The sequence below is a fragment of the Battus philenor genome, unplaced genomic scaffold, assembly GCF_028537555.1.
Source record: "Battus philenor isolate CCGP_79_NKW_IND1 unplaced genomic scaffold, ilBatPhil1.0.hap1 SCAF_12, whole genome shotgun sequence".
NCBI lineage: Eukaryota > Metazoa > Arthropoda > Insecta > Lepidoptera > Papilionidae > Battus > Battus philenor.
In genome coordinates, this window is record NW_027181674.1 from 9,287,353 (window position 1) to 9,359,106 (window position 71,754).

General features: G+C 31.9%; 7 protein-coding genes and 1 long non-coding RNA gene across 14 annotated transcripts; 4 read left to right on the forward strand and 4 right to left on the reverse strand.

The window, feature by feature from the left end:
• The first annotated feature begins 566 nt into the window (after window positions 1-566).
• Window positions 567-3,912, forward strand: LOC137932870 (loricrin-like). Its single transcript, XM_068776556.1, has 4 exons — window positions 567-578; window positions 927-1,122; window positions 2,491-2,541; window positions 3,656-3,912. The coding sequence occupies exons 1-4, from the start codon at window positions 573-575 to the stop codon at window positions 3,910-3,912; spliced, it is 510 nt and encodes a 169-aa protein (XP_068632657.1). The 5' UTR covers window positions 567-572.
• A 3,427-nt stretch (window positions 3,913-7,339) lies between these two features.
• Window positions 7,340-11,964, reverse strand: LOC137932796 (uncharacterized). Of its 3 annotated transcripts, none has more exons than XM_068776471.1 (4): window positions 11,793-11,964; window positions 11,521-11,720; window positions 7,962-9,222; window positions 7,340-7,539 (listed from the first exon to the last, which is right to left on the reverse strand). In XM_068776471.1, the coding sequence occupies exons 1-4, from the start codon at window positions 11,867-11,869 to the stop codon at window positions 7,482-7,484; spliced, it is 1,596 nt and encodes a 531-aa protein (XP_068632572.1). In that variant the 5' UTR covers window positions 11,870-11,964; the 3' UTR covers window positions 7,340-7,481. The 3 variants fall into 3 exon arrangements, with proteins under 3 accessions (XP_068632572.1, XP_068632571.1, XP_068632574.1); XM_068776470.1 differs by having other exon boundaries at window positions 7,340-7,565; window positions 11,793-11,963; XM_068776473.1 differs by lacking the exon at window positions 11,793-11,964 and having other exon boundaries at window positions 7,340-7,565; window positions 11,517-11,587.
• Window positions 11,965-23,118: 11,154 nt separating this feature from the next.
• Mnn1 (menin 1) lies at window positions 23,119-27,439 on the reverse strand. Of its 2 annotated transcripts, XM_068776396.1 has the most exons (5): window positions 26,791-27,438; window positions 26,460-26,685; window positions 25,522-25,816; window positions 24,791-24,940; window positions 23,119-24,492 (listed from the first exon to the last, which is right to left on the reverse strand). In XM_068776396.1, exons 1-5 carry the CDS (start codon window positions 27,346-27,348, stop codon window positions 24,009-24,011), a joined length of 1,713 nt encoding a protein of 570 aa, XP_068632497.1. In that variant the 5' UTR covers window positions 27,349-27,438; the 3' UTR covers window positions 23,119-24,008. The 2 variants fall into 2 exon arrangements, with proteins under 2 accessions (XP_068632497.1, XP_068632498.1); XM_068776397.1 differs by lacking the exon at window positions 24,791-24,940 and having other exon boundaries at window positions 26,791-27,439.
• LOC137932738 (uncharacterized) lies at window positions 25,992-28,292 on the forward strand. 4 transcript variants are annotated; one of them, XR_011109103.1, is made up of 4 exons: window positions 25,992-26,170; window positions 26,952-27,085; window positions 27,698-27,883; window positions 27,972-28,292. It is a non-coding gene; the product is annotated as an uncharacterized lncRNA (long non-coding RNA). The 4 variants fall into 4 exon arrangements; XR_011109105.1 differs by having other exon boundaries at window positions 26,959-27,085; XR_011109104.1 differs by lacking the exon at window positions 26,952-27,085.
• Window positions 28,293-28,919: 627 nt separating this feature from the next.
• On the reverse strand, window positions 28,920-29,315 carry LOC137932871 (uncharacterized protein KIAA1143 homolog). The gene has a single exon (XM_068776557.1). The coding sequence runs from the start codon at window positions 29,313-29,315 to the stop codon at window positions 28,920-28,922; it is 396 nt and encodes a 131-aa protein (XP_068632658.1).
• A 1,458-nt stretch (window positions 29,316-30,773) lies between these two features.
• On the forward strand, window positions 30,774-37,122 carry emb (exportin-1 emb). Its single transcript, XM_068776304.1, has 4 exons — window positions 30,774-30,943; window positions 31,250-34,238; window positions 35,092-35,235; window positions 36,194-37,122. The coding sequence occupies exons 2-4, from the start codon at window positions 31,347-31,349 to the stop codon at window positions 36,338-36,340; spliced, it is 3,183 nt and encodes a 1,060-aa protein (XP_068632405.1). The 5' UTR covers window positions 30,774-30,943; window positions 31,250-31,346; the 3' UTR covers window positions 36,341-37,122.
• Window positions 37,123-39,339: 2,217 nt separating this feature from the next.
• LOC137933092 (putative lipid scramblase CLPTM1) lies at window positions 39,340-42,280 on the forward strand. Its single transcript, XM_068776877.1, has 3 exons — window positions 39,340-39,593; window positions 40,144-41,764; window positions 41,847-42,280. Exons 1-3 carry the CDS (start codon window positions 39,495-39,497, stop codon window positions 42,020-42,022), a joined length of 1,896 nt encoding a protein of 631 aa, XP_068632978.1. The 5' UTR covers window positions 39,340-39,494; the 3' UTR covers window positions 42,023-42,280.
• A 4,729-nt stretch (window positions 42,281-47,009) lies between these two features.
• Window positions 47,010-55,155, reverse strand: LOC137932683 (E3 ubiquitin-protein ligase RNF8-like). The gene is made up of 11 exons (XM_068776317.1): window positions 54,896-55,155; window positions 54,176-54,796; window positions 53,574-53,825; window positions 53,067-53,264; window positions 52,920-52,997; window positions 50,852-50,965; window positions 50,426-50,670; window positions 49,561-49,679; window positions 49,144-49,245; window positions 48,434-48,582; window positions 47,010-47,668 (listed from the first exon to the last, which is right to left on the reverse strand). The coding sequence occupies exons 1-11, from the start codon at window positions 54,986-54,988 to the stop codon at window positions 47,621-47,623; spliced, it is 2,019 nt and encodes a 672-aa protein (XP_068632418.1). The 5' UTR covers window positions 54,989-55,155; the 3' UTR covers window positions 47,010-47,620.
• Window positions 55,156-71,754: the final 16,599 nt, after the last annotated feature.

Sequence of the window (71,754 nt, forward strand, 5' to 3'; positions counted from 1 at the left end):
TAAACTTTTAACATCTTGCCAAACAATCAACTAGTTAATTTAAAATTGCAAAAATTTTATTTAATGTAAAACTATAGTAGAAATAACATAATCATAATGGAAAATAGGTATAATTTCTATAAATTTATAAAACGCAATCATGTTTTATAAACTTATTGAAATTATATTTATTATTACAATATATTCAGTGGTATATTATTGTCATTGTAAGTTATATGATTGATTAGTATTTATAATAATGAACAAAATTTAAATGGATCCGTAATTAAAACATCAAGTTAAAAAACATGAACTAAAACAATGCAGTTTCAATAGTGTTGGTAAATTCTATGCGCCGTACATATAAATCTAAACTACAGTGGAGTTTCCTTCGATCTTATTTTTGTAATTACGACACTGGGTTAATCACAGCGGGCACAGGGACAATGGGTTGCGTCAGTACGGCCACGGAACAGCTTCCGTTCGCTTCTTCACGGACCTCGAAGCTCAGGCAGCAACGAGTGGGAGATGGTACGTTTGTATATAACCGGCAGTCGCCCACCCATCTACAAGCAGTTACCGATCGCTTCAGCATGAAGGTAACGTTCTATTCCCATACTATCGTAAGATGCGTGAATAACACATATATAAGTATATCTTACTTGTATTATTGTTTACGATCGTCTTGAGTCTAATTCTCACTTGCATAACTTCGTTTCACCTCACAACTCGCATTATGATCATAAATGTTCTCACGATATAGCGACTGATTATACAAAAAATCAGCGGTTATTCCGTAACTATTACATATCTTAGAAATGTACTTTTCTTCCAATTTTTGTTTATTTCTATGTATAAATGCAGTAAATACTCATACACATATTAATATATAAATATACGTGTGTGTATACATATATCAACATGTATAAATATATTATTTTTATCAGGTATTCGTTTGCTTGTTGGCGCTGGCCGTGGTCACGAAAGCCGGTTACATCGGCGGCGGCGGCGGCGGCTGGTCGGGCGGCGGCGGCGGCGGTGGCTGGTCGGGTGGTGGTGGCAGCGGCGGTTGGTCCGGTGGCGGAGGAGGAGGCGGCTGGTCCGGTGGCGGTGGCGGCGGCTATGGCAGTGGCGGCGGTGGACGTAAGTCGCAATATTGTATTTTCACACAATTCTTTTGCAAAGATCCATCATTATGATCATCATGTCAGCTGATAGACGCACACAGAAGACCTTCTCCAAAAATTGCCATGATAACCTTCCACTTAGTGGAGGACCTACCCACGCCGTGTCTACCCACTCATGGTCACCACTGGCGTACCTTTCGGCCCCAACGGCAGTTGGTTTCACATGCGAACTAATCTTCTACTTTCATACAAACTATTCAAGTTACATGATTGACCGCAGTTCTTTGGTCTTCTCATTTCCGATTCACTCTCACAGCCTTTGTATCTACGTACAGGAATAGTTCTTGGCTTTTAAACGCCCCAAACTAAAATATGGCGCCCTTTTTCGTTAAAAAATATACTTTCATTTATCCTTTATAGGTGAAGCATTTGACCTCTGTCTCGCCTGATCTCGAGCACTACATGCTTGCCTAGAAACCTTTTCACTATTGTCTTGAATACGCCGGTAATTGATAACGCCGGTAGGTTGTTCCACTTCTTGACTGTTCGCACAATAAAAGTATTAGCGATAAGCTTAATGCGGGTAGAAGAAGCATCCCCAGAATACCTATCTTTTTGACAGCTATTAACTTAGCTTGGACTCATTAAACGATCCAAAGTTGAAATTTGATTAGTATAATATCCAACAATTCGAGGTGATCTGTCACCGGTATTGATGCACTTTGGAACGTCGAGATAGATGATTTAGTTTTACTGCAAATTAAAAATCGTGTAAAAAATATTTATTTTAAAAGACTTACAATAATTATTTCATTAGAAGTGTTGCGACAAGTGGAATATTATAACGAGCGCATTTGAGAATAAGTTTAACATAACTGCTATTCCTGTTGCTCACGTTTGACGTATAACATTTTCTCTAATGGTATTTATCGAATATTTATACAAAATAATTATATTTTTATATGATCTGTGTCATTAAATTATAAACTAACGAAATGCAACGATCAATGCTGTCACAATATATAATATAAGAATATTACTATATAAGTAAATTGTTTGTTAGTAACATGAATATGAAGGAATTTAGTAAAGTAAAAGATAACAATCGTGTAAAACGACGGCGACGTCTGCTATTGCCTGGCATTAGTGTTTGATGGATTATTTTCTTTCTGCTAGTAAGCTGTCATAGTCAAAAATTACCAGGCAAATGAAATGTATCAACAAGCGTTACAAATTTATAAAAAAAAAATATACATGCAGGCATAATTATAGTTGATGTAAACTCTTATTACTTTTCGGATTAAAACGTATTATGACAATTACAAACATAATTAAAAACTTTTTAAAAATTATTGTACTTTAAATATCTTTTTTTAAATAACAGAGGTGAAGATTATCAAAATCATCACCACCGGCGGCAGTGGAGGCGGATTCGGTAAGATTTTTTTTTTAAAAATGATTGTGATTTTAACAATTGTTATAAAAATTTAAAAATAGAATCATAGTAAGCTCAGAAAAATCATAAGAGAAAATTAAAACTATAATTTTTAATTTTAGGCAAAATGTGTAAAATTGTGGTGTTTTATGATAAAATAATTATATTTTTAATATAAAAATCTGTAATAATCAAGCATCCGTATGTCATAATGTGGATATTATCCGAGAACCAGTCAAAAACAAAGTCAGATCAAAAGCTCCATTTGTAACACCGGAAGCAATAGCAGTTATGATTTAGTTCAATTGCACACAATTGGGTGCGCCTGAAGTGTTAACTTTACTGCGTTATAAACTTAAAAACATTTTCACCCTAGTCTATCACCCTGAACACTAAATATATTACAGTTTATGAATATCATACCACGAAAATATTTACTATGTTCGCGAATGGTTTCAATAGTACATTACAGAGGTCAAAAGATCGAGGCAGGCCACCATCATCCGTTCACTCATCGCATTACAAGTTATGCAATACTGTTATTATGACCCCGAAAGCCTCGCTTTTTATATACATTTCCTAACCGTGATTAGTACTCGGTTCAAATTTATTTTATAATTCAGTTAAGTCAAAATTCCTTGCTACATGCATTGTTTGTTAACTAACTACTCCGTTATATAAAACATGCTAGTGAATTATGACTATAGAACGACGGGTCATCAACGAGTGACAGCCCAAGCCGAGGTCTCCTCGTGGGGGCCCTTGAGCCTAGTCACTCCAAGGAGGGTCTGCCGAAGCGATCCAAGAGCTTGACGGCCTACCAACCGTGTAGTGAAATAGTAGTATCTGGCGGCCAAGCTTCGCTACATTAAAGGAGTTATAAGGCACCCTACCGCCTCGGACCCGCAGAATCTACAGATGGCTTGGGCAACAGTGAAAGTCCAGTTCGGTACAAGAACGAAGGGACACGACAACCATTTTGTGTAAAGATTAACAGGCGCGACGCCGCACTTTTCATAGTTTATTGCACATGTTGCTGTTAAAAAAAGGCGATACTAAAGTTCTGTATTGTTGTATAAATATAAATATTTACAATAAATTGACTATTTTGCAGGCGGCGGTGGTGGCGGTTATGGCGGCGGTGGCTGGTCCGGCGGAGGCGGTGGCGGCGGATGGAAACTTGGCGGAGGCAGCGGTGGTTGGTCTGGTGGCGGCAGCAGCGGTGGCTGGCCTAGCGGTGGAGGCGGCGGCTGGAAACTCGGCGGTGGTGGTGGAGGCGGTGGTTGGAAGAGCGGCGGCGGCGGTGGCGGTGGATGGAAAAGCGGCGGCGGCGGCGGCTGGTCTGGCGGCGGCTCCTCTGGCTGGTGGTGATCTTCTGCGCAGTACAAATTTCATTAATATATAACAACTTCCGAATGCCGTTCGTTTTCATTTCACTTATCCTGATTAAAACAAATAATATAAAATATCTATAATATTGAGAAATGCTCGTGTGGAGTGTTAGCGCTCAAAGCCTATGGTCAGTAGGGTCGAAAGGCTATCCAGTGGCTACCATGAGCTGGTTGATGCAGCGTGGGTAAGCCCCTCACTGGGTAAACCTACGATAAAGTTAAAGTCGCGAGAAGTCGCTGAATACGGGCAGCACAAGACCGGTCATCGTGGTGACCTTTGAGGGAGGACTATAACTTGCAGTGGGTGCCTATCAGCTGATGTAATGATTTATAATATAACGCTTTATGCAATTATATAATATACTTTAGAAGGGTCCAGTGTCTTGAGGTAAATTAGTCCAGCCAAGTTGGCTACCGATGACAATAATGTGCGAATCAAATCATTTGATGGATCTTTATCAAGTTGAGATTAGATAAGTTAGCATAAATGTCATTAACTAGGTACAATATTGTAACCGGTAAACTGCGCCGTGATGGTATTTAAGAAAATAATGTTAAAAAACGTTATGTTGCTATGTTTGATCCATAGTTCTACTAAAAATTAGTACAAATTTGGCAGTTACATTAAAATAGTTTTCCACGGTCCTAATTCCTTCTGTTGATTACGTTTGTGATATTGTTTTTCGATTTTAAGTTCATTCGGGTCATAAAAAGTAATAAGGAAGCGGTAAGCCGTTTTTGTGACCATTTGATTTAAGAAGTCACTGTAGCATTACCTCATTTGCAATAAAACTTTTTAAAATACTAGCACATTATGAGGGATTACGAATATGTTGGTGTCGATGCTACGCCGATAATAAATAATAACTTTGTGTATGTAAATATTACGTATCTAGGATGTACCCTCTGTAGTTTATTTTCGTATATCACAAGATTACGTTATTTATTCAAAATATTTGTATTTCTGTGGGGAACACTGAACGAGTTACACGAGTGTCTGTAATTAATATTTTCTTGAAACAACCTGTAATATTACTGAAAACTCTTATTTCATATAACTTTTGGTTTAACCGCTTTATCTTATATTGTTTAATAATATATTTGTATAAAATCGGTATTTGTAAGTTGTAGTTCGAATTTCTGTTATACCTGCAAAAGCTTAAACAGAACATTATACTTCGTGTTGATATAGGATAAAGCATTTAACCAGCGATTTGTACAAAGTCAGAAAATATTAAATGGTCTACAAAACTTACCACGAAGCAACCATATGCTTATATCTCAATCTGTTTAGTTTATTTTAAAATAATATACTGTTTCAGATCTTTACAAACAGGTGTTAAGGAAGCAACTTTCCACACTAGAGGAAATTGCAGCAAAAACATGTTTCGTGTCTCTCAGAAACACTGGTTGCTAGGCGACGAATTTACTAAACTTTGTTTGGTGACAGGATTTGGTTGACTAGGTCGCAATACCGAACTCGTCTCGGATCATCGCATAAAAGTAGACACGTTTGATGTCCATATAAATTTTAATTGAAGTTACGAATCGAGCGCGCATTGCAAAACAGAACCTTTTTCGCTTTCGCTTTTTAAGATGCTCATTGCCCTACTCTCGCCGAAGATTGTCACTTCAATCACGTAAGTGGTGATGCCACGAAGAACTTTTAGAGCGCACAACACTCTTGAAATGAGCGAGTTAGATTGATTGTTATCGGTAGAAGTTCGTCTGTCTCAGAGTCCTTACTGTCCTTTAAATACCGTCAACGTAACAACTATTTAAAATGATCCCGAGCTTAACGTGAAAATTAGTAACTATATGTAATAGGTTCTTGGTATTGTGATATCGGTTACTCCGATGTCCCTTGGTAGTGGCACAATTCCTGGACCACCACACGTAAGATATGTATCTTCGGCTAAAAGCCACCAAGCTACCGCAATTGCTTTTTCATTTCCAAAATTTGGAGTGTAGCGAAAAAATAAAATTACACCTTTGTGTTTCATGACTTGAAAAGCATTTTGAAGTTGTGATTGAATGAAAGTCTGCAAAGTTCTACAGTTACAGGTGCTGAAGGTGCGTCTGTTACACCTCGGGATATTTGCACCACCTTTGCCAGAATGCTCGCAGAGTAGTTGCAGCGACTTCTTAAATGATTTGCAGACTAGGAAGCGATAATTATTTAGCACATTGATACGTGCGTACCGCACGTCATATTTTCCCGAAACATTATAGGCCTCAGCGTCCTCTCTAGTCGGAATATGACAAAAAAGATGAATGAAATCTGTAGTTTAAAGCAGGAGATGAAGATGGCGCTAGTGAACGGCGAATTTATTATTTATCCGTTTTTAACATCTACGATGGAACTAAACGTCGTTTTGTTAATCTTATTAATGAAGTTTTATGTTTTAAACTTCGGCGAACTCCAGTGGTTTATGGAGCATTTTATTCGCTAAGCTTTAACTACACACTTTCATTTTTACACATGTACACTATAAAATATACTCCCAAAATTATACAAAGCCGTTTAACTTATATATTCCATAAATTATAGAGATTAGCTCTAAAGATCTTTCAAACTTTAAGAATAAATCAAGAAAGCTTTCTGTAACCAGTATTTCTCTTACCTTGAAATATTAATTGCTTCCCTAATTGTAATATCCGATACCTAAATACTCTCATAACATGTCGAGTCTAGTCAATGAATAAGGGAAGGTAATGCGAAGTGGTATTAATGTGTTATTAGGCAGGCAATAGTAACCAAACAAGTCGCAGTTCGGCCCTCCTGGCCTTTGTGTCGAAATGCTAAACTGGTATTATCGACAAGTGACAACCCAAGACCAAGTCCTCATGGGGGCCCTCTTATATATGTGATGGCGGCCTTTCAATCCTATGAAATAGTAGTATGTAGCGGCGTGAGTCAGGGCTTTTCCGAGATGATGCACTCAGTACAGTTGTAATTTTTGCCGCCCTTCTACTCGATTCATAGTAGACTCTGATATGGTGCCATATATCCATGCCACAAACTTAGTGTATGGAGTATGTATTAAAGATTCACAACTAGCTATTCACATTTGGCTTAAAGAAGAGTAAAAGTTTTGTAAATTGATACACTTTCCAATTTAAAAACGATGTATATAGTTATATGCGATAATTAGTCTGACCCCGATATTGTTTTTATTATAGCTACATTCTTCTCACACTCTTTTTTTCTTTAACGAAAGTTATTAACATGTCATGTATTACACTGTGTGGTAAGTGAATATGCCTCCAACATTTATAAGCATTAACCTTTACTTCTTTTTTCCCACATCTAAAGATAAAGTTAGATGTTCAGCTGCATTATTTTTTCACTATATACACAAGGGAGCCAAAAAACTGATATCCAATAAAAACTGGTTCAGAAACTATAAGCCTCCACAAAAATATTTATTGTAAAAAAATACACTGAGAATTCTTCGTGTTCATTTCTTCAATTCCTGTTTCTTGTTTAGCCTCAACTTTTTCAATCTATTTGGCTCAAGATTTTCCTTTTCGGAAGAATTGCTGCTATCAACAGTTCGGCGGCGACGTCCTGATGGTCCCGGTCGTAGTTGGTAAGGAGTACATTCTATTGAAGAAAGTATACCATGATTTCTGCAATCAACATGGAATGAGTTTGAGCTTACAAAAATTCTAGAATTCTTGAAAAAATTGCTGAAAGATCCACACCTTGGCGTCATATTTCGTAAGCTATAAAGTTGTGACAATTAATGTAACACTTTGAAGTCAGATTTTAAAAAGACATCCTAAATATGCTACTTTAGAACAGCCAAATAAAAGTAAAGTTACATATGTAACTTGTTATAGATGTGTAACTTTACTTGAAAAAATCAAATAATTTGTTATTTAACAGACTAATAGAAACTCATACTTTAACCAACTAACAAAGATATACATAGACTGAAAAGATTTTTTTATGCATCTTGTACATAAAGTAATAATATTAATTATTTGACATTATAAATGCAAAAATAGGCACTAGTAACTTACATTTCCTCAGATCTGTGCACATCAGCAGTGACTTCAAGTTGATCACTGACATCAATATCCACATCACTGTCAGAATCATTTACAAAATAATGGTGATAGGGAGATTTTTTTATAAGATTGTTATAATCTGTAAAAGATTCTTTAGCACATTTCATATCATGTTTTTCATTTTTCTTGCAGTTTTTTCTTTTGTCTGGTAATATATCTTCACTTACAATATTAAGATTTTTTTCATGGGTAGATGAAAAAGTGGCAACTAAAGTTTCTGTTGTGGCAATACTGCTTTCATCAGTTTGAATTTCTTTTGAATGCTTGGTTATCACTCTGTCAACATATTGCTCATTATTTCTAACAGTCATTGAGGTTACAATGCTGTTGGTTTCAATTGTTATTGAAACATCATTGGAATTAAGCCTCTGGTTTTCTAACTTATAGGTTTTGTAATCATTCAAACAAAAATAACAAGATTTGTAAAGTAAATCTTTTTTATAAAAATAAACATTTTTTGTATTGTTGTACATTACATCATTATACTGTTTTTTATCTGTGCTGTCATATGACTTTCTAAAAGAATTATTTGCTTCTAAAACAGCCAGCCATGCTTGTTGGTCTTTATCGACAATTTGTGTTGTAGAGTCTTCTATTACAATGGTATCAGTACAATCATTAATATCACAAATCATATTTTTGGTAGAAGTATTTTTAATTTGTATTGAATTATTTTCATTTGATATCTTATCATCATCAGTGTTTTCCTCTGTTTGGCTTACATGAGTGGTTCTTGCATTGTTACTTCGACTTAACAAAGATTGATTTAAAACTTTTTTTGTAAAGTTTTCTCCCATATCTTTTCTAGGCAGATTTTTGTTATGTGTTTGAAATCTTTTCTTTGCATACCTTTTTTCATTGGACAATTTACTATTTTTCCCACCATATCCAACATTTTCTCTATTTCTAAAAACTGGTGTATTGACATTGATATTTGAAAAAGGTCTTCTTATTTGTGTCTGATCTTTCTCATTATTTTCTAGCCATTTTTGTACCAAATTAACCCTTGTGTTCATTGTTGTCGAATCCATTTTGTCAGTTCCTGATCCAATTTCTTCACCATATAAGAATAATGAATTAATGTTTTCTTTACTTTCCTTGGTAAAAAGCATAGATTTCCTTTTATTAGTATATTTAACTGGAGCTTGTATACTTTTGGGGAAAAGTTTGTTTTCAATTTCTAATTTTTCAGATAATCTTGATCTTCTATAAACTGCAAATAAGAAAAAAATATTAAATAAGATTTTGAAGAAATTTTTTTTAAGTATTATGCATTATATAAACATTAAAAAATAAACATAATAATTATACAACTATAGTAATGAAATATTTGAGTACATGTACACTTTCAATGTTACAATGATTATGAAGGACCAGGTAGTAATCATTCCTTATTCAATGAAAACAACAATTAGAATGTTCTTAAATATTCTCCAAAGTAAGAAAAAATAGAAGCAACTGCTACTACTTCTGGCCGCTTAGTTAATTTTACACCCCTTTACGTCAAACATATTAAGACATTCCTTGCCACATAGGACATATGCATCCCTATCACTAAACAATTATGTTATTTGGTATTATCATTGTAATATGAAGAAATTATTAAGAATTCAGGTAACTGTGGACAACTAAATAATATTGCTGATCCTCAGATTAAATCAGTACACCTATCCCCCGATTAACACGGTAGATACGTTCCTGAGAAAAATGTGTAAATCGAAAATTAAAAAATTTCAAGTCAAAACCGTGTAAATCTAAAAACTTGCAAAAAATGCAAATTTTGCTATTTAACAGTTGTGGTTTTTTTCAATACTTTTAGTGTACACAGAAATAAAAATAAAATGCATTGACAAGTTAAAATATTTAATATATTACGGAAACACTGTTTTTTATTTAATTACAATACATTAAACAGAAGAATAAAAATAAAACCAAAGGTGTTTTATTATCCTTTATCACTGACAGAAATCACTCTCATTCTTTTTTTCCGAATTGAAGGTTCGAATTCACTTTCATCACTCGAAGGTATTTGTGCCGATTCGATGTTTGAAGCAGAAATATTTACATTATGAGAGATGGTAATAAAATCGATCATTAAAACAAAAAAAAACTTATTTGGAAAACTACGTAAAAGCGAAAACGTGTAAAACGAGTACCGTGTAAATCGGGGGATAGGTGTAATTAAATGTATGTTAAAATAATACAACCATTCCTTGATAATTATGAATTTTGCATAATTTTAATTATTGTAAATCTTATACTAGAAATAAAATAATACAATTGTAAAGTATGGGGCACAAATACCTTGCGTGGCCTGAAGGAAAAGCCTCCAAAAAACAAAATAATTTATTTTAGTTTTTAGTATACATCCCATAAAGAAAAAGGTTTGAATTAATATCATTTCAAGTTTCATTTCTCATACTATAATGATTTGATTAAAGGATGCTGTGCTAGCAATAGGAAAAGTAAGTATAGTGCTACTGAAACTATATCTAGATATTGTAGCTTTAGATATTGTTATGAAAAGATAAGAGAAGTATCAGCCGTGCCGTTCCATTAGTCTACCATCAATATTTGTGGCAGAGGCCCTCAAGTTCTTTTTCTTCAGACCCCACATTGCTATGCTTTCCTAAGGAGTGGTATGGTGGTTTCAATGAAACTATATCAAAATAATTAGGCTTGTAACAGCATATAATCTAAGACAAAAAAGACAATTTCTTTATTTCATAAGCCTGGGAAGTACCATTAATGAAAAGGGCATATTGTATGTCAGTAAACACTATGATGATCAAATCATTCTAGCAAGCAAGAAAATGAAATACTTATTTTGTGGATATTCAAAATCATTGTGCAGCCACTTTGTACAACACACACTATTTAGATTTTTATACTAAGTAAAAGATTCAGGTTAAAGTTAAATATTATATTTCACTCAAATCTTTTATTACTTTTACAAAAATATTAACTATACATAATAAATAAAAATACCAGCTCCTAGTTTATATCTGTGTCTATCTAAAGGTTGAATGAAAGTGTGTTTGGAAAATAATACTTAACATTCATATCAATCTCTTATTACTTTTGAATTTTACTTTTGTTCTAAGAAATTAGAGTAGTAGTAGATCCACAATGATTCAGTTACTATTCTAAAAATTTAGAAAGGCTGTCAATGTGTGCCGCACACCTGCCTCCCTAGACTTGCGAGAGGCAGGACAGAGAAGGTTGATAAATATAAATCTGTACTCAAACATTGTGTTTTGTCAAGAGCACACCCCTCATATACATCGGATGGTTACTAACCATTTCGCCCACATTAAAACAAATTAATTAAAATTAATGGATGATTAAAGTATTTCAAACTATCCTTACATATCTACCATCTATAGTAACAAAAAACATTAGGGACAACCTTAAAGCTCCTCTTGAAGTATGTACCCTGTAATTTCATTTTAATTTGTTAACAATCAGTCTGTTAAAAAAAAAGTTCTTTGTAATTATTATATTTACTTGCCATCTACATGAAAAATATCTTGAAACGTCCTTAACAGGTTTTCAGCATGTTGTACATGTTGTCCTTTAACTTCATCAGTTTGAGGAATAGAAAAACTGGACGAACCAACACATGTCAAACACTCGTTAACTTTATTTATGCATACTTCACATATAAAGTGTCCACAAGAGAATCTCAATCTAATACCAGATAGTTTATCGCTAGAAAGGAACAAAATATTTATAACTGTATATGAAAAGTAAACATAGATTTGCTAATCTAAAATATCTCACCAAAAGACACAACGATTGTAGTCTACAATAGTTTTCACATGTTTAACCGCTACGTCTACGTTAAAATTAATAGGCATATTTTAAACATTAATTAGATTTAGATTATTAAAAGACAACATAGTTGTGGTATAACAATATACTACATTATACATGCTAAATCAAAACAAAATCAATGTAATATAAACACGTCACGAAAATTTAGTCGCAAAACACAGTGTTACCAGATAAGCCTAAGTTTTAAGATTTACGTAATCAGAAATAAATCAAAGAGACTGAGAGCAAATTCCATTATTATTCCTATTTAAACAAACAAGAAAAAAAATAGAAATCTAGTTATATATATAAAAAACGTAAATCATATAATAATTACATAAAGCCTTTAACCTTTAACTGTGGACGCGCGGTCTCACAGACCGCTTGCAGTTTGTATTTTTTGTGTTTACCCCTTTCCCCTTGCTCCCCGCGTTTAATGCTCTCAGTAGCTTTAGTTTTAGCGCCGAAACGTATGTTGAGGTGAGAAGTTATGTCGGCGGCCACAAATTAACTGAGTTATTTTACTTTATACTTTAACCGCGGTCTATCGGACCGCACGTCCACGTTTTCTACGTAAATAATATAAATGGTGATTTTGTTTAATTTGATTGTTCTATGTCATTTTCATTCAAAATGTCAATGAATATTGAACGAGAAGATGACCTATGCTCATTTTATATCGCATTCTTGACTTGTGTGGTATAAATGCTCATTTATTACACAATGTGCACCAGAGCATAAAAATAGAAAGATGAGTATTCCTAAAAAAAAAGCACGATCTTTAGTCGTTCCGCATATGCAAAGACAAGCAATAAAACCAAATATTTCAAACGAATTGAAAATGACAATGAGGCGAGTTTTATTAGGGGCAGATATGCTCCTAGATGAACCCCTTAGCCAGGAGAGTGATTCATTAAAGCGAAAAACATTTCGTCTTCGTCCACCAAAACTAAAGAGAAAGTCCAATTACACTTGTATAAGTTGTAGGCAGGTCATATGTTTACAATGTTCCAAACTCTTGTGCAAGGACTGCCAATAATTTTAAACAATTGGACCAATGTCAAAAATTTTGTATTTTAATTTGAGAAGACTTTTATTCGTTTCTATATTAGGTTAAACCTTAGATTTATAGTTTCAATTGTTATTTTTTCTAAAAAGTTTAATTCATTCAAGTTTTTCGTCCTAAAATTGATCTCCAGTAAATGTATGCCAAAAAGTGCCTTTAATTGTTAGTATGCTTTATTTTATTTACAAATAAAGAAAGATTGATTAAAAGCATCGAAATTATTTAATTACAATAAATAAAGGTGTACAAATAAAATTAATATTTACGTAATATTTGGACTTCAGAACATAGCGGTCCGAGAGACCGCGCGTCCATGGTAGTGTGACAAAAAAATGACGTCCATAGTTAATGATTAAAAAATGATTATGCAGAAAAATGTTGTACGTAGACGAATTTTAACTGGCATTGGCAATTTTTTATATATTTTTTTTAAAAAAGTGCTTCCAAAAAATTCATGGTTTGCAAGGGAGTGTGTTTTACGAGTATAATGTTATATTTGATCAATTTGTTGCTATAATGCATGGATGCACAGACCGCGGCCCGCCGGTCGAAACTGGTGGCCCGCCGACAGCAAAAATAATACTCCCGTACATTAGAAAAATATTGAATTCTATTCCAAAATAAAACCAAAAAAAATATGTTCGAAAAGTAATTTGAATCTTGCGCGCGCTCTATTTGAATCTAGCGCCCAAAATGCTAAGTCAAGGACCATCGCTTGCCGCCTTTATATAAGGTTCAAAATAGTAGAGAAATCAAGAATTTTCTAGCGCGGTAAGTGTTTTCCTACCTATTTAATCAATTTTAATCAAATTTAGCTTTAATGTTGGCAAAATAATAAAATAAAACAAATAAATTACTATTTTTTATCAGAATTTCTCTAACTGTAATAATTACGTCATTATTTCAGATATAAAATCTGTATAAAAATCCTAAAATTTCTGAGGAATATTCAATCAATTATTTTTGATGGGTAATTTAAGTAGGTACTGTAATTGTTTTTAGGTGCTGTGTTAATCCTAGCCAGGATTAGAACGCAACATGCAGAAGCCAGGACCTAATAAAAAACATAAGGATCTTGAAATGAAAACGTAAGGAACTTGAAAATCGGCAGTTTGAAGAAATTTGGACTGAAAAATACTTTTTTATATGGACGCATAACAAAGACGTTTGTTTAATTTGCAAGAATTCTGTTGCGATTGCAAAGGAATATAATGTAAAAAGGCACTATGAAACGCAGCATCCTTTTTTACCAAGTTTACAGGCGAATTAAGAAAGCAAAAAATGTTGTCTTTAAAACGCGAGCTTATTGGACAGCAAGCTATGTTTACAAAACCCATTCAAGATTCAGAAACAGCTACAGAAGTTAGTTATGAAATTTCTCGAATGATAGCAAAGCGAAGTCGCCCCTTCAATGATGGCGATTTTGTAAAAGGATGCATAGAAATTGCCGCTAAGAAAATGTGTCAAGAAGCAGCAAAAAAGTTTGAAAAAATTCAACTGAATCGTATGACTACCAAAAGACGAATTATGTCTTTGTCAGGTAATATTGCGGAGCAATTAAAAACTAAGATCATTGAATTTTTTTAATTAGCACTCGACGAATCCACTGATATTAGTCCCACAGCTCAACTTCTCATATTCATACGAGGTGTTACTCAAGATTTTGAAGTCTTAGAAGAGTTATTATGAATGTGTTCATTGAAAGGTCAAACCAAAGGAGTTGATATACTCAATGTACTTTTGGATGAGTGTTCAAAAACTGATTTGGACTTATCAAAATTATCGGGAGTTGCGACTGACGGTGCTCTTTCGATGATTGGCGTCAATTCCGGGCTACTTTGCTGAAAAAGCATCTGCAAGAAAAAAACATAAACGCTGAAGATCTCATGCAGTTTCACTGCATTATACACAAAGAAGCCCTCTGTTCCAAAAAAAATTGAATTTCAAAATGTCATGAAAGTGGGAGTTTCGACTGTAAATTTCATAAAATCACGAGGACTCAATCACAGACATTCAAACAATTCCTTGATGACATCGAAAGCGAATACGGAGGTTTACTGTATTATACAGAAGTAAGGTGGCTAAGTCGTGGATTGACACTGGAACGATTTCTAAATTTAATAGAAGAAATTGGAATATTTCTGGCGGAAAAGCAAAGGGATGTCCCGGAACTTAAAAATCCTGAGTGGTTGTGTGATTTGGCTTTTTTAGTTGACATTACAAATCATTTGAATGTCTTGAACAAACGGCTTCAAGGCAAAAATGAACTGATATCCCAGCTCTACGCTCATGTATCATCCTTTCAATGCAAGCTGACACTTCAGATCACAATTGAATTCTGGAAATTACAATCATTTTCCGAATTATAAGAAAATGGCTGAAAAATTCAACGAAACTGCGATTAATTTCAGTTATGTAGAAAAGCTAGATATTTTGGTTCAATCTTTTTAAGACAGATTTTCGCAGTTTAAAAAAGTGAAACTTCTGTTAGACATATTCAGCAATCCTTTCATTCAGTTTTCAGATTCATTTTTGATTTCAGTCGAAAATGCGCCAGAGTCAACGCAGTAAGAAATTATGGACATTCAAAACGACCAAGATTTACGCAACAAATTTAACAAGGAGACTTGCTGAACTTTTACCCCTGCATTGATAAAAATATGTACGAAGAGTTGCGTATAAACGCTCTGAAATGTACCAGCTTATTTGGTTCTACCTATATATGTGAACAAACTTTTTCAATACTAAATAATAATAAAACAAAAAATCAAAACCGCCTTGCAAATGAAAGTTTGGAAGCAGTTTTACATGTTGCTACAAGTAAATTTGAGCCAAATATAAAAAAGATTGTAAGCACTATGCAGTGCCACGCTTCACATTAATAAATTCTTTTTCAATTTTAATAAATTATTATCAATTCTTTATTGTCTTTAATTACCTATACTTCTGGCGGCCGGCCCGCCACTCTGTTAATAATAGGTTGTCAAGTATCTCCCTTCCGCCTTTTTGTCTTTTGAATTTCGCGGCTATGTACAAAGCGCTACAGAGCTCGTATCTGGCAACACTATACTTAATTTGAAAGGTCTTGACATAGCCTACAAAACGACGTTATGCATGATTAGTTTGGATATTGCGTTCAACAGTTATAGACGTGTAAACATGGAGTTCACTAACGCCGAAATTCGCGCTATTTTAAAGTTTTCCTTCGTTAAAGGCAAATCCGCTAGAGAAACGTTCCGTGAGATTAATGGTGTTTTGGGGGATGGTACTCTATCACTTCGAACCGCGGAGGAATGGTTTCGACGATTCAGAGCCGGCGAAAACGACACCACGGATAAGCCAGCCGGCGGAAGACCTGTGACGACAAATACCGATCAAACCATGGACTACATCGAGTTAGACCGGCATGTGGCATCTCGTGACATCGCCCAGGAGATGGGAGTTAGTCACCAAACCATTTTAAACCATCTGCAGAAGGCTGGATACAAAAAAAGCTTGATGTTTGGGTGCCGCATGATTTGACGCAAAAAAACCTTCTGGACCGAATCAACGCCTGCGATATGCTGCTGAAACGGAACGAACTCGACCCATTCTTGAAGCGGATGGTGACTGGCGACGAAAAATGGATCACATACGACAATAACAAGCGAAAACGGTCGTGGTCGAAGGCCGGTGAATCGTCCCAAACAGTGGCCAAGCCGGGATTGACGGCCAGGAAGGTTTTGCTGTGTGTTTGGTGGGATTGGAAGGGAATCATCCACTATGAGCTGCTCCCATATGGCCAGACGCTTAATTCTACCATCTACTGCGAACAACTGGACCGCTTGAAGCAGGCGATCGACCAGAAGCGTCCAGAATTGGCCAACAGGAAGGGTGTAGTGTTCCACCAGGACAACGCCAGACCACACACTTCGTTGATGACTCGTCAGAAGCTACGGGAGCTCGGATGGGAGGTTTTATCACATCCACCATATAGCCCGGACATAGCGCCAAGTGATTACCACCTGTTCCTGTCCATGGCGAACGCCCTTGGTGGTGTAAAGTTGAACTCAAAAGAGGTTTGTGAAAAGTGGCTATCCGAGTTCTTCGCAAATAAGGAGGGGGGCTTCTACGAGGGAGGTATTATAAAGTTGCCGTCTAGATGGAAACAGATTATCGAACAAAACGGCGCATATTTGAACTAAATCCGATCACTGTAACACTTTTTATAAAGCATTGAATAAAGAGCAAAAAAGCGGAAGGGAGATATTTGACAACCTGTTATATATATATATCTATAAATCTGTACAACCATGCTATAATGCAATGGATAGTTCAGCAATAAGCAAGTATCCTTACTCTGGGGAGAATATCGCAAAACAGAGATATACTCTGTACCTGACACACACCCTACGCCAGTGATTCTCAACCCATGTGCCGCGGCACTTTTGTGTGCCGCGAGATTTTAAAAATGTGCCGCGAAAAATTTAAAATATATATAACACATATACAAAAAAAAATATTCAACGTAAATATTTATATATTGAACCAGCTAATTATATTTAATTTACAAAACGCTTTTCTTAATCCCTAATTATGATAAAGTCATGTTTATGTATTAAAAATTGTCTCAAGTCTACCACACTTGTCTTTTTCCAAATGAGCATGTTGTTTGTGTGATATTTTAAATTTACATGATTTTCCATTGTAATACTAATCTACCCTTTGTAAAATTAGAAAAGTATTTGATTCGTATCCTTATTAATTTGTTGGCATGTAGTTTCGATAAAAAAATAGGAGGTATATTGACTTTGCAATGCACGTATTCTTTGATTTACAATATCTAAGACTTTTCAGATTTTATTCCATTCGATGAATATTTTTGTAATTAAAAAAGTTTGCTGTTTATATCTAAAAAAATCCCGAGGTTTGCTGCTAAATTGTTTCACGAATACAATGGCAGCAATTATTTAAATAAAATTCGATTTTATGCATTAAAAATTGTATTTGTGTGAAAGTTATATAACTTCATAAGGGTTATATTTTTCATTTTCATAAATTACAAATGGTTACAGAATTTGTATATTTATAAATTTAAATTTATATATTCTTCGATTTTTTTGACAGTATTTTTTTTGTTTTTTTCAGACCCCTTAAAAATGGACAAATGGATAAAGAAAAAAAAGAATAATGATGATGATGATGCAAGTAACAATAATGATGACATATACGACCAAAGTAATGAGTGTTCCTCTGTTTTAAGTGAAAATAGTTCTATTTTAAAAAAGTATATAATTCCTAGAAAATATAACGACAATTTTTTAAGATTTGGATTCACCTCATCGTTAGAAAATAACATAGTAGTCCCAGAATGTATTATATGCAATTTAAAATTATCAAATAGTGCTATGGTTCCTAGCAAACTTCTTCGTCACTTGGTTACCAATCATCCCTCTTTATCAACCAAAGATAAGAACTATTTTAAAACGTATCTTTCAACAAAAGTAAAACAAGGAAAAAATTTTAAAAAACAATTTTGTGTGTCCGAAAAAGCTCAGTTTGCTTCTTATGAAATCGCGGAATTGATCGCAGTAAAATTGAAGCCCCATAATTTAGCAGAAGAAATTATATTACCTGCTTGCCGTAAAATAGTCAAAACGATGATTGGTGAATCAGCCGATGTTGAAATTTCCAAAATACCCCTTTCTAATGACACTATACATCGCAGGATAAAAGATCTATCAGAAAATATCGAGCAGAATACTACAAAAAATCTTCAAAATTCCTTTTTTGCAATACAAATAGATGAAACCACCGACATCACAGGAAATTCTCAGTTAATTGCATTTGTTAGATTTATCTATGAAGATGATATTATAAATCAATTTTTATGTTGTCGGGAGCTGTCAAATTTTACAACCGGGAAAAATATTTTTGAAGTAATTAATTCATATCTAGAAAAAACAAATGTCTCTTGGAATTTTTGTATTGGAATTTGCACAGATGGTGCACCCTCAATGACCGGGCATATTAAAGGATTTGTATCTTATGTAAAAGAATTGAATCAAAATATAATAGTTACACATTGTTTTTTGCATAGAGAAGCTCTTATAACAAAGTTCCTGTCACCAGATTTAAAGATAGTTTTGGAGCAATGTGTTAAAATGGTAAATTACATAAAATCAAGACCATTGAAAAACAGATTATTCAAGGAACTATGTAAAGCAATGGAGTCCAAGTATGAATCTTTGCTACTCCATACTGAAGTAAGATGGCTATCCAGAGGAAAAGTCTTATCTCGGGTTTTAAAATTAAAAAAGGAAATGAAAGCTTTTTTTGAACAAAATAATAATATTGAATTTGTTGAAATATTAGAAGATTTAACATGGACAACGAAACTTGCTTATTTGTCAGATATTTTTGTCATTTTTAACAGTATTAATTCAAGTATGCAAGGTTCAAATGAAAATATTTTAAATTCAACTGATAAGTTGGTGGGGTTAAAAAGACAAATTTCTTTATGGAAAAAGAAAGCCCAAGAAGGTAATTTAGAAAAGTTCGAATCAGTTCCTAAAGACGGGTATAAAATTATTAAACAAATTGTTCTTGATCATTTGACAACATTAGAGGAGAGAATTGTTTATTATTTCCCGGAATTGGATATTAATAAGTTTGATTGGGTTCGTAACCCATTTCTAATTACGGACACTGCTGTATTTGAGTTAACTTTAAATGAAGAAGAAGAGCTTATTTTGCTTTCAACTAATCGAGATTTAATTTTAAAACATTCTGAAGAATCACTTAATACATTTTGGATAAAAATCAGATGCATCTATCCACTTTTATCTAGAAAAGCTTTAAATATTCTATTACAATTTTCCACATCTTATTTGTGCGAATTCGGATTTTCAGCATTAGCCAATATTAAAACTAAAAAAAGATCAAGGTTGTTAAATGTAGAAGACGATATGAGAGTAGCATTGTCATTTTTACGACCAAATATAAATGAAATTATCGAAAAACATCAAGCTCAAATTTCTCATTAAAGTAGTTTAGTTAATTAGCTTTTAATTTTATATCGTTAAGAAAACTGGCCATTTTGTTGTATTTTTAGATTATTTACATATAATACAATTTTTATGGTTCTTTTTATTCAGTTTGTCATGCCAACAAAAAAACTTCTGTTGGTTTTTTTTCTTTATGTGCCGCCAGATTTCAGAATAGTTAAAAATGTGCCGCAGGTGAAAAAAGGTTGAGAACCACTGCCCTACGCCAATGAACAACATTTTATAAACCAGAGATACCGGTACAAAGATAGATTCAAGGATCCTCACTGTCCTAGAGGCTCAGGGCTAAAGAGCGAGGAACAGACCCCTCCAGTCTGTGGTGGCTTTCTCATCTTAATATTCTAATCTTCCTCTTAATATTTGCACTTAATCTTTCATTTAATATTAAACGTACAATGTCCGACGTCACCCTTTAGGCGCTCTAATCGAAGATACATTACAGCATTGGAATATCGAGTTGTTCGGGTTTATTGTGGATTTATGTAACCTACGCTATGTCAACATCAACTATCCTAGTTTCATTAAAACAAAGCAGAAGACAATATTCCGTATTGACCCCGACGCGACCAACTTCTTCGCGTTCATCATGCCTGCCAGAACACGCTTGCTGCGTCTTTAACAACTCATTTGTGAAGTGAATGTTGAGTCTGTGGCGTGCATATCGCGCGCCACTCAAACACCAAGCTCTTACCCACGTGACCGTCAATCGCATGGCGGCGGCGGCAGTGAAACAGATGCATGACAGATGGCGCCACAGTAGACGCAACGAAAATCTGCATCGCGCTGTTGAGAGTCTCCGCGCTCATTATAAGGCCTAGCGGAGGTGTGGTCAACGCAGGAAGAAGCAACTGAAGATCAAGAAGCAACCGACGAACAAGAAGCGATCGACGAACAAGATACAACCGACGAACTACCGAAGCACAAGAAGCTACCGTACCACGACCACTCCCACAAGTCATTTCTGCGATCTGTTTGCTGTTCTGTTTTGAGTCTTTTTAGGTGCTTAGTGCAAACAGAATATTTAAATAGTGACAGTGCCACTTTCCATTCTTCAGTGTAAAAAACAGTTACGGTATGGTTTTTCTTTTGTTCAACTTTTCTTGAACTCCCCAATTTTGGCAACGGCTACGGCGCTAAGTTATTAACACAAACAGTAATCGAAAAATGGAACCACTATTTACTGTTAAATTTGTGTCTCGTATTTCATAACATGTTATAAACTGACCTACTAGTTTTCTCAAGGTCACCCGCGGAACACGACTACCACCTGCTTCATTTTTTCGCGTTTTTCCGAGTATGGCGTTATAGTAAATAAATGGTAGTGTGTATTAGGTGTTGATGAAATAACACTTCTTAGTTACAGGATACTCAAATCCGGTATTCCGTCTTCAGACCATATCGATGCTTTGCAAAACTATCCTTCCCAAAACTGTGGTAAGCGTCTATATTTCTGGTTATGTTAAAGTTTTACCGGCTTTTTCTACCCAGTGCCGTTCAGTTAAAAGAATATTTGAACATTGCATTGCACCGACGCACATTCTTTGTGTCGGTTGCGTTCAAAAGCTGGGTGACGTCTCAAGCGCCGGGACTAATTCAAATTTATTTTATAAATTGTCGTCTCGGTTCTTCAACTTCCTTCTCGGAGCATTTTTTAATTCACGCCACTATCTTTATATCGCCTCGCACCCCAAAGAGGTAAGTGTTGAACAAATATTTAAAAAAAATCATTAATATTAAGTAGCGTCTAGAATAAGACAGAGCTCAACATTTTATTTGTGTACATAGTTCTATTATTGTAGTGTGTAGTCCTTATTATTTTTCAATTTGTTTGTTTCTTATCTTCTCCCTTTTTGTTTTACAATGTTTTAATTTTTTTTAGTAACTCGGTTCTGACAGTAAATGATTCAAGCAGTTGATGTGATTACATCAATCGACTGCTGTTAAGACCGAAAGTGGCGACCACGAGGCGGTAGGCACGCCGTGGGTATTAACGCAGGAAGTTATTACTGAATAGGCGCAGCGCAATACCGGTCATCGTAGCAATTTTTAAGGAACGCCTATGCCTTGCAGTCGATTAGCTGATTTACATCATGTAATCTTTACAGATTATAATTAAACCAAGGACAAAAACATGTAGGTTTAAACAATAACGCAACAACTTTTGTATTTTTAATAACTAAAAATTGTTCAAAAAAGCAATTAATATTCAAAAAATTAATTAATATGCAACGTGTTTATAACATATTAAAACACGCTGCATATTAATTAATAAGCTTGTTTAAATACGCATTAGGTAGACGTATTAAAAACTACTATAATAGTAGAATATGAAACATTAATTGAACATCCGAGTTGGCTAAAAAGCCATTTAACTGTTGGGAAAAAAAATTCATGTTTTATCATTATGACTAATTTTTTGGTTAAAAAATCTTATTTTTACATCGCAGGTCAAAGTAAAATGCTTATAAATACGACCGACAATGCGGGACAGATAATTTAAATTCTTTTTTGTATTAATTTATGGCACATTTTATAAACATAACATAGAAAGATTTCTATGACAATATAGGTGTACATTAGGCGCTCTAACGCATTTTGATATTTCTTACAGACTACAAAGATTTTTGTATTTTAAAAAACAGGTGTCGACTAATACGAAACTAAACTTAACGATTCTATGGTAAAATTGGTAATGAATCACGTACTTGAAAACAAAGTATGTATTTTTTCAATTATAATTTATAATTATATATAAACAACAGATACTGATATAAAAAACTAAAAGTAGTACATGGAATCTGTCAAATACTAATCTTAACTAATATTGCCAAATAAAGTAGCTTTACAAGCCTTTTTAAATATTTTTTTAGTAAGAAATTTGAATATTCTAATTGACACGGGAAAAATAAATGACTTGCTAAGGAACCAAGTGGTATGATATGTAAAAGGAAATTTTAAACTCATGACTCTGAAATGATTTTCATTGATTGTTATTTCTTTCCAATATAACAACATTGTAAATGATTATTGCCATGTTGCCATATTCAATGAAGTTATAGATTAATTATTTACAGTTGTTGTTTTAATTAAGAAAGATTACTTCTGTGAAAGTGCAGTGCAGTTTGTAGTGTATAAAGTGTAAAACATTACAAATAAAAAACAAAAATTCTGACAACAGCAGATAAATTTATTTACTATTACAGTGGATAATATTTTACATTTTACGATAACCAATTCATTATGACCTAGTAATTTCTAAGTTTACTGATAGAATACCTTCTATTATGAATAACAATTTTCTATAACGTATTTGAATGAATTAATACATCTTAAAGTGGAACAAGCGTCATACACATTCGCCAGTCTTCTACAGTTCCTTTCAAATAGACACTTATAATAATAAACATCACAGATATTTACAATTAGGTACTATAGTTCAGCGATCATGATAATTATCTCAAACCAAAAAGCTACTAATGAAATAATGGAAACAGTAATAACACTAAAGTAAAATACAATAAACAGGAAACATTGCTATTTCTTATGCTAAAACTAGTACTAATTTGTCAAAATTTCTTAGAAATTATAAGCTTTTCAGATAAGATAGCTTTTTATTCTATAAGCAAATATTGTAAAAATTATAAGTCATAACTTTAAAAAATCACAAAGACCTTATTACAGAAATAATTTCGAACAAAGTATGTTTACAAAATCCATACTATATTATTAATATTTCAAAAATATTCCTATATTATTAATAATCCATGGTACATTCCTTATAAGTAATAAGTTTTATCTTTGACTGTAATCATCAGTAAGCTTAAATAAAATATTATATAAAAAAAGAAACAGTAGTACATAAGCTAAAACACAAAATGTTTATTTAAACATTATCAATAATGTTATCATAATTTTTTTTAAATTATGAAGTCAAAATCACTATTGTATCCATTACATTTAGCATATTTAAAAAAATCAGGTAGGTACAAGCAACTATTTTAGGTTGATTTAAAGCATATGATTCAGAAATTTAAATGAAATTGTTATGACAATGATCATAGAAATATAGTTTTAGCGTTCTCTTCGTGCACGTTTAGCTCTTGCTGTGGGTGCTGCAGGCGAATGATCATCGTCGTCTCTTCTCTTTGTTGGTGCTTGAGGCCTTTGCAGTTGGCTTTGTGCCGTTAACTGTAGTTGTAGAGCATGAGTGTTTAGTCTTTCAGCCAACAATAACGGTTTCAGAGCTGCCATTTTGTGACTGTATAATGTAACTCGAGGTCTACTATTAACAGCTGCTGTTAATTGTTCTCTTACACTCATTTCTGCACTGTCAGAATTATTGTTCCATATGTCATTGTCCTTTTTTACATTATCATTGTCTATAATTTTTTTCTCTTCTGCTGGTTCTTCATTATCAGGACTACATATGATATGAACCTGAGCCCGCACTTCGGCGTCGAATTTAGATATTGTACTAACAAGTGGCTTAGCCCACCCTATATGCAGGATTGGTGTTTGGCTGCCTTCTTCCCATTTACATATACCATCATAGAACCTAAAATGAAGAAGGCTAACATAAATAAAAAAATTGGAAAAAGGTAACAGACTTATTATGTACTTAATGTTAAGAAATAAAATTGTTTAGTAGTTGGTAATACAAACTTATAAGTTTGAAATGTCTAACAACTTATTTTTCTCAAAAATTTCTGAAAGATTACCACTGTGCACTTGTTTTTATTGTAGTAGTACAATCTATGCTAGAAAATTAACTATTATAAAAAAAAGTTTTAAAGTTTATGTCAAAATAGTTACATACCATTTCAGAAAAAAATTATAGTAGTTATTCAACAAACCTTAAAAGGGATGCAAAGCACTCGGGATCTTTTAAAATAGACCTCGCAGAATGACCTGAACTTTCTGCTTTCATAAGCTGTGGGATCAACTCATTTGCAATCTCTGCAAATTCTTTGTATATTTCTTCATCATCACGTGAGTAATTATAACTAAAAAAAAAAAATGTTATGCCTTAGCCTATCTTAAATATAAAGAGATCATTAGTCAGCTCAATGTGTTATTTTAATATTCAAAATAGATGGGAACTGGGTTTTGGGAAAACAAGAAGTATATCACAGCTTAAATATATACCAACATGGAGCATGTTTACTTAATTACAGAAGCAACATGAAACTTAAAAAAGTTTTACATTGTAAAAACAGTTCAACTCATCAAATGTTACAACAATGTTGTAATATTTGTGTTTTGTTGACACTCAGGATATTGAAATACGAAATCCTGTCCTAAAGCAATTTGCACTCATCAAACTAAGAGCAGAAATTCCAAAAGTGGTACATAAGTCTATCCTCCCTTCGCCATCAACAATAAATCATTTATAACTGACATGCAGTAAAAGTTTAGTAAATATATTGTTTATTTTATTTTTTAAATATTATGAAATTGTGGCGATCTTTCAGAAAGATCTATGCATTGCAGTGCGAGTCTCTCAGCTGACATGATGATGATGATGATAAAATTGTTATTTGGTTTCTGTTGCATCTTCTTTATTTAGTTAATAAAAAATACTTACTGTCTTATCACATCACCAGCACATGCCCATGCATTAAAAGCTTCCTTATACATCTTATGTCGGTGATAATAGCCCCCTTGAAAGGTATAGGGATACACATGCCTATCCTCATAATGTGTTCTAGCTGATCTGATAGCTTGAACATAAAGGGCTGCAGAGTCTGGCTTTGTATTGTTACTTCCCCCAACCTTAATCAACATTGAATCTTCTGTGTCTTCTGGGCAATTTGATATTCGCATGTATTCATCTAGATCACCTAAGTTGCCCAAAGCCATAGGATATGCATCTAAATGTCCTAAAATAACTATTTGGTTTTTGATGGAAAATATTGTTATATGTTTTATCGCCGCCATGCGATTGTTATAATAACATTACAGTGATAAAACAATAACTAAATCTTATATACCAGTAAAATGTTTCATAATAAATTTTTATATTCCCTTATTTCATTTAAACTATAAAAATCTCTGTAAATTACTATACAATCAAATATTGTAGGTCACACACATTGAATTTAATGGTACAAAAGAATTTCATGAAATTGCAAGTAAACAATGACGCAGTTTACAATATACATGAAAGTGTGTTACAGTAAAACTGGTAATATTCAAAGTAGAAAGGGCCAAGTTGTCGAGCCAATCAAGTGCAGGTACAGTGCTACCTTTCGTAATACCCCTAGTGACACCAACATCTATTCCTTATTTATTGGAGTACCATAACTATTAAATTTTAAAATATAAGATATCCTACAATACTTGCTTTAGTATAATTAAACTGTTTCAAATTTTAAATCTTTTATAAGTCTAACAACTAATGACTTTCAGAGACTTTTAGTCTAGCTAAAGTAAGGTGTAACACAAGTTTATAAAGTTTGATTTTATCAATGAACTTTATAGCTACCATAATTAAAGTTTATGTATTAAGGTTTTATACTTTACCATTATCATAAAGTAGCCAAAGAAGTTTATGTTGCATTTGAGCAACCTCATGCACATCTATTGTTGGTGTTAAAGTTGGATTGATTGATGACACCAATGCAGCAAGTTCCATCATGCGTGTGCATACTACTGGTTTTCCAGCTACATACAACCAAGAGCGGGCTAAAACACCGTCACCAACTGATCTCCCCCTTTTATCTTCATTACCTTTTCCATGCCATGTAACCTTCAAAGAACCATACACATATCTAAAATACATATGTAACAAAATTTATGTAGTAATAACTATAAAGGAAATCATAATAGTAAGTCAGAAGTTGACATAATTTACCTCAGCAGTATCCTTCCCGTCTTTTCCAAAAACAACCCAAGCATGATCTTCAGACAACGCAAGATGCACATCTTTTTTGCCCAAAACCTGACATCCCGCTGTAACAGCAAAAGCTACACCAAAGCAATCAAGTTTGTTGCCGGTTAAAAAACTATAAATAGATTGTAGATGAGCCCGATCTTTGTAATAACTTCGAGTCAGGGAATTCCATACTACATCTGCAACACGTTTTACCAAATCTCGAGTCGCAAATTCACCACTGAGTAACTTAGCGTCAACGCCGGCTCGCATCAAGGTAATAAAACGTTCATACAGCGATTTGACTTCTTCCCATTCTATGGAAGGGAATTTCATTTTAATGAATTTATTAGTTGCCAAATTAACATCTTTGTCGCTATTCTTTACATTTGTTAAATTGTTTTCTACAGCTCCAACTATTATTGAAAACAAAGCGAGGTCTGGTTCGTTTTGAGAGCGCAGTTGTTCTTCAAAAATCTTACAAACTTTTTTAATGCTGTCGATTGGAAAAGAATGCTTATATTCTGAGATAGTTGACATTGTTTATTTTACATTATTTCCTTTATTTACTATATTTAATTAACAAACAAACAATTTGCCAATATGCCGGTTACTACTAACGACAGATAAGATATTGGTAAAATTGTATTATCTATGGATATAATAAGATTTAATAAGAACGTAAAGCCTGTAAATTTTGAGATAGTAACTAATAAAGTAATAAACATTGCTCTATTGTATATGCAGTTATTATATAATAAGACAATAAATATTAATGAAACAGATATATAATGACAGCCACATGCAGAACTCATACTTTTTTACTCTATAACAAATAAAAAGGATGACATAATCTACACCCGTTTAATATTTGCTTATTTTGTTTAAGTGAGTACCATACAGTAAGTGAATATTCAAATAATTCCTAAAAGAAAAAAATTTTGGGGTTCCTACGAAATTATCGTGTTTTAGAGATTTTTAGGAAACGATGAACGTTAACTCAAATGAAAACCATAGCAAACGTTATCGCAAAAAGTATAAATACATGAAAAAACGAATTAAAAGTCTGATTATGGTAAATCCGTGTTTGTCAGAAAATCGTAACTTTTTTTACACATACTTAAAACAGTATATTTATTATCCATATTTTTAACAATTTATAGGAGAATGCTGCTTTATGTGATGAAGTCGCGAAAACTCAAGAAAATATACTTATTGTTAAAGATGAACGAAAGTTTTTGTTGCGTAAATTATTAGAATATGAAAAAGAAATTGAAACACCTCAATTGAGTCACAGATATGAAACAGTCACTCATAATGGCTCCAAAACTAAACCGAAGAAGAGGCGGAGCTTAGAAGATGGTGGCAAAAACAATTCATCTAATTAATTAAATTGACAATATGATTATTGTAAAATTGTTACTTTGAATTTGAATGCTTTTAATATTCCCTTTAAATTAAGAAATAAATTCAATTTAATGTTATCAATATATTTTATTTGAGAAATGGGTAACTGTACTTTATTTGCCCATTTGGAGTGTCTCACAGACAATCATGTCATCACATGAATGTTGTCTGTAATATCAACCTGTACACATACATTGCCAATGTACAACATCCACACATGGATCTGTGTATACATGGGCTGCTCATAGATGATAATAGTGTATAACACTATAATATGACACATGGGACCCCCCTTAATTACTGAGCATTGAGCATTCTACTGTAGTAAAAGAGTTCTCACAAATAGCATAGTTTGGGGTTCACCACATAATTTTCCAAAAGGTTTTATTAATATGTATTTGTTTATAAATGGTTTGTTAAGAAAGTTACACATTTTCTGGTTGAAGAGATTAGTTTGTAATAAACATTTTCTTAATAAAAAGGTAGAATATGAAATTGAATTAACATATCACACTTAAAATGTTTACATATGATAAGGTATTATTTTCTAATTTACCATATTTTAAAATAATTGAGTAAGGCTAATGTGTTATAAACTGTTTATTCAAATGGAACTTTGTTTAAATAATGGATTACAAGCACTATAAATATAGTTACCTTACTTGATATAAATAAGATAAATAGTCATAAATTATATAATTTCTTCATTCACCCACATCTTCCTCTGAGAATGACAAAAGTTGCGTACAGGATGTTTGGCGAATCTTATTTTTCCTCTTCTGACTTTTCTTATCAGGTAACATTGTTGGTTTTAATTTAGCTTGAAAGATAACTCTTTGGTTGAGATCTGCCTTGCATTCATTTTTTTCTTTTTCAAGTCTTTCATTCTCAACTGCTGCTTCTTCTGCTGTTAAATCTCCATCTTTTAAAACTACCACCTGCGGTTTTTCACTTTCTTCGTCATCGACAAAATCCTCTTCATTATTTTTAAGTTTATCAAATTTGTGGTTTGTGTTTTCATATCCAGCTTCTTTCTTTAACATTTTTAGAAACTTGGGGTCTTCAGGTTTTATATAGCTTACGTTCCTTTTCCTATTCATAGTTTTAGCGTTTAATTTCGTCTGGGAAAAATCAGCGTACAAATATTTAAATCTAAAATAAAATAAAAATTTTTATATAAAAAAATATTTTTGTACACTACTTTGTACAAACAAAAAACTGCTGTATTTAATGACACTTCCTTACTTACTCTTATAACATCAAAATTATTTTATTATTTAGTGGTAATTGAAGTTACCGAGAATTGTATTAATATGTTTCTAATAAATTATTTAACAGTAAACTCCAATTTGATCAAACCATAACACACAAGGCTGCTATGATGACATAAACAAAAATTGACAGTTCTAATTCAAGAATATAAATACGAAAGAAAGTTTTTGAAATTCTGTACGCAATAATTATTTTCAAATTTAATATTTGTTATTTTTCTACGCACACGTCATAAACTTGTTTTAAAGTAAGGCAAGTTCTGTCGTTAATAATGTAATAATTTGCAATAAACCCCAAATTTTTTGAGTAAAACGGGGAGAAAATCTATGATGCTTATGATACCTTGAGTTAAATGTTTATTTTTTATGAAATTAACTGTCTCTAACATATTTAAAGTTATTTTCTTTTATTTAATCAGTTATCATATAAGCGTTTTGATTTATTGTCTTTGTAGGATTACTTTAATAAAAAAAGTTTGAGGATAATTAAAATAGTATATGATTACAATGCTTACATAATAAATAATACCACTCAAAGATATGCAACTAAATGTTAACATCTCGAACTCATGCATTTCAGTTAATGCTTATTAAAATAACAATAGAGAATTTAACTACTTTATTTCGCTTACACTTGATTCCCAATCTTTTTAATTTTCCTAATAAATTTAGTTCTAACACTGCTGGTATAAAAAAAATTAAAACCCATAGCTTTGGTACTTTTTTCTGTATTAAATGCAAGTTTTTGGATAAAACTTATGCCTTGTGGAAAAACTCCGTTTACTTTGGTTAAACGATGTTAAAGACATAATTTATTCACATCATTTCTTAAATTTATGTGACTTCTTCCTTATTAAATAATTAAAATGTGCCTAATTACCGAAATTGATGATATTTCTATAAATTTTTTTGAATGTGCAATTGTATTTATGACTATCCTGTCGAGATAATATGAATTCGAAAACTATTTGTACAGTATAGCAAATATTTCAAAATATTTATAATTAATATTTTATGGTATAAAAAATTAATTCACCCTTAAATTTCTTGCAAATTATTGTACATTTATATTTTACCTCTATTATAAAAATACACTAGTTAGTTTCTATAAATTTGTCAAATCATAAATTAACATCTAAAATAATAGTATTTGCGATCCATATAAGAACTAACTCTATCCTTATAACGATCGAAAATTAATATAGAGAATGATGTACATATATGATTACATTTGGTTCAGTGAAAATATTTTTATAATTAATAATAATGTGTCATCGATTGGGTATAACTTTTGATAAAAGCTGAAAAATATAATGGTTCCAAATAGCATAGACATAAAATTTTTGTGCATAGACATAACGACGACATGTATGTTAGCTTTTCAAGCTTCACGAAAACAACGGATTAGTGTGTATGGAAGTGCCGTTGATTTATTGCGCCGCAAAACTTATTCAGGGGTGAGCAACAATAAATACATTCATTTAATGAAATTAAAATTCTTGATTACATACACTACTTTAAGTTCTTTTTTAAAACACAAACGAATATTTCGTCAAAAACGTCATTGATAATCGTACGGGGTGTGTGCTCGGTTAATAATTCTTTTCGTCCAATAAATGTTTTTTTGTTATTTATTAGCCTACTTTATACCTAATATAATACTGTTATAATATGTTCGATATTGTTATGTTCGAGTTACTTAGCTACCACTTTTAGGTTATAGCTTGTTTTGCCCTTTCTAATTGTACATTTATTTCTTTCAGTGTGTCATGTTATTTGGAATGAATGTGTATAATTCTATCAGTTACCGATTCTAATCAGCGTGGATCACAACAAACATAATTTGCTATAATAATAAAAATGGCAACTCTAGAGCAGCAAGCCTCCAAACTTTTAGATTTCAGTCAAAAATTAGATATTAATTTGCTTGACAATATTGTCGGATGCCTCTATTCATCCGTTGGAGAGCAACAGCGTATTGCGCAAGATATTCTTACTGCACATAAAGAACATCCAGATGCCTGGACTCGTGTTGATACCATTTTAGAGTATTCTCAAAATCAAGAAACAAAATATTACGCATTGCAAATATTAGAGCAAGTGATACAAACGCGGTGGAAAGTTTTACCGAGAAATCAATGTGAAGGAATAAAAAAGTATATTGTGGGATTAATAATTAAAAACTCATCGGACCCTGTAACAATGGAAAGTAATAAAGTTTATTTGAAAAAATTGAACATGATTTTGATACAAGTATTAAAAAGAGAGTGGCCCCACAATTGGGAGACTTTTATTAGTGACATAGTTGGTGCATCAAAAACGAATGAGAGCCTATGTCAAAACAACATGGTTATTTTAAAATTACTTAGTGAAGAAGTATTTGTTTTTAGTACTGGCCAACTCACTCAAACAAAAGCTAAACATCTCAAAGATACCATGTGTTCAGAATTCAGTCAAATTTTTCAGCTTTGTCAGTTTGTGCTTGAAAATTCACAGAATGCTCCTTTAGTTGATGCTACTCTTCACACTCTTTTGAGATTTTTAAATTGGATTCCACTTGGTTATATATTTGAAATGAAGTTGATTAGCACTCTCATCTTTAAGTTTTTGAATGTGCCTATGTTCCGTAATGTAACTCTGAGTTGTTTGACTGAAATTGCAGGGGTAACTGTAAGTAATTATGAGGAACAGTTCGTAGCTCTTTTAGTGCAAACAATGGAGCAATTAGAGGCTATGCTGCCTCTCACTACTAACATACGAGAAGCATATGCTGCTGGTAGAGATCAAGAACAAGTTTTCATTCAAAATTTGGCCTTATTTCTATGTACTTATTTAAAAGAGCATGGACAGCTTATAGAAAGAAGGGGCTTAACCAACACTTTAATGAATGCCCTTCGCTACCTTGTTTTGATATCTGAAGTGGAGGAAGTAGAAATCTTTAAAATCTGCTTAGAGTTTTGGAATGCATTAGCTACAGATTTATACAAAGCTGCACCATGTTCTCATTCAGCAGGCTTATATAACCTTGGGAAAAATATGGGTAGGAAAGCCTTATATGCTGATGTTCTCAGCAGTGTTCGATATATAATGATTTCTCGAATGGCAAGGCCTGAGGAAGTTTTAGTTGTAGAAAATGAAAATGGTGAAGTTGTCCGAGAATTTATGAAAGATACTGACTCTATCAATTTGTATAAAAATATGCGAGAAACTTTAGTTTATCTTACTCATTTAGATTATCAAGATACTGAACGTATTATGACAGAAAAATTGCAAAATCAGGTCAATGGAGCAGAGTGGTCATGGAAAAATCTTAATACACTATGTTGGGCTATTGGCTCAATTTCAGGAGCAATGATGGAAGAGGATGAGAAACGATTTTTAGTTGTCGTCATCAAGGAACTCTTGGGTTTGTGTGAACAGAAAAAGGGTAAAGATAATAAAGCTATAATTGCTAGTAATATTATGTATGTTGTAGGTCAATACCCTAGATTTCTCAGAGCACATTGGAAGTTTCTAAAAACTGTTGTTAATAAACTCTTTGAATTTATGCATGAGACTCATGATGGTGTTCAAGATATGGCTTGTGATACTTTCATAAAAATAGCATTGAAGTGTCGTCGTCACTTTGTAACCACTCAAGTAGGTGAAGCATGTCCATTTATAGAAGAAATTCTAACTACCATTAGCTCCATTATTTGTGACTTACAACCACTGCAAGTGCAAACAGTTTATGAAGCTGTGGGTTATATGATAAGTGCTCAGGTTGATCAAGTGGCTCAAGAGCAGCTCATAGAGAGATATATGGTTCTACCCAATCAAGTTTGGGATGACATTATATCTCAAGCATCCCACAACGTTGATGTCCTTAAAGATGCTGAAGCTGTTAAACAACTTGTCAGCATTCTGAAAACAAATGTACGTGCGTGTCGTGCACTAGGGCATCCTTATGTAGTTCAACTTGGAAGAATATATCTGGATATGCTTAATGTTTACAAAGTAATGTCTGAAAATATCAGTCAAGCAATTACCTTAAATGGTGTTGCTGTTACTAAACAACCTCTTATCAAAAACATGCGAATTATCAAGAAAGAAACTTTAAAACTGATAGCCAGTTGGGTGTCACGATCTACGGATAATAGTATGGTTTTGGAAAATTTCATTCCACCTCTTCTTGATGCAGTCCTCTTAGATTATCAGAGAACAGCAGTGCCTGAAGCTAGAGAACCTGAAGTACTTTCATGTATGGCTGCTATTGTATACAAACTTGGTGGACACATAACATCTGAAGTACCAAAAATTTTTGATGCTGTCTTTGAATGTACTCTTGAGATGATCAACAAAGACTTTGAAGAATACCCAGAACATAGAACAGAGTTCTTTTTGCTGCTGCAAGCTGTTAACACTCATTGTTTTAAAGCATTCCTGAGTATACCACCTGCACAATTTAAGTTAGTTCTGGATTCCATAATATGGGCATTTAAACATACAATGAGAAATGTGGCTGATACAGGTCTACAAATATTATTCAGACTTCTTCAAAATGTAGAGCAACATCCCCAGGCAGCACAAAGCTTCTACCAAACATATTTATGTGATATATTGGAACATGTGTTTAGTGTAGTTACAGACACATCTCATGGTGCCGGACTAACAATGCATGCTACTATATTAGCTTACATTTTCTCGTTGGTAGAAGCCGGCCGAGTCACAGTTCCACTTGGGCCAACTCCAGATAACATTTTATATATACAGGTGAATAAAATCTTTAAAGTAACTGTTAAATAAAGTATATAAATAAAAAAATATTAAAATTGTAAGTCCAAGTCACACAAAATGTGCTTAGCTCAAATAAAATGAACATATATTTTAAAAAAAATTACCAATCTTAATATAAGTTTTAATTGAACTAATATATTTGATAGAAAATATCATAGATTTTGAAGCACTCAAGTTTTTGGACAAGTCCAAAAGTAATTTTAGTATGGTTAACTCATTCATTATTGTTAAATTTTGAGCTTCATTTAGAAAAATGTAAATAATGATGTTTGGATCCCAGTTCCATTAAGTACACCAGAATCAATTTGCCCTAATTTTGAATTTGATGTTCTTGGAATATACAGTTTGAAAGGTAATACTGACCTTTCTTCTGATTTATTCTTCAAATCTTTTCTTTTATTGTATCCAATAAATTTTTCAATATTAACATGATGTCATAAGCCACCATGTACAAAATTTTTACTTTGAGTATATATCTTTGGCATAGTGTTATGTATCTTAATTTTTGTAGCGTTATTTCTTACAAAGTACTAAGTGAGGTATAATCTTATATCGATAGCGAATACCATAAAGGTATGTCTTTTGGATTGGATATGCAATGCTCATGTTATTTCTATGATTTTGATATTCAATAATCTTAAAATATAGTTCCATTATTCAGTGATACACAGATTTCTAAAATTTTAAAGTGAAATAAATACAATTATTTCATTTGGCACTTTGGCCTTGTTGATTTTTTAATTGAGGAAACCGACTGAGTTCAGAGAATTGTTTCTTTTTAAATTTAATAGGTCAGGTTGAGGGAAAATAACCTAGATTTTTTTTTTAGGAATATGTAGCAAATCTGCTGAAGACTGCATTTTCTCATCTATCTGACAATCAGATTAAAATAACTGTGGAAGGATTGTTTAATTTGGATCAAGATATCCCAGCATTTAAAGACCATCTAAGAGACTTCTTAGTTCAAATCAGAGTAAGTCTTTTTATCATATCAGTAATTTTATTTTGCTTTAGGTATTAACTGAATATCGGTGCCGCATAAGTATTTATTCATATAACTATGTAAAAATCAACTGATTTTATATAAGTTACATGGAAAATATTTATAAAACATAAAGGGAAATTTGTGCATGTAACCCTATTCATCAGCATCTATCATAACATAATCTCTTTTGTTTCATCTGCATAGTTTCTTTTTGTACACCTCTTTTTTATAACAATTTTTAAAAAAAATATATGTTACTTTATTAGTAATTATTGTTGTAATAGAACTTGGAACAAAGCTACGGTTTCCCTTTTGTTTCTTTCAATATAAATCTAGAATCTCATATATGGGCATATGTTATAATAATAATGTAATAAAGCTTTAAATAAATTTGATAGTAAAATCTTTGCTACATTTTACTTAATGTTAGGCAGATATATATGTTTTTTTATGAGCTAGAATGAATTGATGATTTTTTGCCAATCTATTTAGCATTTTTCAGTGTGTGATATAAATTCAACTTCAATGAATCTTAAACAGTTTGAGTTCTAAATTAAGTCATAGTCTAGTAGTAAAGATTAAATTCATTTACACACCTGGTATATCCAAAAAAAAATATTGTTGGTGTTCATATGCAACAGTGTTCAATTAGCGAGCTATGTCTACATCAAGCTTGATTGATAATATTGAGAAAAAAATTGTTGTTGCTAAAGGTGACGTAAAAATTTAAGGCTAGAAAACCTGTGCTTAAATTTAGAAATTTAGCTCTTCAAAGTGCTCATTAATTGCATAATTTGTTAAAAATATGTTTAATTAAAAATTAAAAGTAATAATGATATTTTATATGTCTAAAAAGGTGTCTCTATAAACATTTTATATTTGATTCATAAAATTGTGGCTTGTTTTTCTAGTAATCCACTACTATAGTGTTATATTCAATTTACAGGAATACACTGGCGAAGACGACAGTGATTTATACTTAGAAGAACGCCTCTTTGCTCTTCGTCAAGCACAAGAAGAAAAGAGAAGGGTACAATTGTCTGTACCTGGAATCTTAAATCCCCATGAATTGCCTGAAGAAATGCAAGATTAATGTGAAGTAGACTTAGTGTATAGGTCTGATAAGTTGATAATAACAGTACATTTAGCATAAATAAATGTAGCAAAATATATTAAGAACGAATGCATATTTTATACAGGCGTTTAATTTAAATGGTGCACAAAATAAATTTCTTTTGGTGTTATTTTGGAGAAAATCATTAAAAATGAAATTGTAAAAAATATTTGTTGGCGGATCATATTAAAGCACTAGCCTTTTAATAGCATGTAACAAATATTTGTGTTAAGTGAACTGTTGTCATTAAATTAATATGTTCCTTGTGCTATGTTTTAATTATACCTTGTTTATGTCAGTTTGTACAAAGGTCGCCTGGAACAATGCTAGATGATGTATGCAAGTGAAAAGATAAAAAATATATCTTTTCAAACAAGGTATGTTATGCAGGCACAAGGTAAAGCATATATGGCCTCTTAAAATATAGATAGACGGAAAGTCATGCATTGGAGTATAATCATTGGAGGACAAATGTGAAAACTAACATTTTTTGTTGTCAAATATTTTAGAACAATAGAAAACTGTGATGGTAACCAGTGTGGAATGTGCAAGATAATTACTGCAGAATCTGAGTATTACAAATAGATTCTAGGAAAAACTTGATAAGTGAATTGCTGTTAGTATCATTTTTTGTTTTGTTTAATTTTATCTGAACTAACTTAATATTGGTTTGGGAATCTAAACATTATAAACGAGTTTCCGAATGCATTTTAATTAATCAACCGATTAATCGTCACATCTTTCAATTTTGTGTTTTTGAAATAAATAGATAAATAAGTAGTTGTTTTTTATTAAATTATTATTCACACCTATTAAATTACCATTTTCACTACTAAATAGTACTTGACTTTGTGATGTTGGCTGATGTGTTTGAAGTATTGTGACATGAAATGTGGAAGAATATCATAATAGCATTTAATAAACATATTTCGACAGTTCGATCAGTCTCGACTCTTAAAGATGTACGATTTACAAAACAACTCCATTGGAACCAAAATCGTGAATCCACGTGTTGAATGTAAACTGAAAGATGAAACAAATTTTACGACAAGTGCGTCATGGATGTATTTTATCGCCAATTTTTTTTTAATATTTATACGGAAATGATTTTCAGGGAAGCATTGGATGAGCTTTATATAGGCATAACAGTAAATGTCCAGTTTATTAACAATATCTGTTACGCCGACGACACTATTATTTGCTTCAATGATACAACTCCAGATATATGTAAATAAGGTTCAGTCTGTCTGTCTAAATTTATGAGAATTTTTAAACATCCATATGCTAACCTCACTCTCTATGTAATGGACAACTTTTTCAAAAAGTCAGAAAATTAATATTGCTCTAACAGATGTCGACCTTCGTAAGAAGATAGTACTGTAAAAAGAAGACTTAAAACGAAAAAAAAGACGCGTCTAACCTTTTAACCTATAAAAACGCTAGTAATTACCACAATATTATGTGATTAACAACATTTGAAACGAAAATTTTTCCGTTGACCACAGAGCTGTAAGTAATCAAGATACTACCCACGTTTTAAGTGTTGCTGACAGAATACATAAAAATTTCTTGCAGATCAAACAAGATTAGCGAGAGGAAAATTTTACCCAAGTAAGTTTGCACTTAGACACAAGCTTGCGCTTAGCCCTAGTATTTTCATTGTGAAAACAAAACCAGATAATTATTTTTGAGCTTCTTGACAAGCGACCGTCTCTAACATAGTTTCATAATATGTATGGAAGAAAGATAGATCATGTGAAGTATGACAGAAGAGTATGGAAATAAAAAAGAAAAGAAAGTGAATCATTAAAAGATAAAAGCGTCCCTATCCCATAAATAAGATTGGGGAACGAGAGAAAAATAATTGGCTTTCTGTATCTTTCTGGGTGCTGTGTTATATCCGTATATAGAGCACCCAGCACGCATACACAGCATCTAGCATGGGTATATTGAGATCCCACCACCCGCATACAGTACAAAAGTTGCAATCTTGGTTGGAGAATTATTTTGCAGGGATTTATTGCTTCCTACGATATCCCTACTGGATTACCGACTACGGACAACTTTTAAAAAAAGAAACCCTGTACAAAGTTTTACTGTTGTGATTCGAAAAACGTTGAAGTGTGATTTGATAGCATCGGCGATTTTTTTACCTCTAAAAACCGTACAGTGGTAGAAATTTTTTTTTATATTATTTGTTATTATTTTAAATTATTTTGAATTACTTTAGGGTTATTTTGAATATAATGAATACTTTTGATTAAAGACCTTTTAAGGTACTTTTTATTCTTTTTATTTAGCGTTAAAAGTCGTTTTAGAGGGTCAATTTTATGACTAGAAGTAGGCTAGATGTAAGTATACATTGCATTATACGAATTTATTAGCTATATTATTATAAAAGTTATTTTTATGGAGAGTTACAGTTTGCATTACGCGTTTAGTAACCAGATTTAAAGATGCCCGACAGCTCGACTTGATACGTTGCGAGGTCTGGTTGAATTTTTTTATTACATTATTCTAATTACAGCGTTCGCAAAGTCAAGGGTGTGTCTCGATGTTAGCAGAAACAATTGATCTTATTTGTTATTTATAAGGTACCACAAAAGTATCTATTCGCATAATCAACCTAAAGCCTAGTGGTAAAATACTTATGATCACAGACGGTAAATAATGTAATATCGTAACTTTCGACAACAAGAGAAATGAAACATAATGAGAAAAGAAGTGTACCCTAAATTAAAATAAATGCCTAGTTAAAAAGTATAATAAGAAATATATGATTTAATTAACATATGCTATTCTCACTTTATTATACAGGTGTAGGTCTATGACTGCAACAGAGTTAATATTAATTTCATTAAATTGCAAATTATAGTTATAACGATTTGAAAGAGTTCGTAAACTTCATTTATTGCATCTGCATTATTTGTTTTAAAATTAATCCAAAAGTTGAATTACGGACAACACTGTCAGTAGCTATTACGTCTGTATAAAATATCTATAGTGTCTAAATCTTTATCACGATGAAATGAAAATTGATTTTATATTCATTTAAATAAACTACACGCTTTTAGTTTAATTTATTATTAGTGACTTTCTTTTTTACATCGTATAATAAATTCCAAAATTAAAAATGGCTGGTGTGGGGGAAGAAGAATCTTCGGGTAATTCGGAACAAAGTAGATTGATTTCCAGCAATAACAGCAACGAGGAATCAACTGGAGAGGTGGATGTAAGTTCAACATTTAAAAGCTTATGCAAAAAATTATAATGATTTGTCGTTTCATGTAATGGTAAATGTTTTCAATGTTAGTTAAGATTATAATTAACACATTTGTTGTGTGGTTATGATTATATACTCAGGCCCCGACTACATAAATACATACTAGTTTCATACATTTGGCCCATGTATGTTATAATCTGTAAATGTTATGGTGTTTAGTTTTTTAGAACATATTCAGAGACCCAATTTTGTACATTACCATAGAAGTAAATTTGTGGACTAGTCTATTTTCGTTACACTGCCAAGTCATCGTATGAAATACAATAATATAATGCAAATAATGAAGAATGGCTATGAACTTCAATGTGCCTTTAATAGGATGTAAAATTAAACTCTTCTAGCTTCATAAATAATTTTCTCTGCACTACAAAGTTTAAAAGAATACATATTTTTTAAATCCTTATCCATTATTTATAATATAAGGTTCATCACTGTTGTGTAATTGATAACTTTTAATGATAACAATGAGTTTTACTTTACATTTATGAACATTTTTCAGTTTAATTCGCAAGTAGATGAGCAGCGTCGCCGCATGCAACCTACTAAAATGGAATCTTTTTTTGCTATTACTAAATCCCTCATTATAAGAGCTTTGGTTGTCTATTTTATAACATCAATGTTCCGGCAGTCTTCTCCGCCCAAAGTTGATGTTCAGAGTTCTTCAGGGATAACACGTTCACCTGCAATAAACATGTTTCCCAATGGGACAATATTAGATATGTATTGTTATGTATCTGAAAGAGAAATTTTAAATAATATAGATGATGCTCAGTTTATTTGGAAGCATACAGGTCTCGTGTATGGAGACTGGTATGGGGGCCCAAATGGAGATGGAACTTATAGTTATTCTACTGAAATTGTGCCTTCTAAAGCACTTTTAAATAATGGCTCTATATACCTTCATACCTATATAGTACAATCAGGAAAATCACCAAATCCTAAGGATAAAGACAAATATGCTAACTCTTATATAACATATGGCAGGAAAATGTTAAATAAGTATAAAAAACTAAAATACCTAAAGACTCATAACCTTTTAACTGGACAGACAGAAAAATCAGAAGAAGAGGTTAAAAAAGCTGAAACTTTAAAAGAAGAGATAGTCTCCCATTGGCATCCTAATTTGACAATCAATCTTGTTACTGATCAAACAAACTGGTTGCAGGGTAGTGTACCTCCTCCTTTGGATGAATATATTTACTTTTTGCCAGATGGTAAAGTCTACAAACCAGCAGTGTTTTTAAATGACTACTGGAATATGATGCGTGATTATGTTCCAATAAATAAAACAACAACAAAATTGCAATTACAGTTGACTTACCAACCATTAAGTCTATTTAAGTGGCAATTATACACAGCACAAGCAATGAGAGATAAATTAAGTGTATTCTCAGCTTTAGGAGCTGAGGAACAGGATGAAGAACAAGACACTGTGAAAGAACTGCTTTTGGATACTTCACCATATTTGCTTGCTTTGACTGTATCTGTATCTGTACTACATTCCATTTTTGAATTGTTGGCTTTTAAAAATGATATTCAGTTTTGGAATAATAGACAGTCATTGGAAGGACTGTCGGTGAGATCTGTATTTTTTAATGTATTTCAATCAACAGTTGTTCTTCTCTATGTTCTGGATAATGAAACCAATGTAATGGTTAGAATTTCGTGTTTCATTGGCTTGATGATTGAAATATGGAAAATAAATAAAGTAATGGATGTTAAATTAAACAGGGAGGCACGGATATTGGGCATCCCTACATTAACTTTTAAAGATAAAGGTTCCTATGTGCAATCAAGTACCAAAGAATATGACACTTTAGCTTTTAGGTATCTGAGTTGGGCATGCTTTCCCCTTTTGGTTGGTTATGGCATATATTCTTTGTTGTATCAAGAACATAAAGGATGGTACTCTTTTATTCTTAATATGATGTATGGATATCTATTAACCTTTGGTTTCATTATGATGACACCACAGTTATTCATTAACTACAAATTGAAATCTGTGGCACATTTGCCATGGCGCATGATGACATATAAATTCCTTAATACATTCATTGATGATATATTTGCATTTGTTATAAAAATGCCAACTATGTATCGTCTAGGCTGTTTTAGAGATGGTAAGATTGTTTTTTTTTTCTTAAAATTGGATAGCTTTAATATGTTTGACTTATAAAATACATGATATGATTTTTTTTTCAGATATTGTATTTTTCATTTTCTTATATCAGCGTTGGATTTATAAAGTTGATCACAAGCGTGTCAATGAATTCGGCTTCTCTGGAGAAATGGAACAACAAAAGAAAGAAAATGAAAAGGGCAATTTGGCAATTGCTGATCAAGGACATGACGAAACTGGAGACAAGAAGAATGATTAAATATTGTATGTTGAAACTTGTTTCAGGTTTGCATAGTTAGTGAAAATTTTAGAACACAATTATGAATGTCACATGAATTAGAGATGATAATTAAAAAATGTTAGTATATCTTAATGTAATAAATAGGAAAAGCAAATAGGTTATGGTTACTAATCTGCAAGAAAATTGTATCAAGTCATTGTTATAAAACAATGCAATTTACCTTCTCTGCAATGCCCAGACAGAATTTGGGACCCTAAATTAAAAAAATTAATAAAACTAAGGCGAAATTTATTTCAATATGTCCTTTAAGACTTACAGATAATAAATAATATTTGTGTTTACCTTATATACAAATACAAAGGACCACATGTAAAGTTATATAAAATTGATACTTTTGGCTGGTTTTTGTTTTTGCTGTAACATCTATTATTTTATTCAAGAAGACATAAAAGACATTGGTAAAATTGAGAGTTTATTATTATAAGGAGTTTCTATCGGTAGATATCATCTACATTAAAATAAATAATGATTTCGTGAGGGACATTTCAATAATGTCGTGAAAGCATTTATAATTATGAATCAAATAGGTATATAAGTTCTTCAAGTTGGTCGATATTATTTTAACTAATATAAAAAAGTACAATTGAAAAAGAAATATTTGGATTACACATAATTTAATTGTAGATGATAAAAAAGGGCAAACATGGCGATAGCTACTCTTCATCAGGTATGTTGTGTATAATGGGCGCGGTATTTTTATCGCAGCTCTAATAAAATTCGCCCGTGGCCCAACAAGAATACGGTCATCAATATTAATGTTAATTACGATGAAGTAATAATTATTAAAACTACGTTTACGGCTAAAAAAACGAAACACATTTTTAATTATAGATTGTTATTGTTAACGATTTATTTGAGTTTAATTTAATGCAAACAGTAAACAAAAAGGTTTGATTATGTTAACACAAAAATAACATACACACTGACACTGGTTAACTTATGAATTCTTACAGATGAATAAGTTTTACTAATGTTTGATTAATAGTTTTTTTACTTAATAGTAATTTGCCTTTACACTATCTTAAAGAAATATATAATGTTCCAAATATATATATATATATATATATATATATATATATACACACATATATATACATATATATACATATATATATATATATATGTATTTATATATGTATATGTATATTAACTTTGATTGATTTAGTTTTTTTGCAGTAATTTTGGCCATTCCTTTCTGGGTAAAATAAATCATATATATTTGCCATTTCATTAGGTTTTTTTATTTGTTCCCAACTAGAAACATTTTGTGAAATATTTAAATTTTTATGCAGTATCATAATACGAAATTCGTTATTGTTTAGGAATTACATAAAATTATTTATTACAATTCATGTTTTATCTGTTCTTAATATGATTATGTATTTATGTCATATATATAGTTCAATACAACTAATTATTGAGGAATGCATTAGTTTATGATTCCATATACTTGCAATTTTGTATCCTGTATATTAAAAATTCATAGGATATGTACTATCGCTGTGGTATCCCGCAAGCAATAACAATTTGGCTTTTGAGTTTAAATTACTTATATAAATAACAACTGAAACATATATACTTTGTATAAATAATCGCTTGTATTACATTTTGATGGCAAATATCAGAACACTAATTTAATGTAAGTATGTATTAACAATTATTAAATATTAATTCCACCCTATTTTGAGTTGCTACATGTATTCATTAAAAGGGTAATCAATTACATTTAATAGTTGAAGTTTCAGTATTTAATTATTATTCTTTATTTAATCATATGAAAATGTTTTCTATAAAATTCTATTTCATTGTTATGCATGTAGTATGGTCATAATTTTTGTTATAATAAAATAAAAGTAAAAAATATGTATTAAGTAAAAATTTTTGCATGTAATTTCAAATTCTAAGTGATTATTTAATAATAATTAATTTCCATCAATTTAAACTTTATGGCCAGACTAGTTAGTATTGAAGTCTTTGTTTTATGTGCCTATGTAATTATTGACCTTTTAATTCATTCTTCTATATAAATTTCTGTATTGCACAATATGTCATTTAAGTACATAAATAATTATAGTTTATTAAGTATTGTAATTAATATGTTAAATGAAGTGTAATTTAATTAAATTTGTTTCTGAATGTTATATTCTTAATACTATATATATATATATATATATACACACACACACACACACATATATATATATATATATATATATATATATATATATATATATATACATACATATATATAGATACACACACATTTGAGCACGACAACCAGTGCTGGACATTGGCTGCCCCTATAGATTTCTAATAGGACTGGATTAGGACATTAAGAGCCTTTCAAAGACCTTAACTAAAAAAAAAATAATACCAAAATTATTAATGTTTAACTAATATATTTTATAATTAGAATTTAATAGCATTGAAAGTTAAACCTGATAAATATCCACATTGTTTTGCAAATAGCTTTGCATTTATATTGCATTTATATACATTTCGATTGCATCATTACAGGTCGCCTACCTGCTTTTTGCATCATTAATAATGCAGGGAATAATTATTATTACTTTATATTATAGTTACATCATAATACTACAAGAGAGGGTATTTTATTCCTTAATAATTTCCGCCTTTCGATGTTTAGTGTTGTTTTTGTATATCAGATATCAATTAACCGTTTGAGTGCCCAGCAGCACGATTGCGCTGTTCAGATTTTAGAAAGCTTATAAGATTTTAGAAATTTCTGTGCAGAGCTTTCTCGACATAAAAGTGCGTTACGGATTGTCGTTTTGGAGTGCTCAGGTAACTTACGAAAGTACACTACACAGCTCCTTTTGGAGTAAATAGTATATTTTACAATTAGAATCGAGATATAAAAATACAATGCATTACAAAATAAAAAGTTTTATTTTTGTGGTTATCTTATAAAAAAATTATCGAACAGACTTGAGATATTTATTAAAAAAGAATTTAAATAGAAAATAACAATTATAATTTGTAGCATTACTGATTATCAAAACATACTGGATGAATTCCTTTTCTACATCACGCGCAAATTAAGTTTGATAAATTTACAACAAGTGCTATCGCGATTCTTGGGTATTTTCGTACATATATAGGGAAAGCGCGATCGCGCTGCTTGGGATTCTTCAAAAGTGTTTTTTTCAATACCGTCTGGGAGTCAAGCGGTTAAGAATAGAGCATATATTATGCACAATTATTCGATATCAAATAACGATTTTAGAAACAAACCAACCGGAACGAGTTTGTTTCACTTGGGACAGTCGAGATGACGAGTGGTTGTTGATTCCTGGAGAAATTATTTTAACTTAAATGGAACTAAAACGATCAATACACATACAGTTACGTTTTATCTGTAATGTCAAGTTTAAACATTGCTACTGACCCATCATGGTTTCGTATGTGTATACACTTCGAGTGCAATATGTCACTGCTTTGATTGCATTATTCTCATTTGAAACTGTAGTTAACAGAAAATAAGTGAGGTAAGCTTATATGATTAGTGTTACTTGGGGGCTCGTAAAAATTGCCATGAAAACTGCTATACGCAGTTCTATGACGGAAGCGACCAGGTTATTTTTGATTTCTGCTGTTATTTCTAGCCAATACATCTAAACAAAATTGAAGGCAGCAGTTCCATTACCCAGTCCTTGCCACTGTAATACTAACTGCCATCAATAGTCGCTGGTAGAGATCTTCCATTTGCTAAGGGATTGAAATGTTCAGGATTTTCTTATCCGCGCCAATCAATGAAAAACTTACTTAAACTACTTGTTGAACTACCTGCCACTGTCTATCTTTATTCGATTCAGTTTTCATATCCAAATACTCAAACAGAAAGGAAGCCATGAGTGCAGGTATTTTCCAGTACACGTATATGTATTCTATATGAATCATAAGGTTAATGTATATATCAAACAATCGGCTTTTAATTATATAAAACTTAAAATATATAACTAGTTTAGCCCGGTATTGAAATATTTTTTACGATTCTGCACATGTAACACTAGGGTTCACACCTACAAATAATAAAATTCAACCTACAAACAACAAAAGTACTATTATTAAAAAATGTACATTTAAAACAATTTCGAACGTATTAACTTTTCTGTTTTCAGAGTAAAGTGAATTATCTTAGTTATTTAAATTTGTTTATAAAAAATTCTACATATAAATTTGAATTAAAAGATAGTTTATAAACTAGTTCATTTACAATAGTAATTTTATAACTTTCGAGCAATATTACCAAAAGGTATATAAGAATATATTTATTTTTTTCTTTCAACATGCACGCGTTCAAATTTTCTATTGAGCTGGTAAGTGAACGACTTTACAATTTAATATTTTTTGGCCGCACTTGCCCTGCTGTTCAAATAGCATTTGCTGATTCCGAGGGAGCAGGGCGCAGAAGGCTTAAAATTTCTTTTAAAGAAGCGAAGCTCGAATGCTCCAGGGACGCCTCGGCTCGGTACTTTCGGCTTAAATCGCTTCGGAGGACACCGCATGAAGTGATTTGGATTAAGGATCCTCGCAAGTATACGACGGCTTGGGCTGTCAATCACCAACAATACCTGTTTAGCATTAAGACGTTAAGAGAGCTGAACCTCGACTTGGTCGGCTACATTAACGCTACTTGGTTAACGTTATTACCACTTCCGATAGCTGGCTGTGAGAAGTGGCGAAATAAACTAGAAACGCTTCTATCTAGAATGATCGAGGTTTTTTTAAGTGTAATGTAATAACAGCAAGAGCTAAGAGAGTTGAGACCGACAATACAAGCCAACATGTACATTGACTCTGGAAGATCTCGCCTTTAACCATTTTCTTTTGTATTAAATTGATCATTAAAAAAGGATAGGTGAAGTATAATAAGTAGATAGTAAAATTTTTTACGTGTATTTCTGAATATTAAATATCCACATTTAGTATTATTTTAATAAAAGGAAAAGATAAAGTTTTTACATCTATTCTGACATTTATAAACCAGTTGGTACAAGAACACACATATTGAAATGACAAACAATTTGAAAGGACAACTTGTGAATATGTCATGTTTATTATGAATTATTTGTATTTACATGTTTAGTCAGTATATATGGCACGTAATTAAATGAAGACATAATTGTAGAATATGAACATATAGGTTTTAGACTAAACTGGCGCGGGAACAGTAAATTTGCGTCCTATTAAACAAATCGAAATGCGCAAAAGTTAATATAATCCAAAAAAATTGAAACAATAGATAAATCTAGCAAACTATTGTTCTTGTACGGCTATTTCTTGTAATGTAACATGATAATCATTTGATTTCTCTACAACACATGGATGATACGTTTAATTACTTAATAATTCCTTACGGTTACCGCTAGTTCTTAAAAATGTACGTTTCGTGAAACGGACGTTGCCAAGCTAAGAATTCAATTACAATAGATAATATACAAATGCTTTGCATATTATTTCATCGTCATATTTTACACAGGAAAACCAACTGTAATTGGTTTTTTGAAAATTTTCTCATCTTTGGCATTTAGTCTAAAAAAGCACTCGCTGTTGCTCCGGATATGGATAAATCTCTGGAATCTGAAAGTTAAAATTTATCATTTAGGAGTTGAAAATACGAAAGGAAATTCAAAAGGAATTAAGAAGGCGTTAAGAAAGTTTTACATATGAACGTCTTTTGAAATCCTATTCATCTCAAAAAGATTATGGAGGCCTATAATTAGCTTTGGAATTGTGCCCGGCCCTATTAAGTTTGGCTGTGATGTAAAGAGTAATTTGGATAGAAAACTAGCTTCTAGAAAAGCGTCGATCAAAATGTAACAAAATAGGGAACTTAGTAAACGTATGTATTATCAAGCTTTAGTTGAGACGAAAAGAATCGTTTACCCATGGATTCGCGTTCTTCGGATCGACAAGGGCAAACTTCATAAAAACAAAACTACAATCGATCACTTGAAACGATAGTCTATAATGACACCGAAAAGTAAGGCCCAAATGTTGCCGCCGGTTTTCTGGAATTTCAAGGGAAAAGTTATAGTGAATATGTTGATGATGTTTCTTTTTAAACGCCTCTTTATTAACTGTTGTTACTGAAAAATGACTGATATTTTCAGTATGGTGAAAAAGTTTCTGGGTGGTTGTTGTGCCCACACACCTGGTGCTTCACACCCACAACTTCTATTAGGCCATACTAATCTGACCATATAAAATTAAGGGAATTTATTAAGGAAAGAAGGCCAGACTAAATACGAGCCGGAGTCCCAATTTAACAGAACAACGCACACGGATACGAAGACGATGTTGTAGAGTTAATATGTTTTTTTGTTTATCAAAAATACCCTTTACCTCTAATGTTTGATAAACGACAGGAGCTCGTGAGCGCATCGTCAGGGCTATAACCGGTGGCTGAGGTGGCGTCGTCAAGTCCACAATCGGAATCCTTTCCACCACTGATTCTTCATTGCCCTGTTGGTCTGACGTAGTTGTGCTTGTTGCTGCAATTCAATATTAGAATATAAAAGTTTTCTTAAGGTGCATCCAGATCGCAGTTATTTTTCGTAAAGCTCTCTCCTTGTCAGTGATGTTCAGCAACATCTGATACCAAATAGTTAGTTCTTTATAGTATATCCTAAAATGTCGGAAGAACGCCGAATGCAGACAGCTTCCAACAGATCCTATTGAAAAACAATGGATGAGGCCTATTTTCAGGCTTCAGAGGAAGTCCTATGGCTAAAATGACATCTTGAGTAATGATGACCAGCTTTCATTAAACAGTCAACATGTGGTAACAATCAATAACATTATGACGGAATATTATAAGTCCCCATAATCATTCCAGCCCTGCATAGGTCGTCCACTGTTAGATATAGACGTTCCCTATAGTGTAATTATATGTTTAATTATTTATGTCCAAACTGCAGTTTCAGATAGTGAATGATGGCGCTAGTAATTTTCTTGCAGTATAAAAAGCTATCACTCGGTTGGATAGAGGCATTAATAAAAAATAATGGACGACGACATGTCATTTATAATAGTTAAATAAAATTTATTCTTACATGTCCTTGTACTCCTCCTCCTCCCCCTGGATCGTCCCCTAGACCCCGTCACCCGAATTGGGGTCTTAGTTGAAGTCGGTTTCGTCATAGCTTTAACTTCCTCTGCACATTAATTAAGTAATATTGATAATGAAAATAACTTGAATTTCTCTTAATTTTAACAATATATAGATGTATGTATTGCTTTTACAAAGTGAGTGGAGATTAGTCACAGAAAGAAAAAGTTGCGTGTTGTGTTGCTAAATATCCATATTATATTAAAAAGAAAATTATTTTATGTCTATAGGATGTGAATAACTTTTTTAAAACCCTGGTTTTTATTTCAAGCTAAAATTAAATGTTAACAAAGTTATAAACTCTTCAATGCCATGGTTGTATAATGTTTATACATAGTTATTTGCCAGAACAAATATATACCTTCTCTTGACTTCAACAAATTCAATCTTTTTTGTTTCATCTCCGTGCTTAAATTTTCAACCATCTTATCTATGAACGAGTCCAGAACTAAACTTTTGCATTCCGACAATATAGGAGCCCTGTAAAATTACAAGAATATACTAATTATTCTGGTGCCATTTTGATTTGAAATGTGATGAATAACATTATAGTCAATATTTTCCACATTATTGGGCGGAGCACTTGAAGCTTTCAGTGTAATTAAAGCATATCATTATTACATATACATGGTGAATGGTTATAAATGTAAAAGTGTGAATGACTTTTTTCAGCAGATAGACGCCCGCTGCAAGGCATCGGCCTCTCCTACAGATCGCCGCAATGACCGGTCCTGCGCTGCCCGCATCCAGTGACCTTATAGTACATATAGACCCGCGGAGAGTAGTATGGAGCAATAGATGTGCACTAGTTTTAACCATTTAAAATTACCACAGTACTTTTGGATCTTACATTATTCACAAATTTATATTTCTGGCTTGCACTGCATTAGTGTGAATTGTTTGTTAAGTTAATGTTAATTGATAGATTTTTTCCCGACAAAGAGATTGTCGTGGAAAAGTTATTAGACTTTTGTTTCCACAATTAAAATATAACCTTGGGCTGAAAGTATTTTGCACAGAGTTTGTTTAAATATGGGCAGTAATCGGTAGTATCTGATGCTATGATGATTATTTTCTCAGTTTCAACTTTAGGTACAGTACTAAAACTATTACAATTTGATAAAAATAATTTGTTTGCATTGCTTCGTTTGTTACTCTACATTCCCTTTGATGTTTATTTTTGCTATTAATGAATATATAAAGTGTACTCTTCAATTTTCACTTACCTGCAAATTGGACAATCTCGTTTCTTCTTCTTCCACTCCGTGATACAATATTTGCAAAAAGTATGCGAGCAGCTCAAGGTTATGGCAGTGACAAATAATTCAGCACAAATGCTACATTGTAATTCATTCTCCATTATGTCAGTAAACTCTACTACATTGTTTTCTTTTGTAGAAGTTTCCCCGGTTTCATTTACAGCTTTCAGCATTTCCTTTTCATTTTCTACTGTGCGTAATTGGCTTTTAACCTGAAAAGTTTAATGTATTTGGTATTCTTCAATAATCAATAACATATTTATTCAATTTACTGTATTTTATGTACTAATGAGACCAAAAATTATTAAAAAATTTGATGAAAATTATAAAGAAAAAAGATTTATGTAAAGTACTCCCTAGTATCAAAAGTTAGTTTTATATAACTATCCCAACCTTATCCAATTGTTCCAACAGTGAATTAATAACTTCAGTTGATTGTTCTGAATGTTTTTGTATTCTTTCTGCAGCAAGTGCAGCTAGTTCAGTTTCTCGGTCTTGTACTCGTGTCTGAAAATATTATATTATTGTACACTCTATGTCAGGGCTTCCAATTATTAGCTTTCAGTAACATCCTAAAGACTTGGCCTACGACATCCCCCATTTCTTATAGCAAAAATATGTATCGGGTGTAGTTCTATTAGAGTAATAAAAATACCTTAAACTGACTTAAAATTTTCTTTACTAGATACTATGTTAATACTACTTAAAAATGAAAAATGGTGTTTGGTAACATGAATATATTTTTAACCCTTAAATGGACATTGTTGTTTTTAAACAACATACTAAAAACCACAGATAAAATTGACCTTCTTTTAATTTTTTGTTAATTTTGACAACTAATTCTTATTTCTGAACTAATTTTGTACATTTTCTAATGTTAGCACTATCCAATGTTTATAAGCATTGAAAATAAGTTAAAGTCAAATGTCATTTTGAAGAAAACTTTTCTAGTGGCGCGTAACAAGTTTTGTAGCTGTGTTTGGACTTTGATAAAATATCATTTAAGTATATAATATATTTTTACATGCTTGATTATATCTTCAATTACATGTTCACGTTGTAAAACATTGAAAATCACTTGATGCTATAGTCGAATAGGGCGAAATCTGGTATGTTGTAGGAAAACTACAATGCGCATTGCCTGCTAAATAAATGCATGTTTGGTGAAGGATTTTTCTTTTGTTTTTACCGTGCCGCAATTCCTAGAAAGCGAAATTACAAAGTATTTAGAAACTCTTGAAGATTCAGAAGATGGCTTAGACGGGTCAGACTCCGAAGAAGAGGATGAAGGTCACTATTATCAAATCGCTCGAGATGATCTTAGTCCTTGAAAATAGTGATGACGGTGAGAATGCCCAGCCTGATGAAGTGGATGCTGATCCTCTTCTCGTAATCGACAACGATGAAAATATGTCAGACCCTCCTATTTTGGAACCCGAAGAAGCAGCACCCCAGAGTAAATCACAAGGGATTCCTAGACGACCTCTGGTTTTGCGAAAACGAAACCTGCTGTTACTGCTGAAGACAGCCTTATTTTTAGGGGAGAAACTCAGATAACAGAAACATTGATGTCTTGTAACATGCCGTATGTTTTTTTTACATCAAATCTAAAAAGTAAATTGTAGAACAAAGTCACCTATACGCAGCCCAGAAACAAATCTCCAAATCTGAAATTATAAATGAAAATATCTTAAACAAATTCCTAGGCGTTCTGATTTACACCTCAGTTATAAAATTTCCAAACACGACGTCAGATTGGATCAGACATGTCATTGGGTAGTTTAGCTGGATAAGCAGCAGCAGGTGCAAATTCCCAAAATGTTCAGGCTTTACATTCAAAATGTCCCAAAAATGTCGTGTATCTTTATGTGATACGAAAAAAAGCAATTGTTTTTATAAATATCATAATGAAGCATAAATAAATACTTTCAAAAACAATATCCACTCTTATTTTACCCATACTTGCAAAATCTCAATGAATGCGCAATGTAGTTTATAAACAACATTCACATTATTGCAAAAAAAGTATAGTAAATTCATGTCTATATTTTTTTAATCATTTTTCCTAGGCAGTAACACATGTCTATTAACAAATAAATTTTTTTTGAAACGTGAAAAAAAATCGTCCATTTAAGGGTTAATTGACAACCGCTAATAAGAAAGATGTGTTCGTTTCAAAAACCAGGTTTCAACTTTTTAAATACTAGTGTTATCTCATTCTCTAGATTTATTTGTGGACAGGGCCTACATAACTTGGTTGCATCGTCTTGGTTGTATAGAAAATCTGTGTGGATATCTTCATTCATATCAAGTATAATTCCAGCTCAGAGATGTCTAACATAATAAGAAGATAAATAAAGAAACTTGACCAAATTATCAGAGTACCCAAAATGACACTGCGCTTGATATATACTGCATTATAAATACAAACCAAAATAATTTAATAGTTAATTGATTGTACCTTCAATTCAACAATAGACTTATCAGCATTAAGTTTGGCTTCAGCTAACTTTTTGTGAAGTTCCTCCCTTTCATTTACCTAAAAAAACAAAGTTTGAGATAGAAAAAGCAGTGTGATTTAGATAATTTGTTAAGTAAAACATCATACCAGTTTTTCCATCTTGATCTTTTCCTCTTCATTAACTTTTTTCATTTGTTCCATTTTATGGTTCAACATTTGTTCAACTTTACATTTCTGTTGCTCAGTTTTTTCCATCTTAGATTCAAGGTTTTTTTTTAATTTATTATATTCATGTAATAACTCTAATTCCCTTGTCTTCTTTTGTTGTTCCAATTCCTTTAATTCCTAAATATATAAAATTTTATATCAAATATAACTTAAAAAGCAATAAGGACTGTTAAAAAATTGTATTCATTAATTTATTTCAATATAAAAGATTTTCATAATTAGTATATTACTGATTTAATAACACAACTATTAACATTTTTTTGTAACTGCTAATATAATTATATACAATTTTTTTTAAAACTTAACAGATTGGACTGCAATAGATACACATTATTGTTGTAACAGGTAGACATCTGTCATTTTACATCATTTTATATGTATGAAATATCAAGATTACAACGACTTTAGTTAGTAGATTCTCCATACCTTTTCTTTTGCTACTTTTAACCTTTCTGTTTCTTTTCGTAAAGTTTCTTGCAATTCTTTTTTTTCTTTCAAGCGAGTCTCTTCTTGTTCACGAATTTTTGCTTCCAGTTTTTCCAACATATCTTTTTTAGAAGAACTCTCTCTATTTAATTCTCTAAGAAATTCTTCTCTCTCTTTGAGTAGTTTTTGTTTCAGCAAATTGTTTTCTATGATTAGTTCTGATTCTGTGTCATTGTGATTTTCTATTTGTTTCTGTAACAAAATAATATAGTATAAGCATTAGGTGACACTAGTGGTGATTATAATTATTCAATGACACAAGCTTTCAGCTAAAATTACATTAGGATGCACATAATTAAAGTTATTTATCATATAAAACTTAATTGTTTAGATGAAGTAAAATCTATGATAAAATAAAGGAGTGTTTCTGGTAACATATTCTATTAAAATGGTTGCAACCTCCTTTTATAATTAATTACGAGGAAAAATTTAGGCTAGGTAAATAATTTTTTTAATGAAGCAAAATGCCTGTTTAATGTACAATAAAAAAAAGAAGTATTTGTTATAACATATTCAATCAAAATGTTTTCGACTTGCTTTACCTTTAAATTATGAATTTTTTCTTCCATTTCTTTTTTTAATGTTGCTAGTTGTTTATCTCTTTCTACTATCAGAACAGCCTTCTGCTTTTCAACAGCACTTTTCTCTCCTTCCAGACTTTCAATTCGTGTAGTGTAATAATTTTGTAATGATTGCATTTTTTGGGTCATTTCTATTTGCAGGTGATCTTTTAAGATTTTCGAGTTTTTCTGCATCTGCTTTGCATTGTTTATCTTTTCTTCAATATTTTTTATTTCACAACATTGTGATTGTTCAAATTTCATTTTCACATCACTTATTATATCATTAGCGTCATTATTGGCTTCTAGTTTTATGCGCTTTTGTGGAGATTCAAAAGAATTATCATTATCTGTAAATACTTGAACCCGATCTATGAATGTGTATAAAAATGCTTGAGATGGTTCCAAGGAAATTACATCTCGATGATTAAGCTTTCTTTTATTTCCTTTACCTAATCTTACTCCATTAATTTCAATTCCAAAGGAACTAGAATCTTCAATAAACCATACATCAATATTTGTTTTTCTAATAATACAATGATTTTTTGAAATTGATAAGTATGGAATTACTAATGAATTCCCCAAACCCCGGCCTATGCTGAACTAAAATAAGCAAAATAAATTTTTAAATAAGTGGCTAATACTCTTACACATAAGTAAATTAAATATTAACCAAAATTAACATAATAAAATGTGACTTACTTCTGAAGAGGTCACTAGAATTTTTTGGAATTTGTTAAATTCTGGTTTTAATGTTTTATTACAAATTAAATATGGTACATTATTTTCTTGCATTTTTTATTTTTGTGTACATACAATTGCAAAGACTTGTAAATCCTTTTAAACAGTTTTTAACGAAATATTATAAATGTTTCTTGAAAAGTGGATTCCCAAATCTTAAGCTCGTACATTACGTGATATATTCAAAACAATCTAAATGTTTGATACGTTCTATTTTTACTAACACAATACACTTGGCTGACAGATTATTTTAAGAGTTGCCATTTAATAGCCTATTTCAGTAAAAGTATCCTATAAAATGCTGACCACAATATTTTTTTATGTTATATTATTATTTCTGCAATAAAAAAATACTTTAAAAGTAAATCATCATAGTAAGGAAAGAACAAAATTAAAAATAAAAACAAACGGCGAATGAAAATAAATACACTGATTTGAGTGTTATTTAAGTAATATTAGACGATTCCTGTAGTATAAGATATAATGGATTGGAGAAAAAGATCTTTCATATTTTATACGATGATTCCACATACATTTTTGTATAGTTTACATTTAACTATATTAAGTATATAAGGGTTCTTATTAAATAAGTGTCAATGTTCCAGTACTTATTGCCATCTTGTAGGCAGTAACATGATGCCGTTGCTGTAGAAATTTTCGGACTTCAGATCAAAAACGTGGCAAGCAGTTTTGACAGCCTAAAGAATTATAAAAAGACTCAAAAATGTGAAAGCCTAAATGTGCAAAGTTAGGGCTACATAGCGGATTCATTATCAATTTCTAGCTAAATTCTACAATTTTTTTTTGTGCGAATAAAGATGTGTAGTCTTCAGTTATGAAATGAATTATAGATATCATTTCTTGCTTTAATTTTATCAGTTGTAAACAATAGAGATCTAAAGCCCAGCAGTAAATGCTAATAATCAACAATGCTCTTCAACTCATTATACAAACAGTATCATCCAATTGCGAGTGTAATGCACTAAACGCATGTATGTCAGGAGTATGTCCTAGTGGTGACCATTACCAATATCTTCAAAACAACAACTTCAACAATTGTTGTATTTGGTTACGTCCCAATAAAATTTAAACGTGTATTTAAAGGAAATTTTGTTATTTGAATGAAAATATGTAAAATGAAGGAAGGGAAAGTTTAAAATAAGATAAATTACTATATATAAGCGGGCATATTCCTCGAAGGGAATCCCATTGGTTGGACCACATGCCGAGGTGCTGCTAGTAGATACTTATTAAACGATAAAATCCTTACCGCATATTTAAAGTTCACGTCTTTTTATTTCATTTTTGACTGTTTTATTATAAGTAAGTACCTTTCAGATAGAAAATTTCAGTTAAATACCGCGATGAAAAAAAACTACATAATTAAAAATACAAGCAAAGCCACAAATAATTTCAACAGCCTCTTCCTTGGCATAAAGACACAATAAGAGAGCGTACCGGTTGTGAGCGAGTCTAATACTGATTCATGGATGTTGTGAGTATGATGACTGAGTATGACCAACAGGCTCTTAAGGTAAGTAGAACCAGTTGATCATACTTTACCGTTTGTTGATAACGTCGTTCTGTTGGATAGCGTCGCGCCGTAAGCTACAGTCAAAAATTGAAAAAGTTACATACTTTTAAAAGGGGAATTTTAAGAAAACATCATTTTTTACCTGTTGTGAAAGATGCGGGAGTGAAAACATATTTCTTGACGGATCAAACGAATAGATAGAGGTCTTTAATATAAACGAAGCAGACTTTAGTACTCTCCAAAAATGTAAGGCGACAGTTAAGTACATAATGAATTTTTTATGCGATGGGTCTTGATGCCTTTTAGCCTACAGATTCAGCCTTTTGTATAAACCTTTAGACTATGTTTAGTCTGTAGATAAAGCTAGTTTTAACGTAAAGATGTTTATTACTTAAAAGGCCGGTAGATATTCTTTCATATTCAATGTACCAATTCAAAGTACTTTTTTCATTCAAAGTACGTTTGTTAAATATGTATGAGCTATTTTTTTTAACTTGATGCTTGCTATTTTGCAGGTAGTGATTAAATTCCGCAGTTGTAGAAACTTGGATAGTGACTACAAAAAGTCGCAATTATTTTGTACAGTTCTTTGTTGTTAATCTGCCATTAGGAGATCGAAGCAGGTAAAAGTCTGGAGATAAAAGCTGATAATTGTCAAGGTGGAGAAATATCCACCAAATCGCTCTCATGCGATATAATAAACTATGTAATAATTATATCACTTTCTAACCAAGCTTCCTAATTATTGGTTGATTGGCTAAAGATGGCTTTGATATGACGTTATCACGATGAAAAACTACATTCTTTCTATTCCATCTACTCCCGCCCTTTTTTATTTTTGTCAGCTATCTTCGTAAAGATCCAGATTGTTAATTTCGGTGGAGGTTAAAGTTCACAATGAATAACCAGAACATTTTTACTAGTATAATCTGGGTTTCGTTATAGTCTACGGAGCATTATTTTGAAAAATGCTTCGGGTTCCGTATGTTTCAAAAACGTCTTGTCAACTCTTTCATTACCAGCGCCGGAGTTAGACGGCATCCACTGAACACGCCGTGTGTGTACCAGTGCCATATTCAGGTGGCATCCATTTACTGTTCCTTACATTGTATTGTTATTGAATTGATTCTTTTAAGAGTACAATCATGTTATTGAATGCGCCTTTACGCATTAACGCATTAATGCATTTACTCAAAAACAATTCGTCGAAAATACAGTAAGTATTAAGAAACTAAAATTTAAAATATAAAAAAGTATCACCGCAATAATAATCTACTAGGATTGACCGAGACGTTTTACTTTCAAAAGCCTCGAGGGCATGGTCCATCCACTTTTACGATGATCAAAAGTTCCATCTTCCCTAGCTATGTTATCGAAAAACTCAAAAATCAGCTTTGTGCATATGATGGAAAGGCTAGTGGATAAAAGCAATATTTCGTAATTAAATTCATGTTACCGAAAATAAACAGTTTTTCTTAGTGCTAAATAGAAAAATATGGTTACGTTTAACGGAGCTTCATAATTTTCAATTTTTTTTTAATTAAACTGATTAAGTGTCGGGAGCGCGATGGGTTTATTGCAAAAGTTTGCCATTCACTGAGGTCAGTGACTAAAGCTCTTTCCCTTAACTCGAATAATTGTCTACGTGATCAGAATAAAGGCCTTTTCTCCTCTTTAATAAAATTAGATAAATCTGTCTGTCACAGTTTATATTTGTTATAGTCATGTTTGGCACACAAACCAAGAGTTTCATTAATGTTTTTTTTTTAAATATACCTTTATTTATAATTTTTCATTGTCACGCAAATTATTGTTCGCTAAAATTCATGACTGTGTATATATTAAAAAAGGTGATAAAATAGTGTGTTCCAACTATAGAGGTATATTCTATTTGCAGCTTGAAAAAAATTCTGATGGATCATCTACTTTTGGCCGATGAAGTAAGTCAAAGAAATTTTAGACGAATATCATTGCGAGTTTAGATCCAACCGCTTCAGCGTAGACCAAATTGACTTTGTGCGACAAACTCTTGAGAAGGCCTACGAGTACAATATTAATACACACCATCTGTTCATTAAGTAATTAATGAGACCATTGATAGCGTCAACTATTATAAGCATATTAAGTAACATGTTGATACTCGAAACACTGATTAAGGACAAAACGGGATTTTAAATCTACGGTGGCTACTCAAAGTGAGCGTTACGAGTCTTTCTGCATAGACTCTGAAGTTAATCAGGGAGACCGAGTCTTTTCGATCGTTATCTTCAACTTACTACTGGAGGCCGTCAAACTCAATCTTAACGAGCTTATGAACCATAGTACACCCATAATGGCTGTTTATGCGCACGTCATATTAATATACTAGTCGATGAAGCAAAGGCTGATTACCGCGCAATATCGCTGGAATTCAAATCGGCAAAATTTAAGGTGCAGTTTAAATACAAAACATCGCCTTGAGAGACAGGTAGATTGAGGGTGTGAACGAGTTTGGTTACTTAGTATCGTATCTCACATCCTAAAAAATCATGCAGGAGTAGACCCGCATAACTGCTGGAACTAGATGTTTCTATGCATGCAAGACCAAACAAGCAAGTCTAAGTTAGTCATTTATAAAACGATAATTCGCCAAGTTGTAACCTATGCATGTGAAAACTGGACGATGACACAGATAGACGAAATAAAACTAGCAATGTTCGAGAGGAAAATCTTGAAAACTATTGTCGGACCGGAACTAAAAGATAACGGTGTTTACCGTGTGTGAATCACGAACTGAACGATTTGTTTCACAACGAAACGATTATTGGATTTAGCAAGTTATAAATGATCAGATGGGTAGGCCACTTGGAAAGAATAATCAACACCAGGGCTGTTAATAACATCTCCAAGTGGACCCCGCAACAAAAAAGACTCCAAGGAAGACCCAAGAAGAGGTCACTGGAATGTAAAGAGGAAGATTTCAGGATTATCGAAAAGAAGACATTTTGGCAAAGAACGGCGAAGAATATGAAAGAAATGGAAGAAGATCGTGGAGGAGTCCACGACTCTTGAAACGTTATAGTTCTATAGGAAAAAAGATGAGTTAGTATATAGATACTACTCTAGATAGTCATAGGACTGCTTTCGTTTTTATATCACTAAAGGTTGGGATTAGTTGGATAATACATAGACTTGTTTGATAACATTTTTTTCACCTGAAAATAAATTACAAAAAATGTCTTTAATTTTTGGGTGCTGATTGGAAATTATGGGATAAAGCTTCGACAAATTTCAAAGGTAAATTAAATACTCTTGTAAGTTTAAACTACCTTTAATTTTATTTTTAACATTTGTTAACTTTTGATTTTCTCTTTTTTTCTTTGATTGGCAAGTCATTGTTTATAGAATTATTTCCATGATACCTACAACATGGCTTTTTATTGTTTTCTCTTTAGATTTGTCAAAACTTTTATATTGCCTTTCCATATATATACATTTTTACTTTCCATATATATACTCTCATTATTATTTCATGTCATTTCCAGAAGTTACACGAAAATTATAAATAATGTAAAAAAATAAAGTAATAAATAAACCTTAACATTTTTTCTAAAAAAATGTATTAGAAAAGGGTTTCAGAGAGTCTACGAGATACACGTATAATCATCCAATAGAGACAGAACAGAGAAGTTTATTAAAATAATATTTTGGCGACACATTGTAATCACCTTGGATCATGGATGCACAGACCGCGGCCCGCCGGTCGAATACTGGTGGCCCGCCAACAGCAAAAATAATACTCTCGTACATTCGAAAAATATTGAATTATAATTATTATCAATTCTTTATTATCTTTAATTACCTATACTTCTGGCGGCCGGCCCGCCATCAGTTTGTGATTTGCCCGAGTGGCCCCTAGTCTTAATGAGTCTGTGCAACCATGCCTTAGATCAATCAATACAATTAGAAAAACTAGACTCTCATGACTTGAGATTACGAGTATATCTACGCTAATTAACGCGTTTTAAGAACATGCACTCAATTGTAATTTAAATTTATATGATGATAGTTAACGACATAGCGTGTTATGTGTCTTCTTACGTGTCTGTCTATACAGGCCTGTGCTCCGTGCAAGGTACATATAACGTTGGTACGAAGTTCGTCTGAGCATTCCGAGTTGAAAATAAAATTATGTTGGATATTGTTGTTGTCAAATTAGGTTTCTGATTGTGGTTTTTTTTTATAATATAGGTTTTGTGTCTATTGTAACATATTGATGAACGTGAAGTACATCAGTGTGCTGCCAGTGACGTCACAATGACTAGAGACGTGGTCGCTTACCATGGGCTTTAAGGGTCTCAGTATAATGAAGAAAACTATACTCGGAATTTCGCTGTGAAATCAAATGCAATGCGATCAAACAGACTTCCACATTTTATTAGTAAATATCTATTGCAAGAGACTTGTACACTATTTTAAAACCTTTTACCCCTTTAACCTTTGCAAGATTACTCCAATTGTATTCAAAGTGACTTATTTCACATTTTATTTAAAAAAAAAACTATTCAAAAAAAAATCCATAAGTTATAACCTTGCATAATAAACTATTAAATACTGGTGGTTGGCTGCGACGAAAAGCTTAATAAAATGTTTATATTCGTTGTTTAAATATATTTATATTTATATTAAATAAAACCTAATAACTTTAAAACATTTCTTTAATGTATTGCTGAAATAACAGAAATTATTTACAATAATTTTGTACTGATTATTAATAAAAAAATGGATTAAATAGTATATTTTGATAGTGAAATTTACAAAATATAACGAGAAACTAAACATGAAAGTTTTGAAAATAAGTTTAAAATAGGTACTAATAGTTTTTTTTTAAATTAAATTATGAACATGCAAACGTACGAAACCAAACGTACGAAGCAAACGCTGTCTTTTTGTGATGAAAACGAATATGTTATATATTTTAATAAGGGTGTAATAAAATTATTTCTTAATGATTTTGAAATTATCCGAAAACCTTATTTTAAATCCTAAATGCAAGGAACACCAAAACAAAACAAAAATCAAATTGTATATAAAACCAGTAACTTACTTATAACGTAGGATACTTTAGGGCAAATAAGTAAATCGTAAATATGGCAGTGATTTTCAAGATCAGGTTAATTTATCACGTAATCGAGTATTTGCGAGTGAGAAATCGATGGTCCGGCGGAGGTTAAGGCTGGCTTCAAGCCGTTTCTACGCAGTTCATTTCAATTAACAAGCGTAATTTGTTTTCGCGGTCCTTTGAGATTTTGCATTTGAAATTTATATCTTTACAAGGTTTCCAACGTTTTTATTCTTTGATGCTTTTTACTGCTAGACAAAGTTCTGTGCTGTGTAATGTCATTAATGAATATAAAAATACGAATTCAGTAACAGTAAAGCATAAGAATTTATAAGCGTGTTTAGTTAGTTTATAGTTAAAGCTGGTATTACAAACGCTCGTGGTGATGAAAATATTAAATGTTAATATGTATTGATAATTATTACTTTTAATGACAGACGGAAAGCCTTAAAAGATTTTTGTAAATAGAACGATGTGAGAGGACAAAACGTAAAAAATTAAAATTGAAGATTAATGTAATTAAATATGAAAGTAAAATTAAAATTTATGTTACATTATTTTTTGTGACAGCATTATTTTATTTAACATAAAACACCTTGGGATATGTCGTTAAGTAAACTAAGCCAAGAAATTTATTATTAAATATATGTAGTAAACAAAAGTACATCCGCCGCTTTGTCGCAAACAATAGAAGTTATTTATGAACCTTAAACACCGTTACGCACGGCTAGATCATCTCACGCGCGACTGAGTTACGATCACGGCAATAGCGTCGTTGGCGAGCTGACTAACATCGTAATAGATGCTTCATGGTGTTTACGTTGAAATTGTACACAACGCACGAGCAGTTGAGCGAGGTTTACTACTACGGTTTTTATTCTAATGAATTTTGTGATATTACCAATCTCACAAACGTTTGAGGAAGATATTGCAAGAAAACCAGTATGACTTAGGTCTGACCGACCGAAAGAGAAGCAGTATCCACCAATCTGTATTGGGCGTTGTGGATTACGGCTTCAGCTTTCTCTCCCAGTCAGACTTATTTCACAACGTTAGAAAATCTTTAAATCGCACTTGGCATACTTTTTGCGTTATATTAAGTTATTCCCCGGTGAAAGTCTCTTGTAAGAAATCGTCTACGAAGTGTACTAACACAATTCTATTTCTGGAAGTAAGTATAATGTACAAGTTTTAACGTTTGAAGCCCGCCGTAGTTAGTGAAGTTATTGGACGTACCATATTGTCTAAGGTGATAGACGAAAACTTATAGCTACCTAGAACTTGATATTTTAAAATGATGGGTAGCAATTTATTGGAATCGGTAGAATGCGTCACCTAGTGATGGTTATATGTACACAATAATTGTTATGTATTTCCATCGGTCTTATAGAGCAACCATTTTATCATCAATTGTTGATTTGCTGTTTCCATTTATTACTTCTTGTTACCATAGCCATCTAAACCGCTACGTGTTCGAATTTTAGCAATATTCATGGTCACCCAGGAATTTGAAAAATTTCTACTATGAACTATCAATAACCTCATTTAATTTAATTGATTTTTGGATTTTATTTAACTATAAACGCATTATAAATATTTGTGTGTGAGATTTCGATGCATATGACTGCCTCAAATACAGCTGTTATAGAAAATATTAATACTGTCAACGCACTTCGTTATTTTTTTACCGTTTGTCCTCTAATAGTGTTATCGCTTTCATTGATATACAACGTCTAACGCTTCTATTATTTTAAAGGGAGCAATAGTAGTAGTTCATGCTGTTTTCATTACAATTCTTAGAGATAATTTTATCATTAAACACGTTATTATTGATATTCTTCCTTGTTCAAAGTAACAATCCTGGGAACTATTTAATTCTCTTAAAAGCGAAATAGATTTAGTGTAGTCCTCGCGTAGCTTAGTGTACTGCTTTCTATAAGCAATTTCTCCAAACGGGGTAATATAGCTGCTTCTTGAGGAATCCATTTAATTTTACTGATAATAAAGGGTTTGAATGGGCCGATTATTCTCACTACATTATCTTAAATCTTGTCACACTTTTGTTTCGGCAAATATTAACAGAGCTGTTATAAACCCGTGTGTAGAGTCGGAAGATTTAATATGTTAGGTTAAGTGTAATTTACTGATTATGTGTAGTTACAGATGATTATTCATAATTATATTATTTAGTGTCTAATAGGCTGTTAAAATCGTTGTGGTTAAACGGTGGTGGAAGTCTTTCATATTAAGTTTTTAAAGCAAAATTATTATTAGGAATCAATTTTTTTGTCAACAAACAATTTATTATAAATTTGATATCAAATTCACAAACAGATTTCATGTTGAGATATTTTATTTTATATTTTTTACCGCAAAGTCCACTAATCAATATTAAATAAATAAACGAGGCAGAATGTAGCTACAAGCGTCTAAACAAAACATTAACATAGGAACAGTCCAATTTCAGACTCTCCTTCATTTATTTGGGTCAAAGTGACATCGTTTGCGTTTTTTTTCGATGTTACAGTTCGTTGGAATTTCCCAGAAACTGCTAGATCAAGGAAACAGAAATGTTTTGAGCCGATTAAATGTACGTGGATTTAGTATGTATTATTCTCTACAGAAAAATACTTTCCACGCTTCTCTTTGAAGACGGTCTCTTTAATAAGTCCTTCCTGGTATGTTATTGTTTTATAAAGTAGACAATGAATTATTAAAAAAATTATGTCTCTTAACAAATAATACTTGGGTTACTACAGTAATGAGCAATTGGTACATGTAGGTATCCCTATTAAAATGATTGTACATTTAAAGTTAAGGGTTTAACGTTAAAAAGGTGATGGACACAATGTTAATAAATAACATAAGATAAGCGTTCGACCAAAAACAAAGCAAATTCTGTAAATTTTGAATATTTATCTATCTGCAAATTTAGTTCAATGTAGAATTTCTTTTTAACACGATCTTTACAAATTTTTGATTAAATATTAAGATTACAATCTAATATCTAAATAACTCATTATAGTGTCAGAGTTATCAAAATTTTTGTTTGTGTTGTATTATATGGTTGTTTATAAAAATATACATATAGATAATTTATGTTAGTTAAAGTTATTGTTCCAAATTGGTTCTAGAAGTTCGATGTTCAAGCCATCAATTTCTCGTCCGCATACATTCATTAGTTATAGAATAGGTTGCTTCACTGTAAAACTCGTTGTCTTCGACTTTTTGAGTTGAACAAACATTTTTAAAATATGTTAGATTGTACGTGTGCACACTACTTTTATTTCTTTTTTATATTTATTTATTACATTTTTTATTTATTATATATTTCATTATATTATGAATGCCTGCGGGTGATTTTAAACTACACACCTTCAATGAACTTCTTATAATAGGCAAAAACAAAGTCAGTACAAAGCCCATAATATAAAGAATTATACTCAAATCAGTGTGTTAATTTAGGATTTCTTCTTTTTTAATCATTACGGGTTCAAGTATATTTTTTTGATTTGAAGACAATGTAGCCATAGTAGTAAACAGTTCCTAGTAATTAGAAGATACAATTACTAATATTAAACTTTTTTAACACTCATGGGTTTAATTTCATTTGATAATATCCAATTACTTTAATCTAAATGCCCCATTACAATCTTATGTAGATTTGGGTTAAATGTACCTTGAATTAAAAGAAAATCACTGGGATTTTAAAATTGAACCATGAAACACAAAATCCGTAAAAACCAGTTTTTTGGATTTTTATCATTCTTGGTCAGTACTATAATGACACTATAGTGTATCTGCTGGAACGATTTCTGCCGCACCTCCGAAGATCTGCCAGTAGCATACCCTTTTTTCCTAAGGACGAAGTATATGCATGACTGGTTTCCCAGAGCCATTTTCAATACTTGTACATGTATATTACTAAAAGTTTTCTGGCGACATTTACTTACGGTAAACAAAACAAGAGTCAAGGTTTTTAATAATATTGAAAAATAGTTTTTTTTTTCAATTTATTACAAAATAGGTGATAGTAAAAGTTTGCGTCGTATTCAACATATCTTTATTCCAATAGGCATTTACATCATTTTCATTATTTATAGCATTCATATTCATTAGCATCTTTGAATTATTAACTATTTTAACATTGTAAGTAGTAAGCCCCCAGCCGGCAGAAAGTCAACAGCTGCTGTTTTAAAATGAAATTTAACAATGTTTAAATTATAAATTATAATACCAATCATGTAAATAAGCCCACAAACCAGGTTTCCCACATTTTGATCAACGTAAAACGGTTGAATGGTTATAAACGATTTTATTTAACAATATACTTTTCATTCTAAATTTAAAACTAAAATAAGGAAGGTCTGAGATATCTTGTAAAACTTTACCTCTGATTATAATCTGAATTTCTGTTTAGTACAATTCTTGTTTTTAATATTTCTAAGCATTGTGTAAAAATGTATACTATAACGTGACACAAAAATTGATTGATGATAATTAAGAAAGTAAAAATTAATTTTATCAAAAATTTATTATTTGTATAAACCTCGTTAATATTTAGTGAATGGAGATAAATGATGCACCTTGAACAAACCAAAAATGTGAACTTGTTTATGCGATACCCAGTTAGGCCTATTGATTTTTTTGTAAAAAAAATATGCTCATTAAATTTTAGGGATCCTAGTGATATTGTGGGCCTATTTAACGAACTTGCTTTCCTTATCAAGGATAAATGACGAATTTTCTACACGGCATATACGATTTACACCAGAGTATTTGTTTTATTTTGCAACCATTTTTAGAATTAAACATTTATTACAAGTTTTTTTAAACATAGTATTGAAACGCAATAAAAACTAAATGAAGTCATTATTTAAGATAAAGAGCAAAATAAACAATTTAGAACAGGGTAGAGGCGCTTAAGTGCGGACATTAACAAGGGTCGTGTCCAAATTCCGTTATATTTAGGTGAAATTATTTATTCGGTCTGACGTTATTCAACACTTTTGCAGCCAATTTTATGCATTTGTTTTGTATTAAAGTTATAAATAGTATATACATATATATATATGTAAATAAAAAATAATAAAAAGATTACTTTTTTTGAAATAGTGTATCTACAACATTACAGTACCACACTATCTGTTGCCATTGCCGTTTGCTGTACTGTGTGCGAAACGTCCCACTATTGTTAATATGTGCATTGCAATTTAAAAATTTTAATGATCCGTTATTATATTTATAAATAACACCCACGGATTTTATATTAACAGCATTAATAATATTTTCATTCATTAATGGTCCAAAAACATATTAGGAAATTTATATTTATATTTTCCATGTATGAAGAAAAGCTTTTTAGAAATTTAGGTTGGTAAAATTCTTACTTACAAAAAAAAACTGGAAAAATATATTATTTTGTACTTAGGACATGTAATAGTGTGGACATGTAATTTGTTTGTAATAGTAAATTTATTTTTTTCAAACCATTTAATTCTATTTCAAACCATTTAATAATTAATCCCCGTCTGATAATACGCATTTTGCCAACGTTTTTTCAGTCCTCGAAACAGTAGGAATAGTCTTTTTCCGGTATGACCTTCTTCAATTCGGTTTTTACTTTCTCAATCAAATTTTTTAGTTTAGTGAATACTCAAATTTTATTAGAATTATCTGTATCGATTGCTGTCTGTAGATTGTTATGTGGTATCAAGAATATCTAAAATAATAGAGTTTATGTTGTAAACAAAGCGGCATCCAAAATCCGCTTTTCAAAGTAAGTTTAAAGTTAAATTAAGCGAATTTAAGTTATACTAGTTACATTATTTGGATAAAACCGAAAGCTCTTCTTAAGAATTATTGATTATCTTTATCCTATAATTATTAGAAAACCATTTACAGAGTATGTTATTGGGTAGAGCAATATTCGTTGTGACGAATGCGATATTAGGTTACGAAATCGAATGTCACTGTGGGAAATGGGAAAGGAAATTTCGCTGGCAAAAATCTGTTAGTCTTCGGTTTTTAAGAAATAGGTCTTAAATTCGTTTCAGTTATGCAGGATCAGTCTTAATAAATAGTTTTAAGCGCTTGTTGCTGTAATTAAATAACTATTTCGTATAGTTTTATAGTATTGTCACATTCACACTATAACTTAAAAACGACAGAAAAAATAAAACTATTATAATTGGTGTTTTCTTCTTATGTATTATTTTTGGTATCAATCTTTGCCATCTGCTCATTTCGATTATTCAAATGTTCCGTGATACGCATGGTATAAAGTAATGATATAGTCATTGTTGGTAAGAAGTGTTGACTTATGGAGTAGATTTATGTTTCTATTTATCATACCCAGACCATATTTGGATGGACCCCCTGGCATACATTTAATCCTTTGCTATACTTATTAGAAAAGACGAAGTAAGTCTTTTTATAGGCATCCAAAGAACGAATAAAAAACCAAGGGATGTTTATCTCCAGTACTTTAAAATGCACGTAATCATCGTCTCCATCGTTTCAGCCCACAGACGCCAACTGTAAGATACAGACCTCCCCAAAGATATTATATATATGGGGAGATATACGATATTCGTCACGCTTGGCGGGTTAGCGATCGCATCGTAATATTATAGTACTCAGAGGATGCTGCACATCCTTTGGAAACTTGTTTGTGAGCTGTAGCAATTCTTTTTAGTTAATGCAAGTGAAGTATAGAGAATCGTATTCCGGGAATCGAAACCGCGACTTACGATCGCAAGACTCTGTCTTCTACTGCTGGGTTACCGGTGCTCGAACCTACAACACACGTAATAAAATAATGTAATTTAATCGTGCGAATCCTGTGCATCTTATTGTCATATGGAACTCCGCGTGAGATACCACTTTATACCTGCATTAATGATTGGCAATTAGCCTGGTACTATCTTTTTTTCGAAAGATTCCGTTTATTGGTCAAGTACAGCCCGCCTCTTCACCTAGTACTGTTCAACTTCACCCAGCAGGCGGGCGGACGGTGCACTTCATTGCATTACTACTGCTGCATAGCTGAAGTAGCTAGATATTAGTTCCTTTCTTTCGGTGCTATGTCTATTAAGTAGTTAGTGTGCACAGAAAAGATTTTTTATTTAAAAAATATTTTCTCATTTCTTGTTTTGTGTGTAGTTAATAGCGTGGGTTAAATTATCTATAGTCTAAATAGTACAGGTTTGTATGTGACTTATGCCTACTGTAAGAAAATTTACGCAATTTTGTAAATTTCATTAGTATATTTTAATTTCGATTAAAAATTTAGCACATTTGCGAGAGGCCCCGGCTGTAGCGACTATCGCACTAAATATTAATTCTAATAAGCAAATATTTTTATCTGCTATTTGCCAGTAAAACTGTTCATTACATTTATTGTATGTTGTTGATAAATCGTCACCTTTTCAACAAAAATCTCACAATTTATCACACATATTGGTGCTTGTGTAACATATTACCTACTCCGCGGCTACGCCATTGTCAGGCAGAATTGCTCCGTTTTACGTTGTGCTCTAGCAAATAATACAAGCAATCTGCAACAAGCTGTTCAGGAAATACACATTGAAGCTTTTTTTTATTGTTTTACAGTGTTTTTATGCTTGTATTTGCGGAGCCGACAAATGATTCTATAGAATATATGTAAAATATTGGTTTGGCATTTAATATATATTTTTTTTAAAACCATAGGTTGGTATTTAATAATTAACTTAAAGAATATGTGAGAACTATACTTTGTGGAATTCGTTGGGTGATAATTTAGTCAACCGGGATTTTGTGTCTGTGTTTTAATTACTGTATATTGTTAGCATTAGGTAGTAGAAAAATTATATATTGCCCTGTATTCTTTACGACTATTACTTTACTGATTGAAGAAATGTCGATTTTATGTTACTAACACAATATTTTCTTTGCAGAAAATAGAATCCTCGAGAGATGACCGCATCATACAGTTTATAACTGGGTTATCACTGCTCTTATTGATATATACAATGAAATAAATTGAATAGAAAGCAATAAAAAAGCGTTAAGGTAATTTGCAAGTGAGCACAAAAGAACCCCGACCTCGTTAGTTTTTTCTGGGATAATGCGCGTTTTAAACCTTTGAGGTCCAAGTATTTTAAGTTGAAAGAAACAATTAAAGAGGGGCTCAATTTGATTTTAGTTTCTATCGAACTGGGCTCTTCTGGCATTTGTCTCATGATAACAAGTTTACAATTATACAAATAATTTCAGCCAATAAAATTGATCGTTCAGTTATTATTTATTCAAACATTGCATATGTTGAACAAGTAGACATGGACGAATTCATGCGGGTACATTTTTACAAGGTGGGATTGTTTATCGCCAAGTATTTTATATTTTTTTAAATAAAATTACCGGTAAATGCGGCGTGGTAAATATTATCGGTAGATGAAGGCAGTGTAAGAACGATCAACGTGGCGATTTTTGGGAGAGACCCACATTAAGGCCTTGTGCATCTATAGGCTAATATCACGATGGCGATGATGAAATATTATTGCATATTTGAAATTAAGAAGCAACTCTTTGGAACACAAAGTACGAAGTTGTTTATTTATTCTACTTATTCGCATATGTGTGTGGCAAAAGTTAGCGAAAACAAAGTTTGGGCGATACAGAGGTAGGAAAATCCCAAACCAAATGCTATGCAATTTTAATAACTACCGAACCGCAGCCGGAGTTTTACACTTTTACGCCATTGTTCTTAACTTTTATATTTTTGTTATACTAAGTATATTTGTTTAAATGACAAACATATTGCAAGTAATTAAACAATGATATTATGAATTCTTAATGTTTCCAATATAATAGTAATATTATATTTATTCCATTGAATACCAAAAAATCTAAAAACAAATAAGCAATGAAAAGATTATGCAAAAAATTTCTTTTACAATTAAAATCGATTAAAAGCAGTTTATGAGTTATACTGTGTTCCAAACATTTCACCACTGTACCCTATATTAATTTAAAGAAATTAATTTTTGGCTTGTTCTTAAAGAGTTTAAAAATTTGTATTTCTTAAGTAAGATAAAATTTATATAACACTAAAGCGGATAGGCGGTTCCCTAAAGACACAAGTCGCGATCTGCGTGACCTCTTCGCCGACGCCAATATAATTCACAGAGTCCATATATCGCAGGGCCAAAAAATAGTTTTTGTGTTTTTTTTTAAATTTTTGACAGATTTACGTTACTTTACTTTATTTTCGTTATAAACTTATATAAGAATACGTTTTTGTAAAACAAAGTGAGCATGTTTTAACGTTTTAATCGAAATGTTATTTAAACGAAGCCGGTAGTTTAAAATGGAGTAAGAAAAGGTTTTTGGGGAGGAGGTGCTTTGGGGCAAAGCGGATACGCTAACCAACTTGCGCGTCAGTTAACCGTGGGTAAAATTTTGTATTTAGTTAAATAAATCAAGCTTCATAGACAGAAATTTTGATATATACTTACAATGTCATTGATACCGTATGCAGACATAATTTAAGAAAAATCCTAAAAAAAACATTAAGCCGGTTAAATCCTGTATTTACTTCAGATCAAAAAGAAAGTTTTTGCGAATATTTAACAAACCTTGGCAGTTTATTTTTTGAATTAATGAATTTTTGAATGTTGGCATTTGATTATGGTTTTCATAAAGTGAAGATTGGTTTTCTTGGTTTACGAAATGAAATCCTGAGATTGTTCTGCGTTTACCAGAACCTACTTTTATAGGGCGAATGAAGGAGTTTAACAATAATTAATACATAGATCCACAGACCATTTCGAAGCCTGCACATTATATGGGGACCAAGCAGAGGAAATTATGATAACTGCAACACTGTATAAATTATATATAGACTTTGCTCGTGAGGCAAATCCGCTTTTCTCGACCTACCCGGATATTCGACAGTGTCTTGTTTTCAAATTAATCTTAAAACTGTATTAAGATAATTTTCAATGGTGAATTCAAGTAACCAAAGGGGAATCATAAGTGCAATTGAGGATAATAAAAGAAATTCACTAATTAGCACAATTTAATTCTTTTCCCTATTAAGAAATTTATAGAAGCACCAGCTAGTAACAATAGGTAATTGGTTACCTACCTACCTTATTTCGATATATATAATATTTTCGCTCAAAGATTTATTGCGTTTTT

Bases quoted from the DNA above. Each gene is read 5' to 3' on its own strand.
- LOC137932870 (XM_068776556.1), top strand. The intron at 1,123-2,490 runs GTAAGTCGCAAT...TTTAAATAACAG, and splicing joins TGGCAGTGGCGGCGGTGGAC to AGGTGAAGATTATCAAAATC. The intron at 2,542-3,655 runs GTAAGATTTTTT...ACTATTTTGCAG, and splicing joins CGGCAGTGGAGGCGGATTCG to GCGGCGGTGGTGGCGGTTAT.
- LOC137932796 (XM_068776470.1), bottom strand. From the start codon at position 11,869: ATGCCTATTAATTTTAACGTAGACGTAGCGGTTAAACATGTGAAAACT. The intron at 11,721-11,792 runs GTGAGATATTTT...GTTCCTTTCTAG, and splicing joins TACAATCGTTGTGTCTTTTG to CGATAAACTATCTGGTATTA. The intron at 9,223-11,520 runs GCAAGTAAATAT...TCTTATTTGCAG, and splicing joins AGATATTTTTCATGTAGATG to TTTATAGAAGATCAAGATTA.
- Mnn1 (XM_068776396.1), bottom strand. From the start codon at position 27,348: ATGTCAACTATCTCAGAATATAAGCATTCTTTTCCAATCGACAGCATT. The intron at 26,686-26,790 runs GTAAATTATGTC...GGTTCTTTGAAG, and splicing joins ACGGGAAGGATACTGCTGAG to GTTACATGGCATGGAAAAGG. The intron at 24,493-24,790 runs GTTTGTTGAATA...TCTTCATTTTAG, and splicing joins TGCTTTGCATCCCTTTTAAG to GTTCTATGATGGTATATGTA.
- LOC137932871 (XM_068776557.1), bottom strand. From the start codon at position 29,315: ATGAATAGGAAAAGGAACGTAAGCTATATAAAACCTGAAGACCCCAAG.
- emb (XM_068776304.1), top strand. From the start codon at position 31,347: ATGGCAACTCTAGAGCAGCAAGCCTCCAAACTTTTAGATTTCAGTCAA. The intron at 34,239-35,091 runs GTGAATAAAATC...TTTTTTTTTTAG, and splicing joins ATAACATTTTATATATACAG to GAATATGTAGCAAATCTGCT. The intron at 35,236-36,193 runs GTAAGTCTTTTT...TTCAATTTACAG, and splicing joins ACTTCTTAGTTCAAATCAGA to GAATACACTGGCGAAGACGA.
- LOC137933092 (XM_068776877.1), top strand. From the start codon at position 39,495: ATGGCTGGTGTGGGGGAAGAAGAATCTTCGGGTAATTCGGAACAAAGT. The intron at 39,594-40,143 runs GTAAGTTCAACA...AACATTTTTCAG, and splicing joins AATCAACTGGAGAGGTGGAT to TTTAATTCGCAAGTAGATGA. The intron at 41,765-41,846 runs GTAAGATTGTTT...TTTTTTTTTCAG, and splicing joins TCTAGGCTGTTTTAGAGATG to ATATTGTATTTTTCATTTTC.
- LOC137932683 (XM_068776317.1), bottom strand. From the start codon at position 54,988: ATGCAAGAAAATAATGTACCATATTTAATTTGTAATAAAACATTAAAA. The intron at 52,998-53,066 runs GTATGATGTTTT...TTGTTTTTTTAG, and splicing joins AGATCAAGATGGAAAAACTG to GTAAATGAAAGGGAGGAACT. The intron at 50,966-52,919 runs GTACAATCAATT...TAATATTTTCAG, and splicing joins AGTCTATTGTTGAATTGAAG to ACACGAGTACAAGACCGAGA.